At 50.9% G+C, this 69,971-nt stretch overlaps 2 protein-coding genes across 5 annotated transcripts in view; both read left to right on the top strand.

Moving 5' to 3' along the window:
• The window catches only part of LOC116538090 (nucleophosmin), a 16,069-nt gene extending 13,125 nt beyond the window's left edge, over window positions 1-2,944 (top strand). For both annotated transcript variants that reach the window (XM_032260332.1, XM_032260333.1), the window contains one exon: window positions 2,593-2,944. In XM_032260332.1, the coding sequence (XP_032116223.1) occupies window positions 2,593-2,631 (39 nt within the window). In that variant the 3' untranslated portion in view covers window positions 2,632-2,944. The remainder of the gene's footprint in view (window positions 1-2,592) is intronic.
• A 9,352-nt stretch (window positions 2,945-12,296) lies between these two features.
• On the top strand, window positions 12,297-49,206 carry FGF18 (fibroblast growth factor 18). 3 transcript variants are annotated; one of them, XM_032260337.1, is made up of 6 exons: window positions 12,766-12,877; window positions 13,049-13,085; window positions 26,388-26,504; window positions 27,621-27,801; window positions 40,839-40,945; window positions 48,135-49,206. In XM_032260337.1, exons 1-6 carry the CDS (start codon window positions 12,846-12,848, stop codon window positions 48,399-48,401), a joined length of 741 nt encoding a protein of 246 aa, XP_032116228.1. In that variant the 5' UTR covers window positions 12,766-12,845; the 3' UTR covers window positions 48,402-49,206. The 3 variants fall into 3 exon arrangements, with proteins under 3 accessions (XP_032116229.1, XP_032116228.1, XP_032116227.1); XM_032260338.1 differs by lacking the exon at window positions 26,388-26,504 and having other exon boundaries at window positions 12,297-12,877; XM_032260336.1 differs by lacking the exons at window positions 12,766-12,877; window positions 13,049-13,085 and having other exon boundaries at window positions 24,288-26,504.
• Window positions 49,207-69,971: the final 20,765 nt, after the last annotated feature.

A 69,971-nucleotide genomic window follows, 5' to 3' on the forward strand; every position in this document is an offset into this window, starting at 1 on the left:
TTTATGATGATTCTGCCTTCACTCTGGCTCTTTAAAAAGTTCTTAACCACAGATGATAATACTTGACATTAAATATGAGAACTCTTAAAGAATACAGTTGGCAGTCTGAGAAGATAACTTTAGGGTATTTTTCCCAGCTTTCATAGAGTTGGTAAATTATTTTGGTTATTGAATTCAGTTTTACTCTTTTGGTACTATGTTGGCTAAGGAAATTGCTGTGGTTTCCCTTGCTACTCCATTTGGCTGCTTGGGGCAGTCTGGTCTTTGCTTTTTTGGGAGTTGGTAGAGATTTTTTCTTCATGGAACTTATGGGAAATGTTTTTTGCCAAAATCATCCTAACATGAAATCTGGAAGCAAGACACCAAATTGTGGTTACTACTAGATACATAAGCTTGAGTTAGCTGTTAAATTTTATAGTTACTACATGTGAAAGTATTTTTGTCAACATAAAGTTTGTGCATTTTTTTTCCTCTTAGGGTTGATTCAGGTGTAAGGAAAATGTAAAAGTGATTAAATAGGGATGTGTAAGGTATTGTGTATAGAGAACAGATGATGCATTTAATGGTTTTTACGTTTCCTATATTCAGCTTTTTTCAAAAAATTAGGAAAATTTGGCAATTAGCTGTTTTTTTTTTCTGCCATAATATTTAGCACTTCAGTATACTTAATTGCAACAGTACTTGAATTTATTTTCAGGTTCATGAAACCCTGATGTGGTTAATTTTAACATTGTGAAAGTTGCAGTGATGGGCTGTAAGATGATAAGATGCAGTCTGTTTTGGTTTCTGTTCTGTTTTTTTCTCTACACTTGAATCCCAAAATGTTAATGTGGGTTTTGGGAATAGTAAACATTAATTGAGCATAAGTTATTTTGAAACTCTGCATTATGCAACTGTTTATTCAATATTGAAAATAGTGGAAAATCAGATTTAAAAAACAGCATGTACTAATAGCTAAGCATAGATGTATTTCTTCAACTACTGCCAAGAAAGGTGATATATTTAATGATTAAGTTGTGGTGGTCTTCTGTATTTTATAACAAAGTTTTGTAGCTATTACATTACTGAACCAGAACTTCTCCCAGAAGTATTTTCTTTTAAAAAAAAGTATTTTTGGCCACGTTGGTCTTGAACTCCTGGCCTCAAGCAATTCTCCCACCTTGGCCTCCCAAAGTGGTAAGATTACAGGCACAAGCCACCTTGCCCAGCCTACCAGAAGTATTTTTTTGCTCTAGAATTTAAAGTGTTCTTAAGTGTCAGGATGAAATTCTTGCAGTGAATAGTAAATGTTTAATAACTTGAATTACTATTATAGAGATTATCAAAACTAAATTTCTCCTGTTTTTATGACATAGAGCTGCAATGTACAAACACTGAGAATCTATATTTGTTTGAACCTGATATGAATAGAAGATTTCTGACTGGGCATGGTAGCTCACACTTAACAGCACTTTGAGTGGCAACATGGCAAAACGCCGTCTCTACTAAAAATACTAAATTTAGCTGTGTGTGGTGCCATGTACCTGTAATCCCAGTTACTCGAGAGGCTGAGGCAGGAGAATCGCTTGAACCTGGGAGGCAGAGGTTACATTGAGCTGAGAACGTGCCACTACACTCCAGTCTGGGAGGCAGAGTGAATTCTATTTCAAAAACAAAAAGATTTTCTATGATATTTAATATTGGCACTTAGTACTCAGTTACCTTGCATCTGAAACCCGTTGCTGTGAAACAGTGATAGCTGAGAGAATCCTGAATCATTTCACTTCAAGTTCTTGGTGAACTTCTGGCCTTCTTTAGAACAGCCTTACCCTGTTGGCCAGGCTGGTCTTAAACTCCTGACCTCAGGTCATCCACTGCCTTGCCTAAGTGCTGGGATTACAGGTGTAAGCCACGGTGCTTTTTTTTTTTTTTTTTAAGTGGATGTCATCCATCTGTAGTGTGATCTTGGCTAAACTGCAACCTCTGTGTCTTGGGCTCAGGTTATCCTCCCACCTCAGCCTCCCGAGCAGCTGAGCCTCCTATAGTTGCACACCACCATGCCCAGCTAGTTTTTGATTTTAGTAGACAAGGTTTCACCATGTTGCCCAGGCTGGTCTCAAACTCCTGAGCTGAAGTGATCTTGCCCGCCTCAGCCTCCGAAAGTGCAGGGATTTACAGGCATGAAACACCGTGCCTGGCCTCAGCATATAGTTTTCTAAATGTACACTTGCACAGGCAATTCAGAACATGTTCTGTAACTTTATTTGCTAAATCTGGCCAACTGTAAAGCTGATGTCAAGATAGATGAAGTTGGAAGTAACATTGGCCACATAGGTCTCTGTCCTTTCTTTAGTAAATAACATTATTTCCTTAGTAAATAATGTTAAACTATTAAATATTTATTAGTATATTGATCATATTTTTATGACTGATTAAAGGGTTTAAATCAGATGACTGATTACATCTAAGTACAGATTTTCTTGGAGTCATTTCTTTAGAGTTAACCTGTTTGGTGGTAGAATGAAAATAGATGTTGAACTATGCAGAGACATTTAATTTATTGATGTCTGTGAAGTGTTGTGGTTCCTTAACCACATTTCTTTTTTTTTCCAGGCTATTCAAGATCTCTGGCAGTGGAGGAAGTCTCTTTAAGAAAATAGTTTAAACAATTTGTTAAAAATTTTCCGTCTTATTTCATTTCTGTAACAGTTGATATCTGGCTGTCCTTTTTATAATGCAGAGTGAGAATTTTCCCTACCGTGTTTGATAAATGTTGTGCAGATACCATTGCCAAGAATGTGTTGTCCAAAATGCCTGTAGTTTTTAAAGATGGAACTCCACCCTTTGCTTGGTTTTAAGTATGTATGGAATGTTATGATAGGACACAGTAGTGGTGGTCAGACATGGAAATGGTGGGGAGACAAAAATATACATGTGAAATAAAACTCAGTATTTTAATAAAGTAGCATAGTGTCTGTTGACTTATTTAACTGCTTTATACTTTGTCACAGAAATAATTTACGTAGTTAAGAATGGCAAATGGTATAAAATTCTATGAGAACATCCCTCTCTTCCCCTTCAGTAGTTCCTCCTGGAGCTAACCACTTTTTTCTTCATAAGGATTCAGTGCTGTGTTCCCACCTCCTGAGAGTTAACAATTAAAACTATGCAACATATTTCCAAATGTTCCATTAGACCTCCTATCCACCTATTCTCACCTCACTCCCAAAGAAAATCTGGCATGTTCAAACAGCTTAAAGCAGCCTTTCTCAACTTGCTTTTTTTTTTTGGAGACTGGAGTGCAGTGGCACAATCTCACTGCACCTCCCATTTCTTAGAGATCAAGCAACTCTACTGAGCTTCCCAAGTAGCTGGGATTACAGGTGTGAGCCACCAATGCAGCTAATTTTTGTATTTTTAATAGAAATGGAGGAGTTTCACCGGACCTCAAGTTATCTGCCTACCTCAGCCTCCTCAAGTGCTGGGATTTAGAAGTGTGAGCCACCACACCTGGCCTAGACCTGGATTCTTTATCTGAATCAAAGCAATTGTTATGTTCTGCCTTAAGCTGATTACATGATCTGAGTTGGATATACTGATTTCTTTTATGTTGTGGTTTTATACTCCTAGTAGTTTGGGTAGATGAGGGGATGTTCTCCATTAGTCTGCCTCTCTCCTTGGGAGATTTGTCTCCCACTTGTATTCATTCTTAGGCTTGTTTGATAGTATTGGATGGTTTTTCTCATTCCTTTTTGTTTAAACTCTGGAAGGAGACTTATTTTGTCTTTGCAAATTTTTGTGTTGATTTCAACATACTGAGTGCTTACTTGCTTGGGGTGTGTATCTGAAATCTAAACAATATTCCAACATTTTGAAGTGGTCTTGTAGCTTTTTTCCTTGTTTTTAGACAACCTTGTCCTGTCACCTATACTGGAGTGCAGTGGTGCAATCTCAGCTCACTGCCATCTCTTGTCTCAGCCTTCCAAATAGCTGGGATTACAAGTGTGTGCCACCACTCCTGGCTAACGTGTGTGTATGTATGTATTATATGTGTGTGTGTGTGTGTGTGTATTAGTAGAAGCAGGGTTTTACCATGTTGGCCAGGGTGGTCTCAAACTCCTGACCTCACAATGATCTGCCTGCCTTGGCCTCCCAAAGTGCTGGCATTAGGTATGAGCCAGTGTGCTTGGCCAGGCTTGTTCTTGCATCCTGTGTGTTTTTCCCTTTTCCTTCTAGTAGCCTGTTCTATTTAGCAGGTTGCCATTTGTTGACTAGGCTGATAGTTGCGCACTTTTTGATCTGTAGATTTTAACCCTTTTCGCCTCTAGGATAGACCTCCAGAGTAGTCTCATTTTGGAGAATGGGGAAAAGGTTGGGTACAGCACTATCTTAACCAGTTTCTGGGTGCCAAGCGTGTGATCTAATCATTTGCTGTGGGTCATGGTTGCCTTCATTCAGTGTCTTCTGTCCATATTTGTCCATGTTTCTTTTTCTATATACCTTTATTAAGACTTGAGAGGATGGTGTGTTTATTGCTTCATTGGAAAGTACCCCCCATCCTTTTTTTTGGTGCAGTGGTGTGATCTCCCACTGCAGCCTTCTGAGTAGCAAAGACTACAGGCTTGTGCCACCATACCCAACTTTTTGTAGAGATGTGGTTTTGCCATGTTGCCCAGGCTGGTCTTGCACTCTTGGGCTCAAGCAATCTCCTACCTCTTCCTCCCAAAGTGCTAGGATTACAGATGTGAGCCATCAAATCTGGCTGGAAGTGATTTTAATGTTATTTTTTGGGTCAATTTTTAGAATGATGAATTGATAGTCTGTGAAAGGAGCCAGTGAATTTAAGTATCCTGAATTCGGATTTTTGTGTATTTTTATTTCAGCCCACTATTTTTTTGATGATGATACTTCTTTTTGACCCAGGGAATCCCCTTCAAGCTTGCTCCTAGCATAGCAGATCTCAGCCATCTGATTACTCTTGATTTCTTATGTGACAGGGTGTTCAAGTTTCATTTTGTTCATTTTCCTCAGACCTGGGCCCACACCTGGAGGCACCATTTCCCCCAAGGAACCCTAGCTCACTTTAAGGAATAATGGTATTTGTAGATAATTGTCTGGGCAGGAACATTGCTTTTTTATACTGGGTTCTAGGTTAGCCAGTTGATTAGGTCAACAAAACCTTTGGAAAACGAGGGAATGAACAATTTTATGAGTGCCGAGGAGGACATCCATGCACAGGTTGGCTGACAAGCTTTTCATAAGTCAACAATCAATGTAACTACAGAGCTACCCTCGGTCTCAACCAGAGAACAGGAAAAATAGGTTACAGTAGTAAAAAGACCATACAGGGAAAGCAGATGAGGTTTCTTAAAAATGCACAAATATGGAGTAATAGCATGAGGTTTATAGCGGTGTATCAATGCTTGTAGAAACTACGTGGTTTTGACTTAAAATATGTAGTCACAGATGACGGGGATACATGCTGAGAAACCCACTGTTACGCATTTTTGTCATGTGAACATCAGAGTACTTCCATGAATTTAGGTGGCATAGCCTACCATACACCTAAGCTGTAAGGTACAGCCTGTGCCTTCAAGGCTGCAAGCCTGTTCAGCATAGTTGTACTGAATACTATAGGCACTTGTGTCTCAATAGTGAGTATTTGTGTCTCTAAACAGAAAAGGTCCAGTAAAAGGATGCTAAAGATTTTAAAAACTGGCATATATAGGGCACTTGGGTGACTAGAACTTGCAGAAGTGGAAATTGCTGATTGAATGAAAAGCCTATGACATACTGCTGTAAACTATAAATACGGTATACTTACACTATGGTAAGTGCTATTCTTCATTAGCCTTAGCTTAGTGAACTTTATAAACTTTAAAAACTTTGACTCTTGTAATACTTAACTACAGGTGTACAAAAATACATTTTTTTTTTTTTTTTTTGAGACGGAGTTTCGCTCTTGTTACCCAGGCTGGAGTGCAATGGCGCGATCTCGGCTCACCGCAACCTCTGCCTCCTGGGTTCAGGCAATTCTCCTGCCTCAGCCTCCTGAGTAGCTGGGACTACAGGCACGCGCCACCATGTCCAGCTAATTTTTTGTAGTTTTAGTAGAGACGGGGTTTCACCATGTTGACCAGGATGGTCTCAATCTCTTGACCTCGTGATCCACCCGCCTCGGCCTCCCAAAGTGCTGGGATTACAGGCGTGAGCCACCGCGCCCAGCCTAAAAATACATTTTTTTTTAGATGGAGTCTCACTGTCGCCCAGGCTGGAGTGCAGTGACGCAATCTTGGCTCACTGCAACCTATGCCTCTTGGGTTCAAGTGATTCTCCCGTCTCAGCCTCCTGAGTAGCTGAGATTACAGGCACCCACCATCATACTTGGCTTTTTTTTTTTTTTTTTTTTTTTTTTTTTTTTTTTTGGGGTTTCACAGTGTTGCCCAGCCTGGTCTTGAACTCCTGACCTCGGGTGATCCATCTGCCTTGGCCTCCCAAAGTGCTGGGATTATAAGCGTGAGCCACCATGCCTGGCCTCAAAAATACGTTCTTTTTTTGAGATGGAATCTCACTCTGTTGCCCAGGCTGGAGTGCAGTGGCACAATCTTGGCTCACTGCAACCTCTACTTCCAGTGTTCAAGTGATTCTCCTGCCTCAGCGTCCTGAGTAGCTGGGACTACAGGTGTGTGCCACCATACCTGACTAAGCATGAGCCACTGTGCCCAGCAAAAATACATTCTTATTACCTACATTTCTATTAAAATTTTTTTCAACTTTTTTGTTAACTAAGACATACATTCGCCTAGGCTTACCACAGGGTCAGGATCATCAACATGTCATTCATCCAACATATATTGTCCCACTGGAAGGTCTTCAAGGGCACTAAGAGGACGCTGTCATCTGTAACATTGCCTTCTGGAATACCGCCTAAGGCTTTTTTTTTTTTTTTTTTTTTAGGAGCACACTGATAAGTACAATAAATATGTAAACCGTTATATATATTTTTAATATCAAGTATGTACTGTACATAATACAGGTTTCTTTACATCAGCATCGTACTATGCTGTTACAATTGCTACAATAGTCAGCTCCCTTATAGTCTGGGCCCACCATACATGTGGTCTACTGTTAACCAAACCATCATTATGCAGCTTTTATTTCTATATTTTGAGACAGTCTCATTCTGTTGCCCAGGCTGGAGTGCAGTGGGGCAATTTTAGCTTACTGTAACCTCTGCCTCCTGGGTTTAAGCGATTCTTCTGCTTCAGCCTCCCCAGTAGCTAGATCTACAGTTGCGTGCCACCATGCCTGGCTGTTTTATATTTTTAGTAGAGACGGGGTCTCACCATGTTGGCCATTCTGGTCTCGAGCTCCTGACCTCAGGTGATCTGCCCGCGTTGGCCTCCCAAAGTGCTGGGTTTACAGGCATGAACCACTGCACTTGGCCGGCTTTTTTTTTTTTTAAATGGATAAATTTTTCTTTTCTTTTTCTTTTTTCTTTCTTTTTTTTATTTTTTTGAGATAGGTTCTTACTCTCTTGCCCAGGCTGGAGTGCAGTGGCAGGATCTTGGCTCACTGCAACCTCCTCCTCTTGGGTTCCAGCGATTCTCCCACCCCAGCCTTCTGAGTAGCTGGGACTACAGGCGCATGCCACCACTTTTTGTATTTTTTATAGAGACAGGGTTTCACTATATTGGCCAAGCTGGTCTCAAACTCCTGACGTCAAATGATCCAAGCACCTCAGCTTCCCAAAGGTCTGAGATTACAGGCATGAGCCACTATGACCTGTTATGCAGCTCTTGACAATGCTAGCTTAATAAGCAAGGAGAGGAGATGAGCATTGTATAGGGTGTGGGTTTTTTGTTGGAAATTGTCCAAGGAAAAAAAGGTTAAGTTGAGGGTTACAAGTATATCTTGAGCCCATTAAAGGGTTGCCTGGATTCTGGAAATACAGGGTTAAAGTTATTTGAGAAAGTCTGACGCTACTGTCCAGCCAGTTCCTTAACGAAGACCCAGTTGCTCCCTGACTCATGGACTTGGCAGCAGAGGTCCCAAGCTTTAATGCTGTGCAAATTCTAGGAGATGGCTTTCAGAAAACTTTAGAGCCCATCTGTGCTAAGGGTCTACTTTTCTTATTAAAATACCTGATACTGTTGAAGACAGTGCTGTTGCTTGAGGGTGCGTTGTTCTGTGTTCTTAGGCTAGATGTTTTCCCTCTTTGTCTCCACAATATTTGTACTCCACAGATTCCCTGAATCTTAGGACTCTTCTCAGTCAAGATGGGAGAAGTGGAAAACAAGTGGAAAGATTGCGGGGCTTAGTTTACTTGCACATTTGAACAAGGGGATTTAATTTAAATACATACTGTCTCAGATGAAAGTTCTAGGTGCTTAGGGTTAGTCAGTAGGCAAGGTACTTAGATGCTCTGCAGGGCTTATATTTCATAGGGTTACCAGTCAACATACATTCTCAACTCCCCTCAGAAAATTGCCTGAGTTTATTAGCTTAGAGCTGAGAATTGAATGCAGGTGTGTCTGATTCCGACCCCAAAATAGCACATAGCTGGCTATACTCTTATCTGGACTGGTGACAGCTAGCTTTCTCACTGTCCTCCTACTCCAGTGGTATAACAGCATTCCACTTCATTCTTAGCCACAGTAATGCTTTATTTATTTATTTTTAGATGGAGTCTCCCTCTGTTGCCCAGGCTGGAGCACAGTGGTATGATCTTGGCTCACTGCAAACTCCGCCTCCTGGGTTCAAGCAATTCTCTGCCTCAGCCTCCTGCGCAGCTGGGATTATAGGCATCCATCAACATGCCTGGCGAATTTTTCTATTTTTAGTAGAGACAGGGTTTCACCATCTTGGCCAGGCTGGTCTTGAACTCCTAACCTCGTGATCCACCCACCCCAGCCTTTCAAAGTGCTGAGATTACAGGCGTGAGCCACCATGCCCAGCCAAGGGTAAAGCTTTTTCTATTTATTTTTTATTTATTTTTATTTTTTTAACAAACTGGATTTTGACTCCGTTTCAAGGCCCTTAATTGACAACTTCTGGCATGTCTATACTATAAAATACTATCCTGTAATGAAAAGGGATTGACTACTGCAAAATGCAAGAAAGGATCAATCTCAAACATGCTCAGCCAGACACAAAGAAGCACATACTGGGTGGTTCCGTTTATGTGAAATTGAAAATAAATGTATCTGCCAGCAGATAAATGATTGCTTGGGAGGGACCAGCAATTGGGGGTGGGAAGATTACCTGAGAAGAGGTGGTGCTTATACCTGGATACATTTGTCAGAACTGAACTGTACACTTAAAACTGATGCATTGCAAAACTGGTACCCTTCAAAAAGCTGTTGACATCTACTTAATTTCCTGTGAAGGCCTGACTACAAGGCATGGTCAAGCACACTGCCTGTTTTCACCCTCATCTCTTGCCACACTCTCCTGGGCTAACCCTGCCAGTCGCCTAGCCTTTGTCCACTGGAGGTACTTCACATCTTTTACCTGACATACTCCTTTGCATGGCTGACTATTTCCTGTCTTGTGGTCTTAGCCTAAATGTTACCAAGAGGTCTTCTGGCTTCTCTGTCTCCCCTGCCGTTTATCTCATCCCACTGGTTTTTCTCAAAGCACTGGTAACCAACCAGCATTTATATCTTGGTGTATTTGCTTATTCCCCATCTTCCCTAGTAGAAAATAAGTGCTTTTTTAGTGCAGGGACCTTGCCTTTTAATGGGGACCTGACACTGTAGGATCTCAGTGAATTGTGATTGAATTTATAAGAAGCGACTACTAAAATAGTGGTATATATTAAGTGGGGGTTTTTTTTTTTAAAGATGGGGTTTCACCATATTGGTCAGGCTGGTCTCGAACTCCTGACCTCAGGTGATCCGCCCACCTCAGCCTCCCAAAGTGCTGGGATTACAGGCGTGAGCCACCATGCCCGGCTTATATTAAGTGTTGTATGAACATACCGAATTTAAGATTCAGGCATATAAATAGGTCATATTGGTAAATAGGTACCTGAAACTAGACTTGAGGTTGTGAATGGTGGGGAAAAGAATGTGTGGTATAAAACGTATTTCGATTCAAAAGACATTCTGACTAGACGCCTCTTCAACTGTAAATTGGAAATGATCCTGCCTCCCTACTTCATGAAATTGTTCACAAAGAAATGTGAAAATAACCTGAAAACCATAATTAGCATTATTAGTTAACAGCTAAAACGTTTGGAGCTTTCATTATGTGGCAGACCACTCATTCAGTACTCACAGTTCTGTGAGAGTCGTTACTATTCTCAGCCATATTTTGTAAATGAGGAAGCAGAAGAGTCTCAGACTGTTGCTTGCTGGAATTTATAAGTAAATGTTGGTGGCAATATTCAAATGCAGTACCTCTGACTCCTGAGTTGATGCTCTTACTCAGAACTGTTCTCTTGACTGGACTTTTTGGTCAATTTGTTTGATAGGTGAGATTGGCAAATATACTTAATCTGAAGATTGAAAAATATTGCAAGCATTTTAGATAGGGTATACATATTATATACCCACTCCATCCACAAATAATAAAAAATAGTAACCGTACAGAAAATTGGAAGCATGATTCGTAGCCAGGAGATACTTCAAACTAGCAGATGGTAAGCCAAAAATCTCTCTTGACTGGGTTCGCCAATCTTCCTATAAAGCAAGGTCAAAGATGGCGGCAATGACTCAGGTCACCGGTGGGAGCATTTCTGTCCATTTCTATTTACGGTTGGTCATTGCATCCTATCTTGGGATCGGTTCATTTTCTCCAGAACTTGGGAAGTTACGAGTAACTTTGCAAGTCCAGTTCTGGCAATGAGAACGTCTAAGTAAATTCAGCCCAAAACCTTCACGCGGGAATTTTCCCCATCACTGAGCACCTGGTTTGAAAAGGTTTTCTGCACTTGTGTCCAGTGTTGAAAAAGGGGCTGTTTAAAATAGCCTCAGCTTTGACAGGGAACTTAAAATAGCTTGCAGTGAGGCCTGATACTTGGAACAATTACTAATGTTTTATATTCATGGCTTCAGGAAATAGCACCGTTTGTCAATACCTACCTCAGTTTATGCTCTAGCGAAATGGGACCATCAACCATTGCCAATGCAAGAAGGCTTTAACCAAATAGCCTGGATTCCTGAGCTTTGCTTGAACCAGTTCTCAAGTGTCTTTCTCATTGTGACCAATTTTCCTTAGCGTCAGGCCCAAGCAAAGCTTGCTTGACACCGGCTCTAGACAGTGAGGCAGGTGCGTGACAAGAACACCTACGTTTTGGGGTTGGTGGGAAGGACAGGAGTTATGCCTCTGGAAGGCGCGGAGGCGGTAAGAACCAGTGTATTGAATGGGGCCCTGGTCAAAAGAACGAAGCTGCTTCGTATGCAAACGGAGGCAAGTCTTAGCCTGGTGTCGGGAGGAGACCGAAAGAGGGCCTTAGCGTGGTCGCTGACCAGAGTCCTGCTGGATGCTCTCCGCCGTGCAGCCGCCCGTGCAGGGGTTGCAGTGACGTCTCGGTGCCGCTTGGTGGTAGCCGTGTGTTTCCAAAGCTGGCTTGCCAATGGGAAAGCCTAGCTGGGATCCCGTGAACCGACCCCAGAGCCCCGGAGGGGGCGAGGGGTGGGAAGGAGAGACGCCCCGGAGCCCCCTTCGCAGCAGCAGGGATGTAAGAAGAGGAAGGGGGCTCGCTTAAGTGGATAGGCAGTCAAGAGGGTGGCTGGGAAACTCCACGATCACAGGGCGAGGAAAAGCGACCCCCCTCCAGTGGAGCCGGCCCGGGGCTGGGTGTGACCCGCCCTCTCCCGGGTCCCTACTCGAGCGCCGATGAGTGAGCGCGAGTAGCGAATGTGGGCAGGTGAGGACGCTCCGTACCTAACTGCGTTCTTGGGGACCATCGCCTGCCCAATTTGGGCAACGTTTGCGCGGAGGAGCGGGTCACTGCGCTCGGGCGCAGAGCTCCGACGGCTTCCAGCGCTCACTATCTCCGGTCTCGCGGGTCCTGCCCCTTCGGAGCTGCAGGTCCGGTCGCCGAGAGTCTGAGCGCCTCCCCTCCAACCCGGAGACGCCAGGAGGAGGGGGAGGCAGCAAGAGGCCGCGGCAGGCAGGCGAGAAGGCAGGGCCGCCTTTGATGTGGGCTCGGCGCACCCAGGCGAGCTGAGCGCCCGTCCGGCCGCGCCCCGAGGGGGGAGCCCCCAGGCCCAGCATCCTCATTGTGCCGGCTCGGGCCCGGGCCCGCCCCCGGCCCCCCGCCCACTCGCCGCCCGCGCGTAGAAAACGCCCCGGCCGCCGCCAGTGGTGGGAGGCGGCGATGCGCACGGCCGGAGAGACGGGGAGGAGGAGACATGAGCCGGCGGGCGCCCAGACGGAGCGGCCGTGACGCGTTAGCGCCGCAGCCGCGCGCCCCGAACCTGGAGCGCTGAACCCTGGCCCCACGCAGCCCCGCGTCCCTGCCGGAGAGCTCAACCAGACTTCCAGCCCTGCTGCGCATGCTGTCCGCGGACTGAGCCGGGCAGCCAGCCTCCCGCAGACGCCCGGACGGCCGGTCAGCAGTGAGCAAGCTTCCCCGCAGCAGCCGGGCGCCTTCTGCACAGCGGCTGCCGCCCCGCAGCCTCTGCGCCAGCCCGGAGGGCGCAGCGCTCGGGAGGAGCCGCGCGGGGCGCTGATGCCGCAGGGCGCGCCGCGGAGCGCCCCGGAGCAGCAGAGTCTGCAGCAGCAGCAGCCGGCGAGGAAGGAGCAGCAGCAGCGGCGGCGGCGGCGGCGGCGGCGGCGGAGGCGCCCGGTCCCAGCCGCGCGAAGCGGACATGTGCAGGCTGGGCTAGGAGCCGCCGCCTCCCTCCCGCCCAGCGATGTATTCAGCGCCCTCCGCCTGCACTTGCCTGTAAGCGCCCGCGCGCGGGGCTGCCCACCCTGCTTGGCCGTCTGTCCGTGTGCCTGTGCCCTGTGCCTCTGTCTGCCCGCCCGTTCGTTCGCCCGACTCTTCGACTGCGAGTCTGTCCGTGCGCCCCCTCCCTCAGGTCCCACTGACCGCCTCTCCATCTTTTTTCCGCAGGTGTTTACACTTCCTGCTGCTGTGCTTCCAGGTACAGGTACGTGGGCTCCTGACTTTGACCTCTCCCGCCCCTGCCTCGCGGTACCTGCTGACCCCACTTCCCCGGCCGCGCCCCCTCCCTGTGCCCCACCTCTCTTGGGCGCCAAGCCCAGTGCACCTGTTCCCAGGGCACGGAAGGGCGGCTCCGCGCGCACCCTGCGCCGGCGGGGGACCGGCCAAGGGCAAGGGGCTCTGCTTCGGGGCTAGAGCCAGCGCGGGCAGTCGCGGCCCCTGTCGGCTTTGGCTGGGAGGAGATCCCGCAAAGCCGGCGGACTCAGCCGCCGCAATCTGCCTGGCTCTAAGACCCCTGCCCGCAGCCAGTGAAGGGTAGGACCTAGGGATTTTCTCTGCCAACCTTCCCTTAACATCGCCGCTTCCAAACAAAAAGGCTTTCAGCCGAGTGGATTTCGAGTCCAGGGAGAAAGCTTCAGTTGTAAATTACCCTGCGGTTTTGAAGTCGCTTGCTGTACTGAGACACACACACAAACACACACACGCCCGGGACGAGTGGAGGCACGGGGCGCCTAGGCCGAGTGGCCGTTGCCCGCGAGGCCGCTCCCGGACGGGCCGCGCTCAGCACGCCCTCGCCCAAGGTGGTGCAGCTCTCGCTGGTTCCCCGCCTGCTCCCGGTTCGCTCGCTCTCCGTGAATCAGAAGAGGGCTTGGCGCTCAGCCTGGAAAGCACTTGCTAAAATCTGATCTGTTACTTCAGCAGCTTTCAGACTCGGGAAGGTCTTGGCACGCAGACAGTTGGAACGCTCTGGCTTCCAAAGCCGTAGAAATGAAGGAAAAAGGGGGGGGGGGGGGAGGGAAAGAGAAGAGGGAAAAGGGAGCCGACTTCAGCCCCGATTAGAACCAGACCAGGGCTGCCAGTGCATGGATGGGAGGGGGGCGGCGGCGGGCAAAGGGAATAGGAAGCGTCAGCTCCCCAAGCCCCCACCCACCTAGAGCTACAAGGGGGCAGCCAGGAGGAACTGGACACAGGCCAAAAGAGGGTTGTCTGACCCTTCCCCCTCGGTGGAAGGCAGGTGGCTTTCTGGGATTAGAGAAGATGCTTAGACCTTAGCCTTCTGGATTCTGGAGATCCTCAGAGAGAGCCTTGAGCACAGGAAATTGGTGGTTCTCCCGGTTTTCTGGCTTAGGGAGTGTTGTGTGCCTTGAGCACTGCTGCGTGTTGGCAGTGGTGGGCCTGGTGTCTTCCTTCCAAGCCCAGGAGAGGGTTGTTACCCTCCTGATAGGCACTGAGCTGACACATCCAGTGGGGCTTTGGCCTGGAAGAGTGGATGGACAGACGGACTGATGGGTTCTTTCCTCTTGCTGGCCAGGCTGGGGTCCCCAGTGACTCCTTGAATCAATACAACTGGAGTCAGTAACTTAAGACTGGCTGTTTGCCAAAGCAGATGTGACCCTGTGTGGTGATGGGGGCGGGGGTGGGGAATGGCTGGTGTCAAAGAGGGAGGCCAGTGCCAGGCATGGCCTGCCTAGTCTGCAGCTGAGCCTGCAGAGGGCAGGCCCTGGGGTCACTCCAGGAGGTCTGCTTGTCTGACTTGGGCAAGAGCTTGATTCCAGAATGCTGAGCCTGGGGGCAGGATGGATGGAGTAGCATGGAGTAGCAGGGAAGCCTTCAGATGTGTGGCCCAAGCCTCTCGATGCCTGCTGCTCTTGGTTCTTCTTGAAGTGGGGCCCAGGAGGGGCTGCTGTGTGGTCTTTGTGTTCTCCGGGGGAGCTGGAGGGAGGGAGTGTGACTCTGCATCCCACCTCCACCTCCTGGCCAGAGCTAGAGCCAGCATCTTGGGAAAGAGCTGGGTGATCTGCCCGAGTTAGGTCAGGAGGCAGCCTTGGAACAGGTGAGGGAGGCTCCTTTCTCTACTGCCTCTGCCTTTCCCCTTCCTTTGCCCCTTTGTTTACCGGCCTTTCTGCTTCCGAAGTGCCATAGGACTGATGTTTTTAACCCATGGTCCATGTATCCTTGGAGTGTCAAAGGATGCAATTGTGGGAGGGTGAGGCCCTTGAAACATTGCGCAAAAATGGTGCTCAGATGTGCTGTGTCTGGAAGAGGGTTCTTGTCTCCCCACAGAGTTTCAAAACATCTGTGACGCCTAAAGATGAAGCAGTGTTATCCTGGGGGTTATGGGCAGGGTTGTCCCCATTCATACTATAGGAACAAAGGTGGGGTGGCCTTAATGGTTGAGATGAGGGGTGGGAGCCACATGATGTTAACTGCCAGGAGTCTGAGGCCTGCTCCCTGCTGAGGTTTGGGCAGGCTGCACTCAGTGGGTACAGTTCAAGCTTCATTAGGGTGAGCAGGGGCCAGGGGGGCCTCTCTGCATGGCAGGAAGAGCTCAGGGCTTTGCAATCCAGTGGCCTAGGCCTGAACCCCAGCTCCAGCTCCATCTTTCCCTATCTGTGGATCCCTGGAGTCTTAGCTGCGTCATTTGTGAAATGGGTGGTCATGGGGTTAAACTGGTATATGATGGGGGGCTGGAGTGGGGAAAGAAGTTTTGCAAATTCTCACCCACCCAGGAAGGCGCATTGTTGCTGCTGGGAAATGGATGTGTCTGCACCCTTCCCTCCCCCATGTCAGTGCTTTCCAGGACTGGTCCAGTCTTAGCAGCTGAGTTTCTGGGCCCCTCCTTTCCTCCTGTCCATCGCTACCAGGCTCAGAATGGGTCCCTGCCCCCAGCTACGTTTCCATGAGCACATTCAATGCCAGATACCATCTTGCCCACCCCCAAAGCGGTGAGCCCCGCCCTCACCCGCCAGCCACCCTGGGAAGTGGGAAGCTGGGAATTTAATAAAGTCCCTTCATCCCTTCTCCATGTGACTCGGGACACCATAGATAGCTCAAATTGGAAGAATTTAAAAAATTTCCGTGGGGAGCAAGCGGCGTGACCAGTAAATTGCTTTTCTGCACTTGGCTGAGCTCTGACAATGACACCGGGCTGGGCCTTTCACGCAGCTCGGCCGGCACCTGCCTGACATTGTTCCTGCCGCCAGGCTCGGCTAGGTCCTGGCTTTCCCCAGACAGACCAGGCATGAGGCGGGCCAGGCGGGGAGGGGTGGGGGGCATCCCTTGGCCTCTTGTCCCTCCTGCCAGCCTCTTAGCCCCTTGTCCCTCCTGCAGCGCCACTTCCTCTCTCACCGCAAGAAGTGTTCAAGTTTGGAAGTTTCCTTCCACGCCCCCTCTTGGCCTGACTACCTCCATACCCAGCTTCCTCAGTGAGGTTTAGACCCTTTCTTTAATCTGGCTAGCATGGGGAAGCTGGAGAAGGTGTCCTTTGGGACAAAAAGAGGATGGGAAGCTCTCTTAGTGGATGGCACTTTTTTTTTTCCCTGAGTTCTGTCATCCAGCCGGAGGGCAAGTGGTGTGATCTTGGCTCATTGCAGCCTCTGCCTCCTGGGTTCAAGCGACTCTCCTTCCTCAGCCTCCTGAGTAGCTGGGATTACAGGTGCGCGCCACCATGCTGGCCTAATTTTTGTATTTTTAGTAGAGACAGGGTTTCACCATGTTGGCCAGGACGATCTCGAACTACTGACCTCAGGTGATCCGCCTGCCTTGGCCTCCCAAAATGCTGGGATTACAGGCATGAGCCACTGCGCCCAGCCTTTTACATTCTTGAATCAACGTCACCCATCCCTCCACAGTCACATATTCATTCAACACATACTTGCTGGGAGCCTCCTTCTTGCTGCCTTGGGAATAAGGTCTGGTTAGTCCCTGGCCTCAAAGAGCTCCCAGTTTAAAGGGAGAAAGTGCCAGATGAACAGAGGCTTGTCTATTCTGCCCCTCCTCTCCCAGCACTGTAAAGTGGAGTGAGGCAGGCTCATACATCTTCCTCCCATTTAGCAGAGGAAGAAACTGAGGCCAAGGAGCAGTGATTTGCTTGAAGGAAAAAGGTGGTGCTTATAGAAATTCTAGAGTGTCCCTTACATCGGGAAGCTGGTTCAGTTCTGTCAACCATTCTACAGGGAAACCAAGGTAAGAGAGGGTAATAATTCTATTTCTCAGATGGAGAAGCTGAGCCACAGAATGAGGAAGGGATTTGTTTAGGGTCATAACTAAGACCCAAGACTCTGGATTCAAGATCTTGTGTTTTTTCTACCATAGCAGGTAGACCTTCTCCTTAAAGAATCCTGAAATTATTCAGAAAGAGTATTGCTGGGACCATGGAGGCTTAGGGACACGCTAGGTGTCTGCAGTGAGATTCTCTCTGGACTCTGCTGTAGGGGGATGTTGAGGGCCCAGGTAGGCATCTCTGGGCTTGAGGGTGTCCGAGTTGGAGTCTGCAAGTCCTGATCCTCCTGAAATGTGTTGATCTGAGAGGGTCCCAGAGTTAGAGGGGAGTACTTGGAAGGTGTGGGCCAGGGGATTCAGCGGTCCTCTTCCACCCTTTCCCCAGTGGAGGAGGAGGAGGAGGAGGAGGGAGCGGGGCTCCCCACCAGCATTCCTGAAGCCCGGGAGTGTCACCCGCTCTGAGATAAGGAGGTGGATTTTTAGAATTTCTTGTGGTTGGCAGGGCCAGTGTCAGTGGGCTTGGGGCAGCCCATCAGGGTCACAGATGCAGGCTCTACCATGCCCTGGGCAGCTCCAAGGGCACAGTGGACCCCCAAAGGGAGTCTAGACGGGTATTAGGAAGAGACTTCCATTTTCTGCAGGGTCTTTTGCTTCTGACCTAGTCCTCTAGCAGGAGAGTTGTGGGTGTGGAAAATCGGGGTGCAGGCATATCAAGCCCTCAAAAACAACAATATTCATAGTGGCCACCAGGTATAGTGTGCTCACTACTTTTCAAGTGCTTTTTTAATTGTTGTTGAGATGGAGTCTCGCTCTGTCACCCAGGCTGGAGTGCAGTGGTGTGATCTCAGCTCAGTGCAACCTCCACCTGCCGGGTTCAAGAAATTCTCCTGCCTCAACCTGCATGCCACCACACCCAGCTGATTTTTGTATTTTTAGTAGAGATGGGTTTTCACCATGTTGGTGAGGCTGGTCTCAAACTCCTGACCTTAGGTGATCCTCACACCTCAGCCTCCCGAAGTGCTGGGATTACAGGCGTGAGCCACCGCATCTGGCCGCCATGTGCTTTTGACATCCAGGTCAAGCCTCACAATCAGCCTGGAATTAGGGAATTCCACAGAGAAAGAAAAATAGAGGCACTGGGGCAGAAATTAGCCTGCTTTTGGTCACATAGCAAGAGAGAGGCAGAGCCGGATTCAGCTCTGGGTCTGCCTGGCTCTCAGACTCAAGCTTACTTCGATGAGGGCCCTGGAGTGTGGCTCTGTCTTCCCTTTGCTGTGTGACCTTGGGCAAGTTACTTAACCTCCCTGGGTCTCAGCTTCTGCATGTGTACAATGGGAAAAAACAACCAAGGGCACCGTCCCTATTGCCTCAGGTGGTTGTGAAGGGACCGTGCGTGACCCAAACTCTTGTTTGCAGTCCAGACCCAGCTCCTATGCCTCTTACTTTAGGAGGGTCCCTTGCCCCCTGCCCGCCCCCTGTTAGGTATAGTGGGTCCTTCCTGGGGGCTGCTGCCCTGTGGTCACTTTGGGAGGGGAAGTGTTGATTGCTCCCTTCTGTGGGTGAAGGCTGCTCTGAGGAACCCCTGTATGCTCCTAGCTTTTGCTGTGTTAGCTCTTCCCTAACTCATCAGGACCTGTGGCTGTGCATGAAGGGGAGGGTTGGCCTTAGAAAGGGCTTGGGCCTGCTGTCAGCACTTTGGGCTGGAGCATGGGGATTTGTTCTGGAACCCTAGCAGGTCACGGAGTCCCTTGGACTTTGGTCCAGCTTGCTGGCTGTGTGTTTTCTTTGACATCTCAGTGGCAAAGCACCTCAGGCCATTCAAAATGCTGTTGTGCCAAGGATGGGGCCAAAGATAAGCCTCCTGTGGGCCAACGAGCGGAATCCCTGAATCCCTGGGTTCCAATCCTGGCTCCGTCCCTGGCTCATTGACCTCTCTCTGAGATTTAATTTACCTACCTGGGTATCAGCGAGGTGCGGTCAGTGGCTTCTTTGGTGCTTAATGCATAGGCTTTGGCATAGGTTGAATCCTGCTGTTCTTCTTGGCAGCTGCTTAGCAAATATTCCTTAACCTTCAATCCTCTGCACCTCAGTTTCCCCATCTGTAAAATGGGATCATGAGAAATAGCTACTTCTTAAGGGCTATTGTGAGAACTAAGTGGGATATAGCATGCAGAGTAGCTAGCACAACGGCAAAACACTCGATGAATAATGGAGTGATAGTAGTTGTTCAATCACTTATATTGTCTGTGTTAGGTACATAACATGCTGTGGGTGATGGAGAAAGCTAGAAGGGATGTGTTCCTTGGATCAGTGACATCAGGCCTCCTCCACTCTGAGTTGGGAACACAGGCTTCAGACTTAGGTCTGGATTTAATTGCCATTCTGTCACTCAAGACTGTGTGGCCTTGGGCAAGGCCCTTAACCTCTCTGAGTCTCCACTTCTTCATCATGCGCAAAATAAGAATAATAATTCCACTCCCCTGGCTTGTTGGTAAAAGTAATTGATGACCAGATATGCAGTAGGCACTTAAAGATAAGTGTTGCTCCTCATCAACAATCCACAAACAATCCACAATCCACATCAACAATCCACAAACATTTCTGGGACACTTGCCGCATACCTGGCCCTGGACTGGTTTTGAGGGAAATGAAGAAGGTATCCAAGGCTTTTCCTTCCATGTGTTCTCCATGAAGAGGTGGCATGCACTTTGGACAGCTCTGCTTCCCCTGATACCCATCCCACCTTCTGCCTTGGAATCACATAGCACTTGGCCACTGCCTTTGATCCAGGGGACTCTCTGCGGGGCTCACAGGGATAGATGGGTTCTGGGCCCAGCACTGCTTCAGGTGGCTGTGTGATTGAGTGATTGACTGGCCTCTCTGTGGCTTATCATTCCTGTAGGCATCAGGACAGAAACCTCCCTCCTGGTGTTGCCGGAAGGGTGAGTTCCCCCTACCCGAGGGAAGCAATTGGCACAGCGCTTGGCTCATGATAAGTGTTAAGTAAATGTGAGCTGTGCTTCTGCATTCAACTCTGGAGTGCCTCAAGCCTGGCTTGTCCGCCAGCCCATGGGTTCCTGGAAGTCAAAGGGAGGTCTGACCCCTGCTGCGGGCACCATGGCACCTGGCACAGACCTGGCATGCTGGAGGAAATTTGGCTCAGTGAGTAGAGGCTTGGGGGAGAGGTTCTCCTGGGGGGCGGGACCCGGACTGAGTTCCCCCAACCACTCCTCTGTGCCAGGGGCTGGGACACAGCAAGGACCAGCACCTGCCCCAGCCCTTGGGGACTTGAGAGAAACTGGGGATATGTGCGGAGGAGCAAGAACTCAAGGGTAGGTGGATACTCTTGGCCCAGAACCAGACTCTGGGGCAAGAGGGTCTGGCCTAGGATGAGGGTCCATGTGGACCTTGAAATAAGAGCAATCCAGGTGAAGAGGACACTGTGAACCTCTGCGTGCGTGCATATGTGTATACGCCTATGCGGAAAAGCCTTGTGGGCACACGGAATGGTGTTACCTGGAAGCAGGGATCAGCCTGGTGGACTCATGGAGCTCCAAGCCAACTGGGGTGGCTGGCGCATCCATTCCCAGGAATGGGGGTGATGGAAAAGGCTGTGGTGGGCTTTGAATGCTGGAATAAAGGGCTTGTTAGTTATCTCTTGGGCATGGATGGATACTCTCCCTACCCAGGGCCTTTAGGGAGCTAGAATTGAAGCAGGGATCGGCGGGAAGAGGAAAGGGAGCAAGAGAACAGGGCATGGGTCTTTACCGCTCCAGGGTTGGCTGCCTGCAGCAGTGGCGCCCGTATTGACGATCTGTACCACGAAGGCTGATGTATGGGGAGAGGGAGGCCGACCCTCGGGCCCAGCCCCCATCCTGCAGTGCCCCCCTTCCCTGCTGATGGCTCAGCCCTGCCAATCAATACATTGATAGCCCTGGGAGCTTAATGGACAGGCTTGGGGGTGGGGAAGGGCCCTTTGCGGAGTCACTGTCTGTCCTGGCTGAGTTGGTGTGGGGAATGTGACAGGAAGGAGGCCAGAAGCCCGGGGTTGAGGAGGCGGGGGCACCCATGGGAGCCACATTCAGATTCAGGGTGGGACCAGCCTTCTTCCTACCCTTTCTGTCCATGGGAAACTCATGGGCTTCAGAGCCAGAGATGAGTTCAGATCACAGCTCAGTCAGTTTCTGTTCAATTTGGGCCAGTCCCGTGACCTCTTTGTGTCTTCCTTTGTCACTTGGAACCCGGGCATAGTAATAGTTTCAGCTGCTCAGGCTGTGTGAGGAGTGGACATGGGGCCTGGCACGGGGGCAAGTGCCCAGCCAGTGGGAGCCAACGTAAGCTTCACTCTCTGTGACAATAATCCAGAGAGCGCCCCCAGGCCAGAGTCCAGGAAGTTAGCAGAGCTGCGTTTTCAGGTGGAGAGAGGGGCTGACTTTACCAGAACCCCGGCTGGAGAGGATGAAGGTCCCAGGGTTTAGTGACGCTCTGAAAACCTCGCTGGCCCGTTGCTGCTGCTGCAGGAGGAGGCAGTGGTGTGGAAGGTGGCCGGAAGTCTGGAAGCTGCCCCTTCTGGGACCAGGGAGCCCCTCCCTTTCTGGGCAAGTTTCCTGAAGACAGGGGCATGGGTTGCATGAAGCCTCAAGGATCAGAGAATGGGCACTGGGCGGGAAGGTCCATGGGACCCCATCCTTCTCTCTTGGGTGGAGGCAGAAAGCTCAAAGCCCCCAGCTCTTTTGTGGACAATATTCCAACCTCCTTACCCCCAAACGGTGGCCTGTGGCCTGAACCAGTTGTCGTCCTGGAAAAGTAGAATGGTGGGTGAGGAACTGGAGGGAGAACAATTGCAGGCGAGGGCGAAGCAGGAGAGAAACTGGGCTGGATTTGAATCTTGATTTCTTACCAAATCTGTGTCATATAACAAGTGATAGAACTTCTGTGAGCCTCAGTTTCCCTCTCTGTAAAATGGGGATAATAATCATACCAACTCATAGGATTGTTCTCGTCATTAGGGAGGGAGACATCTCGAGATTCTTAGCACAGAGGAAGTGCTCAACACTTTACAAAAGTAAAGAAAAGCAAGTGGCTGGGCGCGGTGGCTCACGCCTGTAATCTCAGCACTTTGGGAGGCTGAGGTGGGTGGATCACGAGGTCACGAGGTCACCAGCCTGGCCAACATGGTGAAACCCCATCTTTACTAAAAATACAAAAAATTAGCTGGACGTGGTGGCATGCGTGTGTGATCCCAGCTACTCGGGAGGCTGAGGCAGGAGAATCGCTTAAACCTGGGAGGTGGAGGTTGCAATGAAACAGGACCACTCCACTGCACTCCAGCCTGGGTGACAGAGCAAGAGTTCGTCTCAAAAAAAAAAAAAAAAGGAAAATGAGTAATTATTTGTACTAATAGAATCTTTTTCTGCGATAAATATGATAAACTGTCCCCATTTTGCTGATGGGAAAACTGAGAGCTGAAGGAGTCAAGTAAGTTGGTTGACTGGAGCTGAAGCCAGGGGACAGCTAAGGTCAGTCAGTGCTGGTTACTGTGTTAATGTTGCATGTGTGGTGTGTGTACATAGGTGATGTGTGATGTCATGCACATTTGTGGGAGGTAGCAATGGGGCCCAGGAAGAAAGAGAAGGATCCCAAACATGCTTTTCAGCCATGAGTGGGCTGGAGAGGCCAAAATCTTCCGGCCAGAGGGAGTGATGGAGGCCATCGCTATCGGATGCCCTCGTGTGAAGTGGTACCTTGGTTGATCTCCAGAAGCTGGCACTAGGCTGGAGGCTCACCTCAACCTCTTTTCTCCCTGTGGAAGGTTCTTACCAAGGTGCCTAAGAGAGGAGGCTTGGAAGGTAGATGGGGGGTTCGATTGTAAGCATGACACTTGGCTGTTGTCCTGGGTAATGGGGAGCCTGTGCAGGGCCATGGCATCACCTTGTGTGTGAAGAACTGTACCGGGTGAGAATGGGACCGAAGGTAGAAGGTGGGTGGGCTCTGTGCCACTGAGCCCCGTGATTGTCCCCAGGGCCTGGGGACCTTGGCAGGCTTGGGTAGGGATTTGAGCCTCTTGGGGCCTCGTTGCCTCTGTGCAGCAAGTGCTGCATTGGAAGAGTGAACATTTCTACCAGAGCTGAAGCCCTCAAGGCAGGGGAAGCAGGGGCTGGGGACAGTTGGGATCTTAGGCTGCAGGGGACTCTAGGCTACCATGCTATGAGAAAGGCTGCATCCACCCAAAAGATAATCCATATGTATGGCGCGGTGGGCAAGGTGGAGTGACAAAGGCACCTTGCCTCTGTAGAAGACTTCCTTTCAAGAGTTGCAGCAGGCCGGACACGGTGGCTCATACGTGTAATTCCAGCATTTTGGAAGGCCAAGTCAGGTGGATCGCCTGAGGTCAGGAGCTCAAGACCAGCTTGGCTAACATAGTAAAACCCTGTCTCTACTAAAAATACAAAAATTAGCTGGGTGTGGTGGCGCGCCTGTAAATCCCAGTACTCAGGGAGGCTGAGGTAGGAGAATTGCTTGAACCCGGGAGGCGGAGGTTGCAGTGAGCCGAGATTGCACCACTGCACTCCAGCCTGGGTGACAGAATGAGACTCAGTCTCAAAAAAAAGTTGCAGCAATTTGATTTTTTTCACACCGCAGCTTTTCAACACTCCTGATCATTGTGTGCCTGGAGGGGTGTTAGCCAGGCAGACAGCAACACTACTCTGGGAAGATCTTGAAGACAGAGCCGCCTTGAAGGGCACTCAGCCAAGTGACCTGCCACCCAGCTAGCAGGACAGAAGTGGATATGTCCAAGGCAGCCCCACTATGCATGTGCTCTAGCGGCAGACCTTGACATGGGCTTTAACTGGTGCTCACCTCCATGGGTCACTGAGGTGCTGTGTCTAAGGGTCGTCGTCGTCTTCTTTTTAAAGTTCTTCTTGTTTGTTTGTTTGTTTATTTATTTATTTATTTTAAGACAGATTCTCACTCTGTCGCCCAGGCTAGAGTGCAGTGGTGCGATCTTGGCTCACAGCAACCTTTGCCTCCTGGGTTCAAGTGATTCTGTGGCCTCAGCCTCCTCAGTAGCTGGGATTAAAGGCGTGCACCACCAAGCCCCACTAATTTTTGTATTTTCAGTAGAGACAGGGTTTCACTATGTTGGCCAGGCTGGTCTTGAAGTCCTGGCATCAAGAGATCCACTCACCTCAGCCTCCCAAAGTGCTGAGCCACTGTGCCCGGCCTACGGATCTTCTTAGCAGAGTGTCTGGAGCAGAGGAATGCTGTTGCTTTAACACATCCCTCTGTGGGGCACTCTGGGTGGTGAGTGGGAGGGCTGATGTTGACCTCCAGGTTTCCCTCGCTTTTGGCCACAGCCTTTTGGCGTGTGTTTGCTGGTTGCCTTCTGAGGGCAGAGCTGAGATTCAGGGATGAACCAGTCACACTGGACTTGGGACAATAAGCCATTGCCGTAGAGTGTTCAGGGGCTCTCACCCAGCCTGGGAGGTGGGGCTAGGAAAGGCTTCAGGTGGGGGTGTCACACCCTCCAGATGTCTTGCCTGGGAAGCCCCGGGTGCTTCCAGCCTTTCCAGGAGAACGGACCCTGTTTCCGAGTCAGAGGCCACCCCCGCTGCCTCCCTGGGGGTTGATCTGGCCACAGGGTGGGGCTTCAATGGTGGAAGCTGGGCAAGATGGATTGTTCCCTCCCGCATACTGGGGAAGTGCCACCCGATAGCCGCTGCTGACCCTGGGTCACCCACGCTGCCTCTGTCCAGTGGACCAGGGAGAAAATCATTAATGGGAGGCCGGCTTCTGGGGCAGGGCAGCCCCCCTCGGGGACCCGGGGCAAGGAGATTGGTTTGACCTCTGGTCGATAAGGTCTCCTGTGAGCAGGAGGAGAGTTGGAGGACTGGGAGGGACGCCAGAGGCCTGCCCTTGGGGGAGGGGACAGGGCCAACCACCTTCGGAAGTCATTCCAGGAAGGTCAAAGGCCACGGGTGGGGGTTCTTCGGGACAAATGCCCATCAGGTGTGGACCTCAGGGGCGCTAAAGTTCCTCTGTCCCTGAGCAGCAGGATGTGGAAGGAGGCGGGCCCCAGGTATCAGATCCGGGCTGTGAGGAGTGGGGGAAGTGAAGAGGAGGCACACTTGGTGGGCCAACAGGCCAGGCCCTGCCTCAGCGGGCTGTATGGTTTGGAGCAATGGACTTAACTTTTCTGGGCCTTAGTGCCTCCGTCCGTTCAATGGGGGTGGTAAGTGTTCCCATGGCGCAGGTTGTCAGGACTATCAAAAGCAATGGCATCTTCCCAAATGTGAATCTGGTTTGTAGGGCTTCGCCTAGAGCCCCATAAACGGTTCCCTTGTGTTCTATCACAAGTGACGCCTACTGAGCCAGGCACTGCTCTGAGCACTTAATATATTGCTGTATATGTTTAATCTTTACAGCCACTCATGAGGAGGGTGCTGTTATCATCATCCTATTTTATAGGTGAGGAAACAGGCACTAGAGTTTAATAACTTGCATATGGTCCCTTAGCTGGAGAGTGGCATAGCCTGGGTTTTGAACCTAGGGCCAGTTCCTGATGGCACTGGTGGGGCAGACAGGGCCCTACAAGGCAGTGGCCTGCAGGGGATGGGGCACAGGAAACATGGGCTTTGGGGTCAGAAGGCCTGGAATTAATTCAGCATTATTGCTCTGGGGCCTTGTCAGTGGAGCTGACAGTTTCCTCATCCACAGTGTGGGGTGATGCTATCACCCTGAGGACAATCACAAAGGTTCAACAGTGCTGTCCCGCAGACAAACCTGTGGGCCCAGGCCAGGATCGAGGGATATGTGCAGGTCAGCGTGGGGACAGAGATCCTGGTGTAGCAAATGAAGGAAACACATCCCTGCCCTTGGGAGTTCACAGCTGAGAGGTGAAACAGATATTCAGGCAGCCAGGGTCCCAAGAGCTTTACCATGGGCTGGGTGGGGCTGTGCCAGCCTGGGAATGGCGTCCCTTGTGACTAGCATTGTGATAGACTTTGTGGGCACACAGGAAACAAACCCAGAATGCTGTCTGGGCTTCAGGAATGGCTCAGCCTTATGGTTAACATGGGACAGGACATGCATACAACCAGCAGGGTGTAGGGGACCCTACGCCAATGCTAAATGGCACGACAGCAGGCCTTTTCAATATTTGTTCATGCATCCATTCAAGAAGTGTTTGAGTTTCTACCGTGTTAGGTGCTGTGGAATAGTGGCAATGGGAGACACCGCTCCAGCTTTCTCTCTCTCTCTCTTTTTTTTTTCACGGTACTGCCAGCCTACTGGGGCCAAAAGACAAAACCCAGATCAGTGCTGGAAAGAAGCACAAAGCATGGTGGAAGGAGGGAGAGTCACAGAACTTCAGAGAGGGGTCCAGGAAGGCCTGCATGAGGAGGTAACATTTGAGCAGAGACCTGAGTGAGCTCAAGGGCTTAGAATGCAAGGATCTGGGGAAGAGCATCAAAGCAGAAGGAAGAACAAGTGCAAAGGCCCTGGGGCAGGAGTGTGTTTTGATTTTGGAACACCCAGAGCCATGCCAAGGTGGCCAGTGGCTACCATGGCTGGTAGGGGGTCGTGGTGGGGGAGGAAGGTGAAAAGCAGCCAGAGGCTTGCCTTGCAGGGCCCTGAGGCCTTGGAGGAGTCCTTCACCGAAGTGTGATGGGAAGTCCGGGAGAGTGTGGAGAAGGGATGAGGTTTGGTGGAAGAGAGACTACCAGCGGGCGAGAGTGGAGGCAGAAGGCCAATGAGGAGGCAGATGCAAATTGTCCCAATGAGAGGGGAAGGAAGATGGGAGCAATATGTGTTGATGTCACCAGAGAAGGCTTCCTGGAAGATGTGGACAGGCACAAGCTAAGCCTCGAGGGAGATAGAATTTTGGTGGCAGATGCAAAGCAAAGGCTCCTCCTAACTCAGGATGTGGGCAGATGTTTGGAGTGGGAGTGAGCATGAGGACCCTCGTGGGGTGAGGAGGAGACCCCCGCATCAGCTTCAGGGGGTAAAGTCACAGCGGACTCTGCCACGCTGGCTCCCTGGACGAGGCTCTCCAGGCCTCCCTCCTTCCCCATGGACCCAGTGCTCCATCCCCTCTCATTCCTCACCCATGTCCATAAGGATTTAGTACTTTTCTTCCCTTTTACTCACGTAGCCTCGCAGCCACCCTGGGATGGAATCAGGGTGGGGACTCTGCCCCTCCATTTTACTGAGAATCATTCTTGCTTTACTGTGTGGCTGCGGTGGAAAGAGAAGCTTTGTTGTCACATCGACCTAGGCCTGATTCTTAGCTTTGCCACTTTCTGGCTGGGCCACCGTGGGCAGCTTGCCTCACCTCTCAGAGCCCCGGTGCCTCATTTTTGAATGGGAGTAGTGATGGGCTGGTTATCAGTGTGTGCCAAGGCCTGGCTCAGAGCCGGTGTAGAGAAGCCCTTGGTCTTTGTGGTGGCCATGGCTGGCTCCTGCATGCAGCAGGCCCGGGACATCCAGGGTGACTCACTGTGTCCTTTTCCCTGCCCAGGTGCTGGTTGCTGAGGACAACGTGGACTTCCGCATCCACGTGGAGAACCAGACGCGGGCTCGGGACGATGTGAGCCGTAAGCAGCTTCGGCTGTACCAGCTCTACAGCCGGACCAGTGGGAAACACATCCAGGTCCTGGGCCGCAGGATCAGTGCCCGTGGCGAGGATGGGGACAAGTATGGTATGTGCCAACCCTCTCCTCCTACCCTGTGTACATGCTCTTCCCGGCCTCAGAGACCTCAAGTTCAAATGCCGCTCTGCTGGTCCTGGCTGATCTTGGACCTGACACTGATTCCTTCTGGGTCTCAGTTTCCTGATCTGTAAAATGGGGATGTAATGGTGAATCCTTGAGAGCACTGTTGGGAGTACTAACTGAAGATGTGAATGAAAAGTTCTTTGGCTGGTAAATGCCCCATAAGTGGCATCTGCTGTGGTATTGGTGACTTGCCTGGGTTGGCCTAAAGCAGGTGGCTGTTCCCATAGGAACAGCCCTAGGTTCAGCCACTTCAAGGGGCAGGAGCCTCTGGGTGATGCTTTCTGGAAGCCGGTGGTGGTGGAAATCGGCCTAGTGCGTGTATTATGTGTGTGTGTGTGCATATGGGCTCTTTGAGCTTCAGCCTGTGCGCTTGTGATATGTGGCACTCATAACACCTTGGGCCCTGATCCTGTTGACCTGCCCTTGACCCTGGAACTGCCCATCCCTCCTGGAGTACTTGGGAACTCTCCCCACTTTCCTGCCTATGCTGCCTCTGCAATGGCTGGTAGGAGTGAGACATTCCGAGCCCCTGGCCCACAAAGGTGCTCAGCAGTGAGAGAAACAGGCAGCACTCCACCTTCCCAGGGCTTGGAGGGCATCTGGCCTAGACAGACGCTGAGCAAATACCACGTAGATTATTTATTTAAAATTGCCAGGCAGGAAAAGCGGAGACTGCTTCGAGGCCTCCTGGTCCTTGCCCCTCACCGGGAAAGCACCTGCCCCCCCGCCCGTTCCTGCCTTCTCAGGCCCAGATTCTGGGAGGTGGTCCAGGCCCCAGCCTTGAGCCTGGGGAGCTGGGGCCGTGGTCCTCTGTGTGGGGCCAAACCTGCCAGCCTGGGCGTTTCTGGGACGATGCCCCGCCTGCCCGCCAGCCCTGCCCGTTGCAGTCAGGACGTGACAACAAGACAAATAATTTCTTGGACCTTTTATCTTGGACACCATTTATTTTCCCTCAGCCCCGGGGCAGGACTGACCTCATGGTAGGGCCCAAGAGTGGCAGCTGCACCGTCACTGGGGGCTGGGCCGCCCGGCCAAGCCGGGCAGGGCTGGGCCACGCTGCGCTTGTGCACCTCCGGGCCAGCTGCCTCCCTCCTTCATCCCGCCATCGCTCTTTACCGCCTCTGCTCCCCTCCCGCTCTCTTTCCCCTTCTTCCTTTCCCGGCTCTTCCCCCTTCCCGTTTTGTTTCTGTCCACCCCCCTGGCCCCTCCCCACCAGCTCTGTCTCCGTCCTTCGGACCATAGCTTCCCTCCTCCCCACCTCTCCCAGGCCCTCTGCTGGCCGCCTCTTTGGGACCTCCCATCCCTCGTGCCCCCCTCCACAGGCGCCTGGCTGTGCTGGGCAGACCCAGGTGGTGGTTTTCCCTGGGATCTGCTGTCCAGTTGCTGCCAGAAGGGGCAGCTGGCTGGCCGGGGCGGGAGGAGGTGCCCTTCTGGGGAGTCCCCGGAGTTCTCATTGGCCCCTCCAGGCTGTGAGAGTACAGGGGGGTCAGACTCTGGTCTGAACCATCTGTCCACGCCCTGAGACCTGAGGCGGGAGCTCCAGAGGGAGGGGAGCCCGGAAATGGCCGGCCCCTCACCCCAGAAGCCACTTGCCCTCGAATTCCCTCTGCCTGAACTGGGAACTCAGGGAATCTTTCCTGCTGTGTGACCTCAGACAAGCCTTTTGCCTTCTCTGGGCCTTGGTTGCTCCTCTGCACAACACAATGGTTGGGCTAAAGCCGTGCTTTTTTTCTTTTTGAGACAGAGTCTTACTCTGTCACCCAGGCTGGAGTGCAGCGGTGTGATCTCAGCTCACTGCAACTTCCGCCTCCCAGGTTCAAGTGATTCTCCTGCCTCAGCCTCTGGAGAAGCTGGGACTATACCTACCACCATGCCCCGCTAATTTTTTATTTTTAGTAGAGACGACGGGGTTTTGCCATGTTGGTCAGGCTGGTCTCGAATTCTTGATCTCAGGTGATCCACCCGCCTCTGCCTCCCTAAGTGCTGGTATTACAGGTGTGAGCCATCATGTCCAGCCATGCTTCTTAAGTGTAATGTGTATGTGACCATGGAAGGATCCTGTCCAAATGCCCATGTTGGTTCAGTGGGTCTTGGGGGCGGGGCCTGATCTGTTGCATGTCTGACGAGTGCCTGGGCGGGGCCAGTGGACAGCGCTTTGAGTACCCAGGGACTAGGTCTTCCTGGCTTCTCTGCCAGCGACACACTTTCTAAGATTTTATGGTCCTCTCTCAAGGAATATGTTTCTATACTCCTCCGACCCACGACACCCAGGGCAGGGCAGGGCTTTGCTGGCTGCTGCTGCTCCATTTAAATGCCACATTAGAAACGCAGATGAGGCCAAGGGACCCCATCTGTGAGCCCGGGGAGAGGAAGTGAGACAATGGAGCCAATTGAGGCTTCCAATCTAGATAATCAATACAAATATTATTGGGAGGGTGATTTATGTGTCCAGGCCAGGGCAGGAGGGTGGGGCTGCTCTGCCGATCTGCATTAGGGGCCTGCCTTGTCTCGTAGGGAGGGGTGGCCAGGCGGCCCAGGACAGTTCAGGAACCTGCTCCCGCTGAGAATGATGCAGTCTGAGATGTACTACATGCTTTGTCAGAATCATATAATTTTATAACACGTAGTCTCAGAGTCTCAGCAGACACCACTGATATATCCCTGTAAACACCTGGAATCTGGAATCCCCGTGGACACTGAGAACCTCAGATTTGCCTCTGTAAAGGCCAGAATCCTGAGATGCTGGCTCTGTGGGTGGGTCTGAGGGTCTGGGTGCCCTGCCCAGGGGCTCTGGCCTGCTCCACAGTAGTGGGTGGTCCTTTGGTGAAATCTGCTTAGATGCCAGTGGGGCTTCCAGACCTTGGTCTTCTGCAAGAGGGTCTCCCTCTGGTCCCCTAAAGCTTTTCGGTACTGGGAAAGCCTTAGGGGCTTTAAGAGCAGGCTGCTCCAGGAATAAGGGATTTTCTTTGCCTTGCCTTGGGTTCTGGAGGGAGAGCACAGCTGGCCAGAAGGCTGGAGGCTTAGATAGTTGGATACCTGGCAGGTGGGAGGCTGTGTGGGAGGGGCACCCTGCCTACCTGGGGTAATATCAGCTTCCCCTCTACTTGCCCTTGGTGCTGGTCACTTCTGTCCTGCAGGCAGTTGCCATGTCGCAGAACAGGAAGCAGGACACTGAGTCCCAGTTGCAGCTCTGCCCCTGAGCATCCTGCAGAGCTGGGGAACAGCCTCCCTGCCTGGGCTTAGTTTCTTTATCTGCCAAGTGGGGAGGAGAAGGCCCCCGTCCACCTGCCCTCGAGGTGGATGTCCCTAAGCCTGGGATGGGAAGAGAGGGGAGACACCAACTCCTCAGAAGGAGAGCCTGGCTGAGCACACATGCAGGGAGTTGTAGAGACTCCAGCATGGGGGGTTTCCAGAGCAACTCTGCTTTTAAAGTTTGTGAAACCTTATGATTGGATATTCCTGCCTGATTTTATTTGAAAAAAGGTTTCTTTGTTTGAAGAAAAAAATGATTTAAAAAAAAAAACATTTTGCAGTAGACCAGCCTCCAGGACTGGCAGTGCCTAGAATAACCCAGGGTAGGCCAGCAGAGGGGCCGTGCCAGCTGGGGAGATGGTATTTGGAGGATTGAGCACATCAACGCAGGAATCCTGTGGGATTTGAGTCTTGGCTCCACCACTTTCGAGTGGGAGATCGCAGATCTGAGTTAGCCTTTCTGATCCTGTTTCCCCTTCTACAAACAGGGTAATTGAAACGAGAGAGTCTTATGCCTAAAGATTATATGATCATTAAACAAGTATTAATGATCACCACCTGATCTCCTTACTATGGGAGGAGTGTGGGAGGGTGCCGTCATGGGCTCAGGTGAGGAACTGGCTCCAGAGGCTTCCAAAGAGGACCTGGGGGAAGCAGTGGTGCTCCTGTCTGCCATCAGTGGGACCCAGGCAGGTCAGATGCAGGGAGAAGAGGCATCCTCCTGTGATTCCCAGTAGCAAGGCCTCTGCCGTCTCTGCCCTGATGAGGGAGGAGGGCTTTGGCTCCCATGATTGGGTGTGATCTCCCCTCCGTCCCTCACTCATTCAGCAGAAATTACCAAGCACAAGCAGCAGGGGAGGGGGCTGCCATGGCCAGTGACATGCCTCGTCCCCGCCATCAAGGAGCCTTCAGTCTAGCGCCCCCTATTCCCTCTTCCTTAATAGAGGCTGACTTTGAGTAGGAAGAGCCTAGGCTGTGAACTTTCGACGTGACCCTGAGCCCACCTGTTCTCTCCCTGGGCCTCGGTTTCCCCACCTGTAACATGGGTCGGGGAAAGGGTGTGAAGCTGGTACTCTGCAGCTTCCTCCAGCTCAGGCATGGGGTGAGTCAGCGTGCCCCAGTGCAGATACTTCCCTGAGCCCCCCAGGCTGGGTGCAGAGCCCCTGAGCCCCTGTGTTCGCCCTTGTCCCAACAAGGGTCCTGCTGCGGTGGAACCATCTGTTGATGTGGCTGGTACCCCTGTGGAGTCTGAGCTCCTTGGAGGCAGTGACCTTGCTCTGTGCTATGTCTCCATGTCCAGCGCAAGACTTGGCAGAGAGCAGGGCCCCTTTCGAGATGGCCAGAAGGATGCATAAAATATGTATGGGGCAACTCAAAGCGTAACCAGGGGCTGCTCTCAGTGGCTCACACAGGCAGGAAGGTAGGGGCTTCAGGGCTTTTGCTGATTTGGTGATGGAGCTGGGAAGGGGTCCTCTCCTCTCCATTCCCTCATTCTGGTAGTTGCCAGAATGAGGTAGCAGAGTGGCCAGCAGCTCTGTCAGCACTGGGATCTTTGTGGCTGGCCAGCTACTGTCCACCCCTCGCAGGGCCCAAGGTCCTTTGGGCTGGTTGGGTGGCCAATGTAGCAGGGACCCCTAGTGTCAGAGTTGAGCCCCCATGGTCCATTTTCCACACACATCCCAAAATGTGAGCGTGTTCTTCCACAGCTCAGAGGTGCTCGTCTCACTTAGAGTAACACTCGTGTCCTTGAATCAGCCTGCAGGCCTGGTATGCCCAGCTCCTGATCCTGCTGCAGCCTCAGGCTCTGCCTCTGCTGCTTGCTCACGTGGCCACAGCCACAGTGGCCTTCCGGGCGTCCCTTGAACATCCAAGCACTGTCTGTCTGAGGGCCTTTGCATTTGCTGTCCTGAGAATGCTCTTCTCCCAGATACCCTCATGGCCTGCTCCCTCACCCACTCAGGCTTCTGTACGATTGTCCCCTTTTCAGAGAGTCCCCAGCTCTGTCCTCTCTTCCTAGCACTTGTCACTATCCGACCTTCCGTTATGTATTTAGGTACCCACTATCTGTCTCCTGTGTTAGAGTGCAAACTCCCGGAGGGTGGAGGTTTTGTCTGCTTGGTTCACTGCTACAGCCCCAGCACAGGGGGCCAACCACGAAGAGGCTCTCAGTATATGCTTGAGTGAGTGAACGTATGGGTGATGCCCTGTGTGTGTTGGGGTGTGTGGCAGGGGTCATTTCCCCTTGGGCACTGGGGCAAAGAGGTTTCTTTCTGTTTGGCACAGATCTCAGTGCACAGTAGATTCTCAGCAAATCAGCACCCCCTCCCTCCTTTCCTACCACCCTTCCTTTCCATCCAGCCAGCCTTGCACCATGCAGTGAGGATAGGGTGGTCATCAGACCCAGCTTCCCCCAGGAGCTCTCCCAGCAGGGAAGGGACCTTCCTCTCTCCACCTAAACCCCTGCCCCTCTGAGCTCGTGTCCCACAACTTCTGACCTTGGGGGAGTGGCCACCCACACCTCACCAACCCCTTGATTGACATGGCTACGCAAGAGCTGCAGCTAGGGTGAAATAGAGCTCCTGATGAGCCCTACTGATGCTTTTCCCCCTGACTTTCTGGTGTGTCCGTACGGAGAAGCGGAACTGCAGGCACCTTTGATAAAAGACCATATACAGCAGAGGGTGTGTATGCACGGGCGTGTTACAGTGACGGGGAAGCGTCTCCGGAAAGGATACCTTCTCCTCCATCCCCGCCTCTCTCCTGCTCTCTGGAGACCTGGTCTGCCTTCAGTGGGGAAGGAGGGAGGGCTGACTCAGTGTGACCTCTCAGGGCCGTCTGTAGTGAGGATGGTTCTTCACTGGGGGAAGATGCCTGGAAAGCGGCCAGCAGCTCTGTCAGCACTGGGATCTTTGCAGCTGGCCAGCTACCGTCCACCCCTCTCAGGGCCCCAGGCCGGGGGCCAGCCCCTCACTGGCTCCCAGCTCCCCTGCTGCTCTTGCGGGTGTTGGGGACTTTACCCCAGGCTTGGGGAAAACAATCCACCCTCCCGCTTTGTTCTCTCCAGTTCCACTTTTTTGGAGCTTGTCCCCTGCGTCTGTGGGATTCAACTCTGTCTCTGGGCTGTGTCTCTCTCCACGCCTCTGGCTGCCTCTCTCCCTTTCCCTGCTGTTTCCCACCCTTCAAACCCAAAGTCTTCACAGCAAGGCTCTGATCACCCTCTGGGAAACCCTGCTGGGGAAGCACACTGGGATTAGTCAGCCAACCAACCAACCAATCAATCAGTCAATCAGTCAATCAGTCAATGCTGCTTCTCTTTTCTGTCATCACCAGCCTGTGAAATGTCTGCTGTCTGAGTCTCCGTCTGTCCCAGACTGGCTCTGGCCTTGCTCTGCCTGGGTTCAAATCCTGGTCCTACTGTAAGACCCTGGGCAAGGAATTTAACTGCTCCATGAACTTTTCTGCATAACTGACTTAGTTTCTTCCTCTGTAAAATGGCATAATAGCTCCTATCTCATAGGGCTGTTGTGACAATCAAATTAGATATTCCACATTCACATTTTTTTTTTTAATGGAGTTTCTCTCTGTCACCCAGGCTCGAGTGCAGTGGTATAATCTCAGCTCACTGCAACCCCCAACTCCCAGGTTCAAGTGATTCTCCTGCCTTAGTCTCCCGAGTAGCTGGGATTACAGGCACGTGCCACCACACCCAGCTAATTTTTGTATTTTTAGTAGAGATAGGGTTTCACCACGTTGGTCAGGCTGGTCTTGAACTCCTGATCTCAGGTGATCTGCCCGCCTTGGCCTCCCAAAGTGCTGGGAATATAGACATGAGCCGCCGCGCCCGGCCCCACATTCACACTCTTAACATTGCTGGACGCGTGGTAGACGCTTAGATAAGTGTTTGCTATTATTATTATTCTTTAGTCATTTTTGCTGCAGGCATTAAAGTGGGGAGAGACAACACGAGTTTTTGTAGAAAGAGTTTTCTCTCCAGCTCCTTTCCTGCACTCTTTCTCCGTTTGCTGCTTTCCTCTCTGGATAAGGGAGCAGATCTTTTGAGCCCTTTTTCTTTCTGCCACTCTTCTTGCCCCCAGCCCTGGGTGGCCTCTGGGCTCCTGCTTTATGTGGGGCTTTGGGGAGACAAGCTCTGTGGCCCCTCCTTCTGGGGGAGCTGTGGCGTGTGGGGCTTCCCATCTTGTCCTCCTCCTCTGGTCTCATGCAGCCTTTTCTCCTCCTGATCAGGTCTCAAACCTTCCTTGCCTTTCTGGCTATGGTCACACCCTAGCCCTGGGTGGTCTTGAGGGCTTCCCCATCTCCCATGTCAAAGGTATCTTCCTCAGGGTGACCCTAGGGACTCCCTCCTCCCTCAAAGTCATTTGGAAGCGGAGCTGGGGAAAGATGAGCATTCCTGCCCATTAACTTCTGCCCAAAGAAAGTGGGCCAAAGAAAAGACCTCCCCTGCTTCCTTCACTGTTCACTCACTCCCCAGGAAAGGGACTGGGGCCGCTGAGAAGTGAGGGGTGGGGTAGACAGGCGAAGCCCAAGACTTCTGGGTCAAACTGCCCGGGCTTGGATCTCAGCTCCATCACTGTGTGGCTGTGGGGCTTTTTCTCACTGCAAATTGGGGATGATAACAATAGTTCCAACCTCCTGGGATGGTGGTAAGAATTAAATGAGATAATGCATGTAAGGTAGTCAGGACAGTGCCCAGCACATCATCCGCTCTGAAGAAATGTCACTTACTGATACTTGCCAGAGGCGCAGAACTGAAAGGGGCCTCAGAGGTTACCTAGATCTGGCCCAGAGAAGGAAGAGATTTTTCGCATTGTCACTGAGGCTGGGGATGGCTGGGTGGGAACCCAGGGTTCTCGCAAGTGGTACCCAGAGTCACAGCAGGAAGGAGCACAGTGGTGAAGGGCACTGACCGTGGAATCAGACACTGGGTTCAGACCTTGTCCTGCCCTTCCCAGCCATGTGCCTCAGGCAAGCCACTTCACCTCCCTGAATTTCGTTTTCATTAGCCAGTGAGTGCTGTCAGTCATCCACACGTCACAAGGCTGTCAGTGAGCTTATTAAAACTGGCTTACTGATCACTCGCTCTGAGCCAGGCATGGGCTAGGCGCTGGAAGTCAGAGTGGTGTAAAGACAGATAGGTCCTTGTCCTTGTGGAGCTTAGTTTCTGCTGGGTAGAGGCCGACAATAGAAAGAGTTTCAAAGAGCTCTCAGGAAAATGGAGCAGGGGAAGGGGTAGGGCTGGACTGGGGAGGGCGGTGCCGGCATTAGCCATCGTGGTCTGGGAAAGCCTGTCTGAGGGGCAATATTTGCACCACAACCCAGGAGATGAGGAGCCGCTCTGGAAGCTCTGGGCAAAGCAGCCTCCAGGAAGAGGAACAGCAGGTGCAAAGGCCCTGTGGCAGGAGCGTGCTTGGTGTGCTGGAAGGGAGGTGGGGTTGGTCCACAGGGGCCAGGCTGTGTGCCCCCTTCGGGTCCCAGTGAAGAGTTTACATGTTCTTCTATGTGGGTTGGGGATCCCTAGGAGGTTTTTAGCAGGGAAGGGACACAATTAATTTATATAATCTTTCTTTTTTTTTTTTTTTTTTTTTTTTGAGACGGAGTCTCACTCTGTCTCCCAGGCTGGAGTGCAGTGGCACGATCTCTGCTCACTGCAACCTCTGTCTCCTGGGTTCAAGTGATTCTCCTGTCTCAGCCTCCCAAGTAAGTGGGACTACAAGCATGTGCCACCATGCCCAGCTAATTTTTGTATTTTTTAGTAGAGACGGGGTGTCAGTGTGTTAGCTAGGCTGGTCTCAAACTCCTGACCTCAGGTGATCCACCTGCCTCGGCCTCCCTAAGTGGTAGGATTGCAGACATGAGCCACAGTGCTTGGCAAATTCATATTTTTAAAGGATTCCTTTGGCTGTGGTGTGGAGGAGAGGTGGGTGGGGAGAACATGGCAAAGGGAGGGGGCTGTTGAGTTGTGCAGGCTGGAGGGGACAGTGGCCCAGCGGGGCGGTGAGGAAGTCCGATGAGCAGGGTGAGATAATGTCATCAACTCCTCCACCTGGTCTGGTGCAGGCCCCACGAATGGAGCTGTGCTTGAGCCCGGATGAAGTTTCTAGCTCTTGAGAGCAGCATCCTGGGCGCTTGGGTCATGGGCGTGGGTGTGTGCTGCGGAGGACCTGGCCTGGGTGGTGTGTCTCTCTTCTCCTTCTCCTGTCTCTCTCTCTCTGTCTCATTTTCTCTCTCCCCAACCCCCCCTCTCTCTGAGAACTGCTGCTGCTATTACTCCCAAAAGACTTTACGTAATTCTGGCCCAGCTCCCTCCTCATGATGTCATGTGCTGAGTGGAGTCTAGGTCACTCCATCGCATGCTACGGTCGTGGAGAAAACAGACTCTGGCTCCCCTGGCATGACGGCCAGGCATAGACCCTCCCCATGCTGGGGTGGGGGTGGCTAGGCTTCTGGTGTGTGGAGGTGCAACCCCTGCCCAGGGCCTTTGGACAGCTCAGGTAAAGGCCTGGGCTTCCTACAGTGGCCCTGGCTGGTGAGGGGTGGGGGTTGTGCTGGGAGGCCTGTCCCTCCGGAGCTGGGGGCCTCTCCCCTGGAGCCCAGGCCCCAGCAGAAAGAGGCAGGCAGTCCTGAGGTCAGCCCCTGTTACTGCATTGCTCCTCCGAACCTGTTACCTACACTGTAAAATGGGGACAAAGACACCCAATCCTGATGGGTGGCTTCAGTGGGCTCTAAGGGGAGCATAGCAGGAGCGGTTCTGAGGACAGAGGTCCAGGCACGTGCTGGGAGGGGCTGAGAGGGAGTCTTCCCCTTGGGCCTATGTGGGGTTGTCTGGACCGCAACTCAGTGGCTTCATCTACTTCCTTCATCTCCCGCCCCTGCCCCTCTGCTAGGCCCCACTTCCTAATCCCAAGGAGAAGGAGAATAGGATCGAGCCATTCCGCCTTGCACAGGTAGGGAAACTGAGGCTCAGAGTAGGGTATGGCTTTCTCAAGGTCACACAGCCTAGGATGGCAATGCCAGAAGGAAACTAGACCCAGTGAGCCCCCCCCACCCAGGCATTTTCTGATGCCCTTCTCAGTGTGGGATGCCTGCAGCCCTGAAGGATGTTGGGAAGTTCAGGTCACAGCACAAGACCGAGGGAGGGAAGCTCTGCTCCTCCACCCTTGCAGACACATCCCATTTCCTTCCACTGTATTTTTGTTTTTCTTTTCTTTTGGGAAATCAGTTTGGCTTTGCGGTTTGTAGGAAGCTTAAATAACAGTTACTGAGTTTCCCCTCCCTAACCTCTGAGAACAGAGTGCTAAGGTCTTCACAGCATCATTTTGTATAATCCTCACAATAGCTATCGAAGGTTATACCCCCATTTTACAGGAGAAGAAACTGAGGCCAAAGGTCATATGGTTGGGGCCAGGGATTCCTATCCAGATTTGTGTACTCCAAAGCTCTCACCTTTGCCCCTCATCAGAAGCACCTGAAATTGTTCTGGCAGCCCCATAACTCCTCATCCTCCGTGGGGCTTGAGCTTTGCGAAGATATGGAGGAAGCAAGTTTCAGAGCTGCTGTGATGTTTGCCCCAGGGAGGGAGCTCACAGAGGAGATGACAGGGAGTTTGACTTAAGGGGAGCAGGGAGGATCAAGGGCTTGCACCCCCACCCACCGCCATCTCAGCGTTGGTTAATATCCCCAACTCTGTGTTTTCTAGGGCTGGGGGGAGGTGGAGAGAAGAATGTGCCTCCCCTTGTTTCTAGAGTTACTAAATTCTTGTTAGATCTTTAAATTTTATGTAAATTCTTCTTTTTTTCCCTCTTGGAAAGGTGGGTATCATATTTTAATTAGTAGTGGTGTCAAAGGAGGGCTAGATTAATTATTGGAAATCTCAAGTTCCAGATGGTTTTAATTTTCACAGCAGGGCACCAGGGTCTATATTTGTAAATTTTTTTATTAAAATCATACCTAGTGCATTTTAAGGGCACTGAGGTATACTCTTTGTGGCTCCAAGGGTACTGTACTCAGGAATTTGGGGCTATGATTTTTGTTATGGAGAAGCAAGTCCCTTGTCACTGAAATTAAACTTTTGTGGGCGAGGGAGGGGCGGGGGCTACTAGGAAATAAGGGGTCAGGGAAAAGAGTGCACGAATTTCGAGGGGGGCAGTCACAGGCAAAGAAAGCAGCTGGTGTTGGGGAGTCAGGCACAGGGTGTTTAAGACCAGAGAGGAGAGAGAGCTCAGAGAGGGCATGTGGCCTACCCAAAGTCACACAGCAGCCTCCTACTGGGGAGAAAAATGTGGGCTGGCACAGGGAGAGGAAAAGATGTGGACATAGCATGCCTAATCAAGGGACAGTTATACTCTTTTGCTGCTTGATGTCCTTGTTCAGGCAGGGCTTTGGGGGATCAGTTGTAGACCCCTCATCCTGAGGGAGGCTCTGTGAAGCATAGATGGCGTAGCATGGGGTCTCCCACCCTGGACCAGGGGAGACTGGGGCTTCAGTGGGATTTCTGGGCTCCTGGGAGTTAGTTACCCTTCAGCTTTGGTGACCTCCATGGAGGGCAGTGGAATATCCTGCATACCTTTTCCCAGAGAGCTCACACCTCACTCTCTGTGCCCTTCCTGCAATAAGTAGCCAGGGTAAAGGTGCCAGGGGGCACTAGCAGGGGCTCCAGATGTTTGCTGTGCAGGAAGGGGCCACAGACCCAATTTTTGGAGAAAATAGCTTGACATTCCGAAAGGCAGGGGAGGTGTGCATGCATATGCCTGCATGTGGGTCTGTCTGTCCCCTTGGTCCCCTTAGCTGTTTCTCTGTGCTTTTTTTTTTTTTTTTTTTGAGATAGAGTCTCACTCTGTTGCCCCAGCTGGGGTGCAGTGGCGCAATCTCAGCTCACTGCAACCTCTGCCTCCTGGGTTCAAGTGATTATCCTGCCTCAGCCTCCGAGTAGCAGGACTACAGGTGCACCACCACGCCCAACTAATTTTTGTACTTTTAGTAGAGACAGGGTTTCACTGTGTTGGCCAGGCTGGCCTCGAACTCCTGACCTCAGGTGATCCTCCTGGCTCGGCCTCCCAAAGTGCTGGGGTTACAGGTGTGAGCCACTGTGCCAGGCCCTCTGTGGTTATTTGTGTGGTATCTGGGGAATAGGATTATTTGTATGGCTGGCTGTCCTGATTTGGGGAATGGCATTATTTTTCTGACTGTCTGTCTTGCTTTGGGTTTGGGGGAGGGGATTATTTGGACAGCCATCTATCCCTTTGGGAGAATGGTCTTTTTGTATGGTTGTCTGTCCTGCTTTGGCAAATGGTTTTTTGCATGGTTCTTTGTCCTGTTTGGGGGAGCTGAGGGGCTAGGGAAGATGGGTGATGATGGGGAGAAGGGCACACTGGTGTTTAGCCACAAGGGGCAGAACTCCCTTCTGGCTGGAGCCATCTGGATCCCAAGTGGAGCCAAGAGAGGCTGGAGGGAAGGGAACAGGTGATAGGTAGCTTCCATCTCCCTGCCTGAGGGGCAGGGCACTGCTATTTCTCTGATTTCTCTGTGGTTATTTGTATGGCATCTGTCCTGTGGGACTTGTTAGGCCTCCCCATGCCTGATTTTGGGGGAGTGAGGGACCAAAGATAGGACCAGGGACCATGTCACTCAGCCTTTAGACCAAGCCATTGCCCCTGGTAATAAAATGTGTCTTGTTTTCCTTCTGCCTTTCGAAGCCCAGCTCCTAGTGGAGACAGACACCTTCGGTAGTCAAGTCCGGATCAAGGGCAAGGAAACGGAATTCTACCTGTGCATGAACCGCAAGGGCAAGCTCGTGGGGAAGGTGAGTGATGGCCTGGGACTCCAAGAAACTTAGGGTTCCCCTCTGGCAGCTCTGGGAGCTGCAACAGTGTGTCCAGAGCATTGTCAGCCCCAAATGGAAACTGTAATCTCCTCCTTTCACCCTGCCCCATCCCCACTCCTCTGCCCTGGCACTTGAGCTCACCAGGCTGAGGAATTCAAGGCTATAACTTATGGTGCACATAGGTCCCTGGTCTCTCCTGCTGGGTGTGGAGCTCTGGCTTTCTTGGACATGGGAGAAAACTTGAGGGGCTCTGGGGCACCCCAGCTATGTGTTCCTGAAGTCTGGGAACAAGGAGCTGGCAAGCCAAGGGCTGTGGCTGCAGTGATCATTTTAACAATTGCCAGGGGCTGACAGTGCCAACGGTCCTGTAGTAGTGGGCTCCGGAACCCGGCCGCCTCTTCAGTGCTGGGCTTCATGGTTCTAGCATTTCAGGAAGATTTTATTACTTTGAAACTGGCAAGAGAGCTGCAGGTAACAAATTAGGGTGGAGGCAGGTAGGGGTGACCCTCAGGTGGGGGGGACTTCGGGAGGGGGAAACCCACATGCAGGGGGACCTGAGTCTTCAATGATGCTGCTCCTCAGCACCCCAGTTTGTTTGCTGGGTGCACCTGTTTGCAAAAGTCACGAACTGGCTTCCGTTGGTGTTTGAATGAAAGGTGTTATCCACAGGAGCTCTGTGGTAGGGTCAGGCCCTCTGTCCCTTCTCTCTGCAGGGACTGACTCACTCCCATATCCAGCTTGTATGACTAGGGTTGAGGGGGTTCTGCCTGGACGGGTGGAGGGGGGTGGAGGCTAGGCCCAGATTCCAAGGGGGAGGGGCTTCTGCTTGGGGGCAATGCCCTGGCTGATTATTTGTGGTTCATTACATCTTGCAGGGGGTGAGGCCATGGTTTTGATTTTTTGAATCCCCCGTCTTATCCCTCTCCCCCTCGCCCCACACCCAAGAGGCTGGGGAGGGTGTAACAGGCCAGGGATCCTAGCCAGGGCATTGTCGCATTATTTTGTTAATAATTACGGTCACAATAGCCTCCGCTAATTGAGCACCGACTTTCTGCCTGGCACTGAACTGAAAATGAGTCCCAGGAGGCTGCCACGGCTTCCATCCCCATTCCACAGATGAGGAAGCCGAGGCTCGGCCACGCCCGGGCACTTGTCCCAGGTCCCACACTAGAGCTCCACGGGATTCAAAGCCGGGTTTGGAAGGAAAAGATTCCAGCCGCACTGCCCACACCAACTGAGGCTTCTCAAAGAGCAACATAATAGTAATCGGCAGAGCGAGCCTCCGGGATGCCGAGGAGTGGTTTTAATTAGTGATTCACTTTCCGCCGTTACGAGGCCGGCCGGCCGGCGACGGGGGTCGGGGCCGGGACCGCGGACCGGGGCGCGGGCGCCGGGTCCCCCTGGCCTGGCGGGTCCCCCTGGCCTGGCCGACCGTTTCCTGTGGCGGCGCGGCCCAGCCCCGCGTCAGGCGCTTTGTTCTCCTGCCCGCCTGGGCCGCCTCCCAGGCCCAACCTGCTTTGAGTTTTCGGCTCGTTTTTCTCTTTCTCCCCCAGGAGGGGCCGGCGGCACCCGCTAGTGCCCGTGCCCACGCCGCGGCCCGCCCTCGCCGTCTGCGCGCGCGGTTCCCGGCATCCTGACCCCAGGAGCGCCGCGCGGGGGTCAAAAGAGCAGCCCTGTCCCCTCGGGCCGCCCCCCCACCCCGCCGCCGGCCGCCTCCCGCCGCCTCCCGCCCTCGGGCTGGCCGCTGAGTCACCGCTTCCACAGGAGCCGGCTCCGATTTCCTGCCCCCTCGCCCTCTCTCCCGTCATTAATATTGGTGACGGTTCAGCTGGCGCGGCGCGCCCTGGCGCAGCGGAGGGAGGCCCGGCCCCGGCCCCCGGCGTCTCCCCCGCTCCCGCCCCGGCCTCCACGCCCGCCCCCCAGCCCCTGCCAGCCTCCTGTCTTCTGCCCCTCTCCCTCGGGGGTGGGACTCAAGGGCGCCCCCAAATCCACCTGTCTAGGCTTGGCCTCCGCCTCGCCCAGCGCCCCTCGTTCTCTGGCCCCCGAGGCAGGAATCTGGCTCCTGGGCTGCCGCCCCCGCCACAGCCTCCCTGCCCAGCCGGGCCTCGGGTCCTGGGAGTCCCCTCCTTTTCTAACCCTGCCACTGCCTCTGTTCTGCCCCCTACCTTCCCAGAAGTCGTTGTCCCAGCTGCCTGGTGTGTGGCTTCTGCACCTCCAGGCCCTTCCCCACTGCCCACCTTCGGCTTCCTACAGCTCTTACGGCATTGGAGGGCAGCACATGGCCTGCGCCCACCCCCACCCAACTCCAGACCCACCCATGGGTCTTCCCACCTTGCTATGGGACACTGAAGGCCCTGGGGAGCCTCCCCGGGCACATGCATTCCTTATGCCCCAGATGCATGGCACTGGGCACCACTGTTCCCTGGATGGGGCCTTTGGGCACTGCCCATGCTGTGCCCTCTGCTGGAACTGCCCTTTCTTCTGTCCACCTGAGTCCTGGCTCATTATTCCCGGACGCCTCCGTCAGCCCACCCACCCTGGAGCCCCAAAGCCCCTTGAACAGCCCTCTGTTACCTGTCTGCTGACCTGGGTGGTCGCCGTCTGTCTTTGTGCCTGCATCCCTTGTCACACTGGGAGCTCCCTGAGGGCGGATTCTGCATCCATTCATTTGAGTTCTGCATACCTGGCCAAAGGGCTGCTGGGGCACCAAAGAGAGAAACATGGTTCCTGCTGTCTGTGGATTGACTCTTAAGCCACAGCCTGAATTGTCCAAATCAAGCCAAGGGAGTCAAAGCGCCCTGGCCTTGCCAAGCCTCGGCGTCCTCATCTGTAAAATGGGAATGATAATCTGAGCACTTAGTAGACAAGTAGGCACTTGCTAACTGTTAGTCCCTTCCCCCTTTGAAGCCGGGTTACAAGTCACTTCTTCACCTGTGGTAGTGCCTCTTCTCAGCTCCAGTGCCGAGTCCTTTGGAGTGGCTCAATGGGACAGCTTTGGGCCGTCTGTGTGCCAAGCCTGCACATCCCTGGCCACAGCAAGGGCACCCACATTGAGCCCTCAACAGAGCTTTCCAGAGGCTGCAGGACCTTGCTGGAGTTACTCTTTCTGCCGAATTGTACCAATCAGCTGCCAAAGCTCTGTCCCCAGCTCCTGCATGCTCAGGTGGCCCCTCTTCTCCTTGCTACCCCTCTGGAACCTATGTCACCAGGTCCAGGAGGTGGCGCTTCCTTTCATTTTGTAAACAGTTGTTGAGTATCTAGCATGATGTGCTAGGCACAGCCCAGGTTGTAGTTTTCTCATCTGCCCCCACCTGTTTCAATCACTGAGTCCTTTTTGGGGCAACAGAGTCACAGACCTTTTCAGGGCAGGGGAGCGCTCTGCCCACCAGCACATCTTTGTTAAGATGGCTTTGGTTGCAAGTGGCTGAAATTCAACCTAAAATGCCTTAAGCAAAAAAGAGAATGTAGGGCTTATATAGAAAAAACAAACAAACAAACTAAAAAAAACACAGTCCAGGGGGTGGCTCTAGTTTTGGGTAAGACGGGATCTAGAGGGCAGATGATGTTATCAGGATTCCATCTTCAGATCAAATAGAGGGACTAGGGCTCCAGTTCGGGAAGCAAGAGGTTGGAGGTGGTATCAGGGGAGAGATCAAATTCTGCTAAATCATCAGGGTTCTGGGATGGGATATTCACTTACTCTTTATATACTGATGCTTCTGCCTTGCCTGAACCAATTGAGTCAGAGTTTCTGGGGGTGGGACCTAAGCACAGGTGTTTCTGGAATCTCTCTGTGTGGTGAGCAGGGTCATAGCGGTAGCCAGGGGCAGAGGCATGTGTCAAGCCCAAGTGTAGCCTGCTGTTAACTTCTTACCCATTTTTGCCTGAGGTCATGGAGGGGAACTTGTGATCATCATAGCCCCAGGGCTGGCTCCCAAGATTCGTGAATTTCAGCCGAAAGCCCAGCTCTTCCACCCTCTTAAGTAAGAATGCCCAGCTCTTCCACCCTCTTAAGTAAACCCAGACGTGTATTGAGCCTGCATGCCTGGCACTGGGTAGCTCCTTGTACATCCAAAACCTTGCTTTGTGCCAATGGTGGCTATGTGGGCCTGGGGGAGGTGAGACGTTTTGACGGGCAGCACCTGCTCCTTCTCACCCTTTCCCCTTTTGGACCTCTCTGGAACTGGGCAGAGGAGAAGTGAGCTGCAGTGCTTGGTTGAGACCAGGCTAGGGCACGGTCACATCCCAGCTCTGCCACTTACAAACTCCATGACCTTGGACAAGCCTGTTTGCTTCGGAGCTCTGCTTTCTTCTACCAAGTAGAGTCAAAGAAGAGGATGAAATGAAATGGAAGTAGCAATGTCTGGCCTATAACTGGCATTCAATAAATGGTTAATGAATGAGTAGGGAGACCAAGTGGGCTAGGCGATTTCTAGGGCTCAGCTTGCTCTGTCTCCCTAATCAGTGTATCCCAGGAGGGACTTCTCATAGCTTAGGACTCTCTCTGGGACATTTATAACAGATCCAGGAGGGAGAGTCTGTGTCCTTCAGGAGGAAACCCCTTTCATGTGTCATCCCACCATTTCCATCCTAATGAAAATGTGTTCAACCCCAAGTTCTCAGGGCACCCCAGTCTTGAGCTAAGGCCTGTGCTCAGCAATAAGAGAACTGAGAAGCAGCCCGACCTCATCAGGCACTTGGGCTAATGCGGAAGTGGGCGGATGTGGAATTTCTCTGTTGGGTTGTGGGGAGGAGGAATGGGGTTCAGAAGATGGAGTATGTGAGCCCAGTAAGGCTTGACGCTCTTGAAGGAGGAAGAGGAATTGCCCAAGGAGATAAAGCGTAGTCCTGGAAGGCTTCCCAGAGGAGGCAGTTGTTGAGCTGAGCCTGGAGGGCTGAAAGCCATTTTCCAGGCAGTGGCAGGCATTCTAGGATTGGGGAGCATCATGGTGTAGTCTTTGTTCTGTTTGCTCCAACTCTTTGGTTGAGACCAGGCAAAGAACCTGGATTCAGGTTGGACAGACAGCTTCCAGAATTTTCCATGGGGTACCCAGAGCCCAGGGACCACTCCCCTCCACCTGCCTTGCACACTTGCCCTGGCTTTCCTCACAGGAGACCCTCACTGCTCACGCCACCCGTACTGTCCTCTGGGTCCCATGTATGTGTCCCCGGTCTGCCCCTGCCTGTTCTGCAGCCTCCTCGAAAGATCTCATCCTCCAGAGAGTGTTTTCTTACCCTGCCTGTCCCTTTCTGCGAAGTTCAGCCCTTGGTCTGCAGGCCTAAGCTTGCCCTCTGCTCAAAGGTGAGTCTTCCTGGAAGCCTCAGCCTGTTTTCCACTTCAAACAAAAGGCTGGAACTCACACCTCAGTCTCCACACACAGCCAGACCGCTGGGCTTCCAGCTTGGCTGGGCATCCGTCCGTAACGAGGAGTGGGCCCAGCCTAAATTTGGAGATGTTAGTTGGAAACTCGAGTGCTGCTAATTCAGGCCTTCCAACTTTGTGTGTTTCCCACTCTTCCCCATCGAGCAATTCGGCTGTCTCAGAGAGGAGACTGAAGCCCTGCCTCCCCACCACCCTGTGTCCAGATCAGATCCAAGGGAGGACGCCAGCCCTGTCGGGAACAGCTGCCCTTCAGGAGTAATCTAGCAGGCTCCTACTGAGTGTCAGATTCATTTATAAGCATCACTCCCACAATGTCTCTATGATGCAGAAGTCGTTGTTCCCATTAGGTAGATGAGGAATTTGAGGTTTACAGAGTGGGACTGACTGGCCTGAGGTTATACAAGGAACTGTTAGAGGTCATTCAGTTTCTGACTCCAAATCTAGTGCTCTTTGCCCAGCATACCCAGACTCCCAAGAGAGTTCACACATTGGCCCAGGAGCCTGAGATCCTACAACCGACGGCACGGTTGGGAGTTCAGCCATGTGAAATCTCTTATTTTTAGTGACCCCCACCTTACTTCATACTAAGTATGAAAATGCACCACATCCCACGTTACATGTAATTTATATTTAACTAGATCAAAGTGGAGTTGAGTTACAGCTGAGTAGCTGATTTAATGTCAGGTTTTGTGCAAACCCATCAGGACTCATTTCTGTTGTAAGTGATAGAATGCAGGATCACCTGGTTTCAAGGAAATGAGCCATTATTGGCCCACATAACCATGAAGTAACTTGAGCTTCAGATGTGACCGGATCTAGAGCCCAAATAATGTGGCCAGGATGTAGTTTCTCTCCTTCTCTCCCTCTTGGCTTTGCTTCATCTGTACTGGCTTCACTGTCAGACAGGATCTCCCCTCATGGTGATAAAGTGGCTGCCTCTGCTTCAGCCTTACAAACTCATCCAGTTTAAATCCACCTATGTTTGGGGTTGCCTAGAAGATGTCTCAAGGAACACTCTGATTGGATGGCTTGGGTCACATGCTCACCTATGAGCCAGTCACTGAAGCCAAAGGGAAAACAGTGTCTGGATGTCGTGCTCTGGTAGGGATGAGGTGGGGCTCCTGGGCTATGAGGGTGGAGAGTGGGGAAGGAATAGATTTCTGAATGGCAGTGGGAGTCTGTTACCTAATTGGAGGGTGGGGAAAGATGCAGGGGCCAGTAACAAAAGTTTACTCTACAGATCCAGGAAGTGAAGGCTCTCTCTCTTGTGCTGCCCCATGCCCCTTGTACCTGCTGTCCTCTTTCTCTCCTCCTCCTGACCAAGACTCTTTGCTTGGCCAAACTAGCGTCAGCCTCCTGATCCTTCTCTTACGCCTATCTGTGCACTTCTTTGTAAAATCCAGTTTTAGCAAGAGCCTCGCAAAGACAGTTTAGCAAGAACCCCCCACTCTCGATATCTGATCGGGGTCCTCATCCTTCTCCATCCCCCAGGTGATGTCTGATCTCCCTGGCCTGTCCTCAGCAAAAATCCTGTTAGGTGGCTTTAGCCAGAATCCCCCGTACCCTCGTCATTTTCCATCCTGTTCCTTGGCTGTAAACCAAGGAGCACCCCTACCTGCCCATGCCGTATTCAGAGTTGAGCCCAGTCTTTCTCCCCCACTGCAAAACCCTGCAACGTTGTCCCTACAACGATCAAGGTGGTCCTGAATGAACCTTCCTTACTGTGCTTTAGCAAGCATCACTGAGTCATATTTTTCTTGAACACTCCCCCTTTCTCCCCTGCAGCCCGATGGCTCCAGCAAAGAGTGTGTGTTCATCGAGAAGGTTCTGGAAAACAACTACACGGCCCTGATGTCGGCTAAGTACTGTGGCTGGTACGTGGGCTTCACCAAGAAGGGGCGGCCGAGGAAGGGCCCCAAGACCCGGGAGAATCAGCAGGACGTGCACTTCATGAAGCGCTACCCCAAGGGGCAGCCGGAGCTTCAGAAGCCCTTCAAGTACACGACGGTGACCAAGAGGTCCCGTCGGATCCGGCCCACACACCCTGCCTAGGCCATCCCGCCGCGGCCCCTCAGGTCGCCCTGGCCACACTCACACTCCCAGAGAACTGCATCAGAGGAATATTTTTACATGAAAAATAAGGAAGAAGCTCTATTTTTGTATATTGTGTTTAAAAGAAGACAAAAACTGAACCAAAACTCTTGGGGGGAGGGGTGATAAGGATTTTATTGTTGACTTGAAACCCCCGATGACAAAAGACTCATGCAAAGGGACTGTAGTCAACCCACAGGTGCTTGTCTCTCTATAGGAACAGACAACTCTAAACTCGTCCCCAGAGGAGGACTTGAATGAGGAAACCAACACTTCGAGAAACCAAAGTCTTTTCCCAAAGGTTCTGAAAGGAAAAAGAAGAAAAAGAAAAAGAGAAAGTAGTACTCTGCCCACCAACAAACTCCCCCTGACTTTCCCAATCCTCTATCCCTGCCCCAAACTCCAACAAAAATCGCTCTCTGGTTTGCAGTCATTTATTTATTGTCCACTGCAAGCTGCCCCGAGACACCGCGCAGGGAAGGCGTGCCCCTGGGAATTCTCCGCGCCTCGACCTCCTGACGACAGACGCCTCGTCCAATCATGGTGACCCTGCCTTGCTCGCAGTTCTGGAGGATGCTGCTATCAACCTTCCGTGACTCACGTGACCTAGTACACCAATGATAAGGGAATATTTTAAAACCAGCTATATTATATATATTATATATATATAAGCTATTTATTTCACCTCTCTGTATATTGCAGTTTCATGAACCAAGTATTACTGCCTCAACAATTAAAAACAACAGACAAATTATTTAAAAAACCATGAGGCGAGTGGTGGCTGGTAGTAGCGGGGGGGCAGTGTGGCCTCTGTGTCTCCTGCTTTCTGTTTGGTCTGTGGTCTTTGCACTGAGAGCTGGGGCCTTGCACATTCATTCATTCATTCATTGAAAGATTCATTTGACATTCACTATGCACTATGCACCAGGCACTGAGAAGGCAGCCTTAGAACAGATGGAAATCCCTGCTTGCAGGGAGATTCCATTCTAATGGGTCATTGATTCAGTGACCGCTTCCGTCATTTGTTCATATGCGTTGACTCATACCTCTCCTGTGCCAAGGCTTGATTCTAGGCCCTGGGGATTTATCAAAGAACATGGAAAAAATCCCGGCCCTCAGGGAATTTCACTTATAGGAATTCATTGATTCATTTCTTTATTCATTGATTTATTGATGGATTCATCCATTCAATATATATTTCTTAGGCACTTCCTAAGTGCCAGGCAGTCTTCTGAGTACTAGAAATTAATAAGAATAAAACAGACAAGAAACCATGCCTCTTGGAGCTTGCAGTCTAGGGATTAATTGATTGAGTCACTTGTGTCATCCACATCAGTGTTTTGCCAGGCACAGGCTGAACACGGAAATATGGTGGGAGCATTTAGGTCAGCTGGGGACCTGGTGTTTCTGCAAACTCTCATGGGCTGGAGCTTGAGGAATCTGGTGATGTTACCTTCCAAGAACCCACCTTCACGACCTATTTCCCAGGGCCTGGCCCAGGATGTCAGGGAGAGGCCAGGTTCGTCTCGGGGTTGAGGCAGATTGAAGGTTGGTGAGTCCTCTGTCCTGAGGTTTGGGCTGTGTGAGCGTCAGGCTTGGGGTGGGGGGCTGTTTCTGTTTTTCTCCCTCCGCTTGGTCTCCAACCTTAGCGTTGGAACAAACCGTATATTCCTGGTGGGGCAGGAGGTGGTCTGAGGCGGAAATCACCTCTGCTGCGGGGGTCCTGTGGCTGTCACCTGCCTCCCTTGAAAACTCCCCCTCCAGGGCTGGTCAGAAGAAGTCCCCATGAGACCCTAAGGAGCGGTGGGGGAGAGGCAGTGGGGAGGGGCAGGAGTGCCTTCTCTGCAGGCTCCTGGCTGGGGTGAGTTTCCACTTCTTCTGAGCACAGCTCTTGGTCTTGACCTTGCTGTCTGTGTTATGAACCCTTATCCCTTCACCCCTGGGCCCTGTCCCGAATGTCTTTGGCTCACCCTTCTGTCCATCACAGCACATTTCCGTAGAGTTTTGTGAAGCTCTTTAGCTGTACAATCTCATGGTGTTCTCAGGATACCATTATCATCCCCATTTTATAGATGAGGAGACTGAGGCTCATAACATTATGCCACTTCTCGAAGATCACACAATAAGAAAGCCATCGGGCCCGTGTCCAAATCTTAGCCTCTCCAGGATGGCGATAGCTGCCACTTGGAGAGTGCCTGTCATCGTCGGAAGCTCTGCTGGGGGCTTCAGTAGGTGCGCTGCCTGGGTATCCATCAGACAACTCCCCTGCGTGGGAGGTGGGCACCCCTGCTTCCACACTGGACAGTAAACAGAGACTCCAAGAGAGCATCAGTTTGCCCCAGGCCTCACATTGAGCAGATGACAGCCTGAGACACTGGCTGATAATCACAGTGATTCAGGTTGTCATCGATGGAGAACCTGTTATATGTCAGCTGCGTTCACTCTTCCTGTATTATTTTATTTAATGAAAACAATAACCCTTAGAGATAGGTGTTTGCTAGAGAATTGTGGAGCCAGAATGCAATCAACCATCTGTTCATTCATCCAAAAAATATTTATTGACTTTACTCTGTACCTGACACTCTCCCAGGGGCTGAAGATATAGCAGTGAACTGCACGGAGCCCTGGCCCTCATGGGGCTTCCATACTATTAGGGAAGATCAATAATAAAACAGATGCAAAATATAACGCCAAGGAGTGACAAATCATGAGAAAAAAATAAAACGTGGTGAGGGGATAGAGGATGCTATTTTAGATGAGGTGGTCTGGGGGGGGGGCTTCTGGAGGGGGAGATTTTGAACAGGAAGGAAGCGAGGGAAGAGTGTTCCACAGAGAGTGCCACAGCCTGGATGTCGCGGGATGAAGGGGGCCAGAGGGGCTGGAGCAGAGTGGGTGGGGTTGGGGGGAGAAATGGAGGAGGCAGACCACGACCTGAGCTTTCACTTGGAGTGAGATGAGGAGCCACACGTGATGTGCCTCCCACCTAAAGGGATTGCTCTGGCTACTGTGTGGAGGAGGACCGGTGGCATCCAGCCCGGCTGCCCAGTGCCAAAGCCCAGGCACTCACTCTGATCTGATGCTGCTCCTGCCACTGGCTTTGATGCACCTCTGTCCGCAACACAGCTCAGGCCCCTGTCCTCCTGCACCCAAGACCTCGCCTTTGCTTCATCCCTGGAGGCAGTGGGACCAGCGTTGTTTCCTTGTCCTGCCTCTTAGTGTCCCTGACGTTGGAAGATGTGGGCCCAGCTTTTGTTTAGACAGAACTTTCTGGACATTTCCTGAGCTATGAGAAATATGTTGATGATAAGCACAGTGGGCGGGCGGGCACGTTTCCCAGCCATGGACGCTGTCGCCTTGGGAACGCTTGCTTGAGGTAGGAGGCTAGCGAGGGTTGCCATAGTCTGGCTGGGTAGGAACTCCAGGGAAAAATGTCTATGACTTTCAGAACAGTGGGCCCACCCCACCAGCTTTTGAGGTGGGCATTTTTAACCACACTTTATAGAGCAGGCTCAGAGAGTCACTTCGTTGAAGTCACACAGGCAATAAATAGAGGAGCTGGGGTTTGAACCCAGGCCTGTCTGTCTCTAGAGCTGTAACTTGACCCGAGTCCAGACTCCCGGAGCTCTGGGCATCTGTCCAGGGTTCCAGTCTTTCTCCCTTGGTGTCCATCATTTCCCAACCCACCAGAGGGTGGAGGCAGGCATAGACCACATTCCAGGTGCTGATGGCGGCCCTTCTCCACTCTCCACAGCCTCCCCAGGACGTTGCTGTCATAAAGACCACAGAGACATGAGTCCTGGAGCGCTTCAGTTTGCTTTTGACGTGGCCACTTTCCAGCTGCGTGACCTTGGGCAAGGCACGTCTTTTCTGTGAGTGGCGTCTATCTTCATCCCAGTTGATTCTACCTTGTGGGGCTAATGTAATGCTCCAGAGAGAGCAGGGCAAACACCTGGGGATGATTCCGATTCCTGCCCCAGAAGAGGGGCCCCGGGCAGGGGGCTTCATCCTCTCAGGCTTCTCTCTCCAACTCATTGTTTTAGAGAGGAGGGAGCCGAGACCAGAGAGTAAGCGACTTCCTCCAGGTCCCCCAGCGAGTTAATGACAGAGCCCATTAGATGATCAATTCATAGGAATGATAGTGGGTGAGGTGAGTCAGGAGCCCCTTCAGTGGCCAGCCAGGCTCTTCTTCTCATCCTTCCCAAATTTGCAGCAGAGGGCAGTGGGAAGGGGGTCCTCACCACCCCCCCCAGCCCTATCATGGTGCAGGAGGTGAGTGAAAGTTGACCCTTGCCCTAGCATTTCAAGAGACAGGCAGGCAAGAATGGTAGGAAGGGCCCCCTGAATCTGGGACAGAAGTGGATTTGGAGACAAGGGTATTCTCCCCACCTCCCCTGCCCTGTGCGTTGTTTGGATCCAGAGTCTTCTCCACCTGTGGCCACCCCTTGCCCTCCTGCTCTATACACACCTTGATGTCCACACATCCAGCTTCTAGCGCATGGTTCCTAGGGCAGAGTAAGCTCTTGCTCTCTCTTTTTTTTTCTTTTGAGATGAAGTCTCACTTTGTCACCAGGCTGGAGTGCAGTGGCGCGATCTCGGCTGCAACCTCCACCTCCAGGGTTCAGGTGGTTCTCCTGCCTCAGCCTCCTGAGTAGCTGGAACTACAGGCACGTGCCACCACGCCCAGCTAATTTTTGTATTTTTAGTAGAGACAGTGTTTCACCATGTTGGCCAGGATGGTCTCTATCTCTTGACCTTGTGATCCACCCTCCTCGGCCTCCCAAAGTGCTGGGATTACAGGCATGAGCCACCACGCTTGGCCAACTCTTGCTCTCTTAGCTGTTACTCTGATCACATTTGATTGGCACAAGAGCCTGGCAAGATAGATGTTAGGATGTATATTTTGTAGATGAGAAAACTGAGACCTGTAGAAGAATGTCATTGACCCAGATTCTATGGTAGAAAGTAACCAGGCTGAGATTTGAACCCAGGCCTCCCTGTTCCCACTTTTCCCTTTCCCAGCATTCCTCCCCATCTCTGCCTTTGCTGGGAGTGGAGTGGGGAATAAAGTTCCAAAGCTGAGGGCCAGAGAAGCAAGTGGCCCTACCAGGGTGGGTGGGGAGGGCCTTCCCCAGGGAGAGGCTGTGTTTTGGGAGTGTGTCACCAGTGCCAGCCAGGTGAGCCGCAGGTGTGGGGAGGCACAGCCCCAGGCTGCCTGCAGGACGTTGAGGGGATGCCCTTCTGCCTGCCTGCCCAGCTGGAGCCTAACAAGGCCAGGCTGGGATGGCCTGGGGCTTGAAAGCCCCATAAATGGGGCAGAACCTTCCCTCCCCAGCAGCAGGATTGGGGCTTCCAAAGAACAATAGTGAATTAGGTGCTAAAGATGTGAAGGCTGCTCCCCAACCATGCAATTAGCTTGCAGGTCTGTTACAAACATTAGGCAGCAGAATTGGGGACCAGATGGCGGCAAGGCTCACCCTTGCTGTCCCAAGACAGCCTGGCTTCCTGGCTGAGGTTTCTAGCTCTGGCAAGGAGGGGAGGCGGCAGGTAGACCCGGTGTATGACCCCCTGCAGAGCAAACAGCCATTAATCAGGCATTCCCTCCCCTCCCTTGGGCAGCTTCATGACCCAATTAGCACTTGCTAGAATTTCTGCCCTGCTCTTCCAGTCTCCCAGGCTGACCGCCCTGCAGCTGCAGGCCCCATGTCACCCACCCTCTGGGGTGGGTTGGAGGTACAGCCGATTTAAAAAGACTGTCACAGACCTCAGTCTCCTTTCAGTACCAGCTCGGTACTTCCCTAATTCTGTCACTTAATTCCCACCACAATCCTCCTGGAGACTTTTTAGTCTGCTTCCTACCAATGAGGAAACCGGCAAAGAGAAGAGGGGTCACTTGCTCAAGGCCATCTGTGTGACTCCCCAAATCCTGCGCATGACCATTGCAACACAGAACAGCACCCCTGCAACCCCCACACCCAGGAGCTGGTGTGATTCCTGTCTTACTTAAGGACGGAAGATCAGAGAGGCAAGGTGAGTTGCTCATTATTAAGTGGTGAAGCCAGGATGTGAAACTACACCTACCGGGTTCTAGAACCTGCTTCTCCTCCCCTTCTGCACCTTCATTTCCTGTTCCTGTGTTATTCAGGATTCTTTTGGATGCAAGTGACAGAAACACATGGAAACTGACTTAAACCAATAAGGACATTTATTGGCCTATGTAACAGAAAAGTGCACAGGCCGCTGGCTTCAGGCAAAGCTGGATCCAGGTGTGCACTCTCCTCTCCCTGCTTTCTGCTGTGTTGGCTTTATCTTCAGGAAGGCTTTCCCTGCTGTTCTAGGCTTACATCTGCCTGGACTAATAACTTCAGCAGAAAGAGAACATATCTTTCCCACAGGCTCCAGTAAAAGTCCCCGGGTGGACTCTGATTGGCTCAACACCCTTACATCAGTCACCGTGATCAGGGAGACAGAATAGTTTAATTGTCCAGGCCTAGAACATGGACCAGTCCCTGCAACTGGGCTGGGGAAGGGATAAGCCAATTCTACCCAACTTTAAGGTCTGAAAGTGGGAGACGGTGGCCTCGCCAAGGAATAGGGCAGCATAGGGCAGTGATCACCAGAAAAAGGGGCGATCACAAAAGCAAGAGAGGTCTATACCAGAGGTTCTCACTTGAGTGCATCAGTCACCGGGAGAGCTTGTGAACACACAGATTGCTGGGACCCACCCCTACGGCTTCTGCTGAAATATCTAGGGTAGGCCCGAGAATTTGCATTTCTGGCAAGTTCTCGAGAGATCGTGATGCTGCTGGTCTGGGCCACATTTTGAGAACCAATGTTCTGTCCTCTTGTTTTGTGCTCATGCTTCCGCCTTCAGTGTACAGTATCACCATTCCAGGATGTGTTCTAGTCCCAGGCCAAGAGGTGCATGGATACAATCATCTTAGGGAATCCATGTACATATCGCAAGGGCTCTTTCCTAACCCATCTGCTGCAGAACGCTCCTCTGACTGGCCGTGTTTCCTCCTCCCACCCACTTTCCACAATACTCTCCTGCACTTGACAATGGAAAGGTGCACCTGTCACTCGCCCCACATTTCATCCTGTGTATTCCCAGGGGTGTAGAAAACTCCACACCATGGAATATAGGGTCCATCTCAGTGCAGGGAACTCCCTTGAATTCTGGTGCTATGCATTCGTGGTAAGGGCTCAGGGCAAAATGCGGCTCCTGTTTTGGGCTGCGTTGAATTCTTCTGAATTCAGGTATATTGTACAGTCAGATGGTGAGAGTATTGACAGTTTTTCTTGAGTTATCATGTGTCTTTCATTCCCCAAATATTGTCCTGGAATTCACTCAGCATTCACTACTAAGGGAGGGTCTTGTGATTGCAAGGGGAATATTGATAGTGGGATTAACTCATTCAGGGACACAAACTCATGGGTATATTCCATGCTGTCTCTCTCTCTCACTCTCTGACTCTCTCTTTCTCATCCATCCATCCATCAATCTATCTGTCCATCCACCTGCGTATCTACCTATCTGCCAACCAACAAAATCATCTCAGAATCGCAATGTTTAAGATTTGGAGACAGCATGCTGGAAACTAAGAATGCCCAGGGCATTTTCTTAGCCGTCCTTTCCTTGCTTTATATCTCTGTAAAGCATTTTGCCCACTTGCAAAGAGAAGGAGGTAAAGTGTTCCAAACTAACTTCTACTGATCATTATTGAGGAAAAGATCCTGGCTGGGAGGGAAGTTCGTGTTCTGTTTTTGTTTTGCTTTGTCTGTGAGACGGAGTCTTGCTCTATTGCCCAGGCTGGAGTGCAGTGGTACAGTGGTTCAGTGGTGTCATCTCGGCTTAGCGCATCCTCTGCCTCCCAGGTTCAAACAATTCTCCTGCCTCAGCTTCTCAAGTAGCTGGGTTTACAGATGGGCATCACTGTGCTTGGCTATTTTTTGTATTTTTAGTACAGACAGACAGGGTTTTGCCATGTTGGACAGCCTGGTCTCAAACTCCTGACCTCAGGTGATCTGCTGCCTTGGCCTCCTAAATCGCTGGGATTACAGATGTGAGCCATCACGCCCAGCCAAAGTTCGTGTTTTATACTTTCTTGAACATTTATTCTGACTCGTGGGGGGAGTATTTTCACTTAACTTTTGCAAAAAGATTACTGGCTACTATAAAACCACATTCATTTTTTTAAAAACTTGGATGTAAATCTTATTTCTCTCACTCATCACTGCTCATGTATTCATTCTCAGTGAGTATGAGATGGATTCTACTAAAAATACACAATTTTCAAAGATATTTAGGGAATTCATGAGTAAAAATGTGTGAAGAACCCACTCTAGTCTAATCCATGCATGCTTTACATGCACACAGATGCACAGTATCAACCTAGAAAACATTATCCTGGGCCCTGGGAGCACAGAGGTGCCTCAACACAGTCACTTGTGGGTATGTCAAAAGGTAGCTCTTGGGGAGCTCACAGCTGAATGCTGGAAACAAGTGGACTTTGAGGCAGCAAGAGAGGAAGGTGGAGAGGCAGGGCCCAAAACTTGGGATGCACAGAGGAGGTGGTGACTAGCTGGAAAGGGATTGAGAACTGGGTGTCAGGAGACTTTGAGAGGCTGAATAGAGATTTAGCTGCAAAGAGAAAGGGAGAAGAGCAGCCCAGGCCCAAGGAACAGCATGTGCAAAGGTGGAGGGAAGCAAAGCTGTACGAAGGTTTACAGAAGTGTCTCGTGACAGGAGCTTGGAGGCGCAAGTGGAGTGATGGGAGCTGAAGGCAGTAAGGGAAAGAGATCAGACGGTCAAGGCTGTTGCGCTCCTAGTCTTCATTGGTGAACCCACACTCTGATGCTCATCCAGATGCTTACAACCAGCAGCATGACAGCATAAACTCAGGCCTCCCCTCTTCCCTCCTTCCTTCCTGCTTGCAACATTTTCTTTTTCTTTCCTTTTTTTCTTTTTTGAGACAGAGTCTTGCTCTGTCGCCCAGGCTGGAGTGCAGTGGTGTGATCTCGGCTCGCCTCCTGGGTTCAAGTGACTCTCCTTCCTTGGCCTCCTAACTAGCTAGGATTATAGGCGTATGCCGCCACATCCAGCTAATGTTTGTATTTTTAGTAGACATAGGGTTTTGCCATGTTGGCCAGGCTGGTCTTGAACTCCTGACTTCAGGTGATCTGCCCACCTCGGCCTCTCAAAGTGTTGGGATTACAGGCGTGAGCCACCACGCCCAGCCTACTTGCAATATTTTCTAAGTGCCTATTCTATACTGGCTTCCTTGGAGATAAAAAAGTAAATAGTACAGTCTCTGCTCCTACAAGTCTTGTTGAGGAGACAATTAACAATGACCACAACATGGGACGAGTGCCACAATAGGCAAGGATAGTACAAAGGGGGAATCTGCGAAGACTTCCTGGAGGAAGAGACATCGAAGACCTGAAGAATGAGGAGGCATTGGCAGGGATAAAATGGGGATGAGGCATTTTACGGAGCAGCAGCAATGTGTGCAAACACATGGCTAAGAGAGAACACAGCCTGTGGGGAAATAAACAAAAAAGGAAACTGCGGAGGACTTGTTAGTTCAATATAGGAATGGCAGCTTTGTTAGAAAAAAATGAAGGGTGCGGGAAATGTTAGCGGGGGATTGCTTTGGGTTTCTGGTCCACTGAGGATGCTCAGGCCAGGGCTGATGGAGATGTGTGGTGGTGGGTACCACAGCTTCCTTGAGCATCTCGTGGGCTGCCTCAGACTCAGGTTTGGCTCAGTTCCACAGCACCTTGGCTCTGATGATCTGTGCAGCCATTGAGGACCATGGCCCGGATCAGTGGGTCTCACCTGGGGTGATTTTGTTCCCCAGCTAGGTTCCAGCACTGCTGGATTTTCTTCCATTTCAGCACTGCTGGAATGTCCACAGAGCTGGAACCTAGCTTTGCATGGTGCCTAGAAACGTAGTGTTCATGTAGGCCGGGTGCAGCGGCTCACACCTGTAACCCCCACATTTTGAAAGGCTGAGGCAGGCAGACCACGAGGTCAAGAGTTTGAGACCAGCCCGCCCAGCTAATTTTTATATATATATTTTTTGAGACGGAGTCTTGCTCTGTCGCCAGGCTGGAGTGCACTGGCATGATCTCGGCTCACTGCAACCTCCGCCTCCTGGGTTCAAGCGATTCTTCCACCTCAGCCTCCCAAGTAGCTGGGACTATAGGCGTGTGCCACCATTCCCGGCTAATTTTTGTATTTTTAGTAGAGACGGGGTTTCACCATGGTAGCTAGGATGGTCTCGAACTCTTGACCTCGTGATCCGCCCACCTCGGCCTCCCAAAGTGTTGGGATTACAGGCATGAGCCACTGTACCCAGCCTGATTTTTGTATTTTTAGAAGAGAAGGGGTTTAACCATGTTCTCCAGGCTGGTCTCGAACTCCTGACCTGAAGTAATCCTCTCGTTTCGGCCTTCCAAGGTACTGGGGCCCGGGGGACTGCCACTGGTATCTCACGGAGAGTGCAGGGACATTGCTGAACATCCTACAGTGCACAGCATAGCCTCAACCACAAGGAATTGACTGGCCCCAGCTGCCAATTGTGCCAAGGCTGAAAAACTGTGGCCTAGATCCGTTATTACAGGAGGATAGCAAAATGGCAACTTTTGAATTTTATTACCTCTTCACTGTCTATTGACTGGGATTTTTCTATAAACAAGAACTTTCTTCCAGCAACTATTCAGTTACCCCAAGTACAATTCATACAGGAAAGCAGGACAAGTGCCTGATTCTTTCTCTTATTTGTCAGTTTTCAGAACATTAGTTAACTAGCATGCTCCAAAGATGAGGAGTGCATTGTTTAAGTCCCACCATAAACTTTTGGATTTTCAACTTGTTTATTTATTTATTTTTGAGACTGAATCTTGCTCTGTCTCCCAGGCTGGAGTGCAGTGGCATGATCTTGGCTCACTGCAATCTCCACCTCCCGGGTTCAATCGATTCTTGCGCCTCAGCCTCCCCAGTAGCTGGGATTACAGGCACTCGCCACCATGCCCTGCTAATTTTTGTATTTTTAGTAGAGACAGGTTTTCTCCATGTTGGCCAGGCTGGTCTCGAACTCCTGACCTCAAGTGATCCGCCCATCTCGGCCTCCCAAGGTGCTGGGATTACAGGCATGGGCCACTGCACCCGGCTAGATTTTCAAATTTATTTAGTGGGTTTCAATCCACAGCAGTCACTGTTCTTTTTGAAGGTCGAGTTTTTCAATTTTGATCAGCGAGGGCTCCTGCCAGTGGCTCTCGTGTCTTTTTGTCATCACCGCCTTTGTGCTTTGATGGCTTCTTTGCTTTCTGGTGTGAAAAGACGTCCCATGTTTTCTCAACGTGTTTTACATTTCCCAACCCTGCCCTGGGATCAGCTCTTTCTCTAGGGCCCTGGTTTAATTTAGCAGAGAGAATCAGGACTTAGTGAGAGTTCAAAAGAGACACAAAGAAACCCGTAAAGCTGGAACCTAGCTTTGCATGGTGCCTAGAACATAGCTCTCATGAAGCCACCGGGCATGGTGGCTCACCGCTGTAATCCCAGCACTCTGGGAGGCCGAGGTGGGTGGAACACAGGTCGGGAGTTTGAGACCAGCTTGGCCAGCATAGTGAAACCCTGTCTCTACTAAAAATACAAAAACTTAGCTGGGCATGGTGGCGGGCACCTGTAATCCCAGCTACTTGGGAGGCTGAGGCAGGAGTTGTGCTGGTGTCAGGCCTCCAAGTCCAAGCCTGGCCATTAGAGCCTTGGTGACCTGCACATACACCTCCTGATGGTCCCCAGGAGCCGGAAAGTCTGAAGTCACCAGGTGACCACAAAGAGATGTGAAACGACTGGTTTCTGCCTCAACTGATTGCTCTCTCCCTGCAACCTTCAACCATTTCTCAGCCTTTCGAAAATTTCCCTCCTAGACATTAGGTTTCTCAGGACCCCCACTCCCGTAATTACTATGTAATTTACCGCACCCTCCCCTCTGCTTGCAACTGATACCCCCCCCTTATGATCATGCATGTTTGTAATAGATGACCCCTACCCTTGTAACCATGCATCCTGTGACACCCCCGCCCCTGGCAATAACACTCTGGCTTGCAAAACTGCCCTGAACTATAACTTCTGTAACTTTCCACTGCCTACCCCAAACCTATAAAACCAACTCCTATCCCACTGCCCTCCGCTGACTCTCTTTTCAGACTCAGCCCACCCGCACCCAGCTGAATAAATAGCCATGTTGCTCACACAAAGCCTGCCTGGTTTCTTTACGTAAGTGACGTGCCTAACAGCTTGAACTCAGGAGTTGGAGGTTGCAGTGAACCGAGATTATGATTCTGCACTCTAGCCCAGGCGACAGTGCAAGACTCCGTCTAAAAAAAAAAAAAAAGGCCAGGCACAGGGGCTCACACCTATAATCCCAGCACTTTGGTCGGAAGGCTGAGGCAGGTGGATCACCTGAGGTCACGAGTTCAAGATCAGCCTGATCAACATGGAGAAACCCCGTCTCTACTAAAAATACAAAATTAGCTGGGCGTGGTGGTCCATGCCTGTAATCCCAGCTATTCGGGGGGTTGAGGCAGGAGAATCACTTGAACCCAGGAGGCGGAGGTTGAGGTGAGCCGAGATCGCACATTGCACTCCAGCCTGGGCCTCAAGAGCAAAATTCCTTCTCAAAACAAAACAAACAACAACAACAACAACAAAACATAGTGCTCACTCATGTACTGCGATTATTTTGAGGACAGAAGTCAACTCATCCAAGTTGCTTCAACTTCCTTCTTGTCGCCTACCTCCAGTGCATTAGGACACTTGCTTTCTGCACCTCCAGACGGTCTGAGGAGGGGCCCAAGTGTAATGAGGGTTCAGGTTAGCAAGGAGAGAGGGAGGTGGAAATAGTGGCTTTGTTGGGTAGAGGAACCTGCCAGCCCACAGAGCACATCTATTAGAAATGAAGCTAGGGCAAAGCCAGCAGAGGAGAGGAGCAATTAGCTAATTCAGGAGTTGAGGCCCTGCTTTTATTTTCACTGACAATTTTAATCCAGTAATAACCTTTGACCTAAGCCCCAGGGCAATTAGTGTCTGCAAGTGAAGTGGTGGTGGGTTTGAACTTCTGCCTTCCTCCCCAGGCTGAGTCAATACCGCTGTATCCTATTACATGTAATTGAGGTAAAAGGGTTTATTTAAGCTAACAAATGATTATTTCCCACAATAGAATCTCCATCCTGGTTAGTGAATTGGCTCTTCCAGGCAGCCCGGGTTTTGTCCTCTTCTCTCTTTCCTCCTGGCTTCTCTCTCCCTCCTCCTCCTCCTCCCCCTCTCCCTTGCCCTCACAATTCATTTCAGCAAATTCAATGGAACCAGCATCCCCCTGCCACCCCACCTACCTTGGGCCAGGTTCTTAGACCTGAGTACAGTTCTGGCCTATCTGGAAGGATCTCACAGCCTAGTGAGACAGACTGGTAAGCAGATCAATTATAAATTATACTGTGCTGTGATAAGGGCAAAGTACCTCAACAAGTCTAGACAAAGGAGAGAGATGGCGTGGAGTGGTCTTTGTGCAGAGGAGTCTAGAAAAGGAGACAAGACTTTAATCCATTAGACATGAGGCTTCCATGGACCAAAGAGGGATTTTATTTTATCCAAGTGGCCTGAGGGTAGGTATTAGAGAGGAAGCATTGGAAGGAATGTGGTAGGCATCTCACTACAGAACTGGACCTGGCTCAGGTTCTGCACTCCCCTATGGGGTCATGTACTTCAGAGGAACTTTGCCCCCCAATTCCCATCATCCTCAAAGGGTGAGCCTTTTTTTTTTTTTTTTTTGAAACAGGGTCTCTCTGTCTCTCTCTGGCACCTAGGCTGGGGTGCAGTGGCGCAGTCATGGCTCACTGCAACCTTGAACTCCTAGGCTCAAGAGATCTTCTCGCCTCAGCCTCGCAAGGAACTGGGACTACAGGTGTGCATCACCATGCTCAGCTAATTTTTAAAAAAATTTTTGTAGGCACGGTGTCTTGCTTTGTTGCCCAGGCTGGTCTCAAACCCTGGGCTCACGTGATCCTCCTGCCTCAGCCTCCCAAACAAGGGGTGAGTCTTGATTCATTACAGCCCATCACACTAGCTGCATCCCCTGTGCCAGTAACTGGCTTTAGATGGGGTATGTGAGCTATTAGGGGAAGTCTATGGGCTGGTGGTGGAGGTAGGGCATGTTTCTAGAGAAGTTTTATGACTTTTTTTTTTTGAGACAGTGTCTCATTTTGTCACCCAGGCTGGAGTGCAGTGGTGTGATCTCAGCTCACTGCAGCCTTGACCTCCTGGGCTCAAACACAACATACTCAGCTGATTTTTTTGATTTGTTGTAAAGATGAGGTTTCTCCATGTTACCCAGGCTGGTCTTTAACTATGGAGCTCAAGTGATCCACCTGCCTTAGCCTCCCAAAGTGCTGGGATTACAGGTGTGAGGCACCACTCCTGGCTTCATGATTTTTAAAAACGGACACAAGGAAGTCGTGACCCCTTTTCTGAGTCTGTACTTTGGTGAGGATGTGAAGGCTGGAGCTGTTGTAGCTATCTTGTGACCATGAGGAAAGCTAGCTGCTACACCGAGGATGGCAGAGCAAAGTGACAGAACGAGCTTGAGTTCTTGATGACATTGTTCCACTGCCAAATGAAGCCACCCGGGGGCTTCTTCTTGTCTGAGATAACACAGCCTTTTTGTAGTTAAGTCTCTCACAGCTGGAGTTTTTGTTACATGTTGCTAAAAGCCTCCCAAACGATACAGAAGAGGAGGTAAAATTTGAAGAATGAGTCACGAGGAGAAAAGAGAGCTTTTTAGGGACAGATATAGTCCAGACAAAGATGTTGAGGAAACGGGAAAAGTACACGGGAGGACAGTAGGTCTGTGGCAGGTGTAGTTCTGAGAAAAGGTCAGACAGGGTCAGCCCACGAGGCACACCGCTTTCCATTCCCTCTTTGCCTCTCTCCATCCCTTTATGCCTTTTCTTGAGGAGGGTCTCTGTTGCCCAGGTTGGAGTGCAATGGTGCAATCACGTTTCACTGCAGCCTCGACCTTCTGGACTCAAGTAATCCTTCCACCTCAGCCTCCCAAGTAGCTGGGACTACGGGTGAACACCACCAGCCCAGCTAATTTTTTATTTTTATTTTTGTAGAAATGGGGGTCTCACTATGTTGCCCAAGCTGGTCTCGAACTTTGGACTCAAGTGATCCTCCCGCCTAGGCCTCCAGTGATTCTCCTGCTGAGGCCTCCCAAAGTGCTAGGATTATAGGCATGAACTACCTCACCTGGTCCCTCTATTCCTCTTGAGGGACTCCTCTTCTTCAGCCAGTGTCCTTTGCGATGTATCTAAGAGGAAGATGCGGGTGGCAGAAACCTGAGCTTAGACATGAAATGTTTATCACGTGCCAGTCCTGTGCTAGGCTGCAGTGAATGAGACACGTTCCTTAGAACAGAGCTCCCAGTTCAGAGACAGAGACTAAAACATAAACCTATGTTTCTAAACATATGGTCAATTTCAGGCGAAAGGATTTCGGATGGCTTCTGGATGAATATTTGTTTTCTATTTTAACATTATAAGTTTATTTTGATGATCAATTTCTATATATCGTAGAAATACAACTTTTCCTTTCAAATATATTTAAGCAAATCAATAAAGAGTTAATTTAAGAAAAGCTAGATGGTAATGTTACAGGTGGTATGTGGGTATAGTAAAACTTGTGCAATGAGAATTAAATAAATATGTGCATGTGTGTGCGTGTGTGTGTGTATGTGTGAATGAGTGATATGTTTTCTCAGTCTTTTTCCAGTGATATGAGAGCAGGCTTCTGTTCTTTCATGAACTGGTGTTACTGAATTTTTTTTCTTTTTTTGAGATAGAGTCTCGCTCTGTCACCAGGCTGGAATGTAGGGGTGCGATCTCAGCTCACTGCAACCTCCGCCTCCTGGGTTCAAGTGATTCTCCTGCCTCAGCCTCCCAAGTTGCTGGGATTGCAAGCGTGTGCCACGTGCGCCGCCTCGCCCAGCTAATTTCTGTATTTTTAGTAGAGATGGGGTTTCACCATGTTGGCCAGGATGGTCTTGATCTCCTGACCTCGTGATCTGCCCACCTCAGGCTCCCAAAGTACTGAATTTTGAACCATGGCACCCGGCCGGTGTTCTTGAATTTTATGTGATTTCACTGGGAGACACCCTGTATATATACAAGCTTCCCCACTCCCACTATAGTTGATTGGTCCTGGATTTTTCAAACATGAAAAGCCCCTCTCTGGTGGCAGAGGCTATGATTCAAGCTGTTGGTGACCTGTTCCTTGTCCTACCGTGGACACTGAGTTGGAGACAGGAAGCAGGACAAGAGAAGGAGAAATAGGAGACATAGTTGATTCTCATTTCCGGCAGTAGTTATGTTCTGTAAAGTTGCCACAAGTGAAACTAGTGAACACCAACCCATTGCTCCTAGGGGAACCAAAGGGTTAAGTTCCTGTGAGCTTCTGGTCACAGCATTGTCATCCGTGGATTAACACATAACCTCTCTGCATATGTGTTTCGTTTAAACACTTTATTTAATATATATTGTTGATTCATTGACACTGAATGCATGTTCAGCAGCACTGTATCTTCTGGATGAAGCTTCTCCAGAGAAAAACGTGGCACTAAGTGGACCTCAAAAAGGATACTTGCTGAACAAGAGCTGAACAAGAAGCACAGCATTGCCTTGTTTGGCCTTAGCTGGGAACGTGTGCATCATATGACTCAAAAAGTTATCACAAAAATAAAATAAAATAAAGTAAAATAAAAAACAAACAAACAAAAAACCAAAAAAAAAAAAAAAATGTTATCACAGCCGGGTGCGGTGGCTCACGCCTGTAATCCCAGCACTTTGGGAGGCCGAGGAGGGTGAATCACCTGAGGTCAGGAGTTCAAGATCCCAGTCTGGCCAACATGGCAAAACTCCATCTCTACTAAAAATACAAAAATTAGCCAGGTGTGGTGGTGAACGCCTGTAATCTCAGCTACTCTGGAGACTGAGGCAGGAGAATTGCTTGAACCTGGGAGGTGGAGGTTGCAGTGAGCTGAGATTGTGCCACTGCCCTCCAGCCTGGGCAACAGTGTGAGACTTTGTCTCAAAACAAAACAAAACAACAAAAAAAAGGAATTATCACCACTCCATGCGTGCCCATGAACAACTGTGAAAATGCCATAAATATTTACTTGGGGGTTGCAAATGCATTTTAGCAAGTAGGTGAATTCACAAATATCGAATCTGTGACTAGTTGGAATCAAGTGTAGATAGATAGATAGATGATAGATAGATAGATAGATAGATAATGTTGAGGTGAGGAGGCCCTCAGCTCTGGAGGGGATTGAGTCATTGGCCCTAGCTATTTGCCGGTCCTTCTTATAGTTTGAGTATTCAATTTTTGTTTGATTATATGAAATATTTCAGAGGCCTTTTCACATTCACCCTTTCTCGTTTTCCTGTAAGCTGATTCAATTGACTTCTGTTGCTTATAACCAAGAGTTCTGACTTAGCATAGAAAGCCCTGGCACATTGTAGGTCCTCAGTGAATGTGAGTCCCTTCCTTTATTCACTGAATGCTGGGTTGGCTAAAGGTAACCCAAGACTGGTTCTCATAGGGAGAGGCAGGGGTGAGGAGAAGAAAGGCTTTATCATTTACAAACACAGGGAGACAACATATTTCCAACTCTTCATTTACCCTGAGCTGCGGCAGCAGTCATTTCTTGCCACATTCCAGTACAGATGGAAAAGTCACTGAATTACAAACCAAGTTGCAAGCTATTTTTGGTGAAGTTGTATGTGGTGGTGGTGGTGGGGTGCATGTGTGTGTAATGTACGCATTGGGATTCTTGGCCACCGCCTCTGTTTGTATCAGCTGTCAGCAAATCGGAGGCACCATCCACGTTTGTCATAATTCATTACATTAATTAACCGCTTTTGAGAACTGGGTGCGGGCCAGAGGGGATGCAGGGGAGGGAAGCCTCCATATTGTTGTGTCTCAATCTCCTGGGTCAGAATTTCCACGGTTTGATGGGCTGCCATCGCCTGCACATGTGTCCCCTAACGCGCGGACCTTGATGAAATCATCATGTTTACATCTTTGAATATTCTCTGCAGATGATGCCTGTGGCGGGAAGCCAGAGGCAAAGAGCATCCCAGAACTTGGTTCTGGAGGCCCAACTCTGTACCCAAAAGAGTTTGGAATTACCCTGACGTCTGATACCAAACTGGGCATCCTTCTCCAGCCTGTCCCTCCCTGACCAGTTCCCTGGGCCGGCTGCCTGGCCCAGGCCTCCTGCAGGACAAATGGCACCAGCTGTACCAGCCCCACTCAAGACCCAGCGAGGTGAAGCCATCCTTTTTCCATGCCCCCCATTTCAGTGAGTGGTGCCATTGCCCACACAGCTGCCAGGCTCGAACCCTGAGGGTCATTCTTGACTCTTGGCCCATCCCATCTCCCTATCCTGTGATCTCTTTTAATTCACCTTCCTCAAGACCTCTGTAGCTCTACGTGACCATGATCTGCGCCTCCATCACCACTCACCTAGACCACAGCAGCAACCTCACCTCTACTCTCCTTTTGCCTCCTTTTTGCCTTCCATCTTTCTAGCAGGCTGCAGCCAGAGAGATTTTTCTAAAACCCAGATGGAAGCATGCTACCCTCCTGCTTAAATCTCTCCATGATTTTTCATTGACCCTGGGACTCTACGATGCTTTACAAGGTCCTTGCAGACCTGTCTGGCCCTGCCAGTCACTGATTCCTGTCCATTTCCAAGCCTTATTCTCCAGCCTCTCAATTACTTCTTCTAATACATTTCCTTATGTTACTTTCAGTTTCATGCAACCAAACTTACTGATTCCTGAGTTATCAATCAAGAGTTTATATTTGTTCTGCATATTAGATTAAGGGCAATTTTATCTTTTTTCAATAAAAATGTCCTAGGTTTGTACCTGTGTGCTCAGCAACTGAGCCACCAATTAACGTTTGGCTCTGGAATTTTTGGTGCTTAGAAACGAGGTCTTTGGTGACATCACTTAAGCTATCAGATCAAACCTTACCTGAAGCTAGTGCCAAAATTTTCTGTCTTGAGTCAGCAGATTCTTCTTGTTGACTAAGCTAGTCTGAGTTAAGCTTCAACACAAACATTGAATCACGAACTGTTTTTGGACAATGACAACATCTGCTTTATCCTCACTCAGTTATCTGCTAGGGTGGGCTTGTTATTGGTATTATCCAGGCCTATTATCAACTTCTTTCCTATCTTAGTGATGAGAGTAATTACCCTCAGCACATCACTTAGACGGTCTATAAAGCCCTGCACATCCATTATCTCGTTATCTCATTTAAATCTATCGACAATCCTGGGAGGTGGGTGGAATGTATCCATTTTATACATGAGAGAACAGGTTCAGAGAGGTAACAGGTTTGCCCAAGGTCACATGGCTAGTGAGAAGCACAGCTGGTCTTAAATCCTGTCCTCTGATTCCTGGAAGCATCTCTGCTCAACCCAGACAGGGATGCGTTCTCTTTGTCTCCTTCCTCAGGGTGGCAGACACCTGCTAGATGCTCACCAACACTATCTCCTCAATTCCTAACCTTCCTTGCAGTTAAGTGGGGCAGTGTGACTGGTTCCCACCAGTGAAATATGGACAAGTGAGGTATGCGATTTAGGCCAGCCCATAAAATGTTTCATGCAGTCCTCCATGACGTCCTTCTCTTGCTGACATCCAGTAGTGGATTCCAGCAGAAGATTCTAAGGAGGCCTGGATCTCCTAATGATTGCATGGAGCAGAAGCTCCTGCCCATGCAATGTACCATGTGATGTCTTGTTAAGTCATTGAGATGCTGGGATTGCTTGTTAAAGCAGCTTGCATTAAATAGCCTGACAAATACACGCAGCATCTTATAATTCATCTACTGAAACAACAACCCCACTGCATTTGTAATTGGTTACTTATCTGTCTTTTTTTTTTTTTTTTTGAGACGGAGTTTCACTCATGTTACCCAGGCTGGAGTGCAATGGCGCGATCTCGGCTCACCGCAACCTCCGCCTCCTGGGTTCAGGCAATTCTCCTGCCTCAGCCTCCTGAGTAGTTGGGATTACAGGCACGCACCACCATGCCCAGCTAATTTTTTGTATTTTTAGTAGAGACGGGGTTTCACCATGTTGACCAGGATGGTCTCGATCTTTTGACCTCGTGATCCACCCGCCTCTGCCTCCCAAAGTGCTGGGATTACAGGCTTGAGCCACTGCGCCTGGCTACTTATCTGTCTTACCCACTGGGTTGGAATCTCCTTGAGGGCAGATACAAGATTTTTCTTTCTATGTCCAGTGCCTAGCGCAAGACGACATTCTTCATTTGTTCAATGAATGCATAAAACCACCTTGAGATGCAGCAGAACTGTGAAGTCTGCAGGCTCTGGGGTTGGGATGGGTGGGCTGGAATCTTTACTTTTTCCCTTGCTGCTTGGATCACCTTGGGCAAGGTACTTAACCTCTCTGAGCTTAGTTTCCTAATCTGTAAAGTGGTGGTACTAGAGGCACCTACATCACAGAATTGTCATGAGGCTTAAATGTGGTTGTGTATTTAGCCCGTATCTGGCAAGCATAGAACTCCTGTTGTTATCATAGCTACTATTGTCCACATTTACACTGAGATCCAGAGAGGCTGCTTGACTGATCCAAGATCCCTCAATAAAGGAAAGAGATGATGTTTGGATCCAGCTCTTCTTTCTGCTCTGCTTGAGGGAGCTTGTCAGCCATCTTGGTCTTTTTTCCTGGACTTCTGGGTGGCAGCCTGTGTCCCCAGCGGGAGTGGTGACCTGGGAGTTTTTAAAACCTTCAGGTGCTAAGCTGAGGCAGAGGGCAGTGAGTTGTTTCCCTGGGGATCATGACACACATGCTTAAAAGACCCTTCAGGGTGGGGAATGTGGCCTGGGAACCAGTGTCCCTACCCTGGAGGAGCCAGGCCATAACTTGGGGGCACCCTGGAACTCCCAGGGACTCCGCCTGAGAGCCCTTGTTGCCAGGGCAGGCGCTGGGTTTACAGATCCACAGGCGCTCCAGTGTGGGACCAGCTTCACTCTTTTCCGGGCTGTTTTTTTCCCCTTCTACCTCACCTCCTCCTCCTCCTTCTGAAAAAATAGCAGTTTTTGAGCTGCTTTGGCAATCTCTGGGTTTGAATTTCAAGACCCGCAGCCTTTGAGGACAGGAGCCCTAAGGAAGGTTTTCAGATCTGTGACCCAGACGGCAGGAAGTGCTGGGGTTTCCTGCAGGGTGGGAGATAGGGCCATGCTGGGGTTTCCCCAGGCAGGATGGGAGGGGTCCCAGCAGTAGTCTGACTTCAGTCCCCTGGGAAATTTAGGGAAAAAGCCCACAGTGAGTGCTGGGGAATTTTAGGGTATCCCGGCCCAGTGCAGTGGTGACAGCCCACAGTAGTCCTGGGGTCCCCTGCCACGTGCCCAGGGCTGGCCTTCTGTGGGTGCTG

Source organism: Sapajus apella, unplaced genomic scaffold (assembly GCF_009761245.1).
Source record: "Sapajus apella isolate SASKATOON/1434 unplaced genomic scaffold, GSC_monkey_1.0 scaffold117, whole genome shotgun sequence".
NCBI classification, from domain to species: domain Eukaryota; kingdom Metazoa; phylum Chordata; class Mammalia; order Primates; family Cebidae; genus Sapajus; species Sapajus apella.

Excerpts from the sequence above, each read along its gene's own strand:
- FGF18 (XM_032260336.1), top strand. The coding sequence starts at position 26,073 with ATGGCGTCCCTTGTGACTAGCATTGTGATAGACTTTGTGGGCACACAG. Across the intron at positions 26,505-27,620 it reads AGGAAGGCCTGCATGAGGAG|GTGCTGGTTGCTGAGGACAA; the intron begins GTAACATTTGAG and ends TTCCCTGCCCAG. Across the intron at positions 27,802-40,838 it reads CGAGGATGGGGACAAGTATG|CCCAGCTCCTAGTGGAGACA; the intron begins GTATGTGCCAAC and ends TGCCTTTCGAAG.